The following is a 72,089-nucleotide window of genomic DNA, read 5'->3' as shown; positions in this document are numbered from 1 at the left end:
ACTATCCACCTGGTCGTGTTAGGTCAGCCCATACGAACACTTTAGAGCAACATCCGGGCCAAACCCACAGTAAGATCCCCTCCGTGTAGACCCGACGCGTCCGTTTCATCCTTCAGGTGCCGGCGGCTGCGCCGTCCGTGTGCGGGGGCACACCCCGGAGACGCGTGCCGCCTCTTCGGACATGCCAGCACACCACCCCGCATGTATGAGGGCCCGGTGCGACGCTCGGGTGGCATTGCTACCCCCCCACGGCCCCCGTCCCGCCTAACCCTGTAGCGTTTGACCACGGGATCTAGCCCTTTGACTTTGCACAGACGGGTTTTGACCAGTGGAACTATCCACCCGGTCGTGTTAGGTCAGCCCACACGAACACTTTAGAGCAACATCCGGGCCCAAACCACAGTAAGATCCCCTCCGTGTAGACCCGACGCGTCCGTTTCCCCCTTCAGGTGTCGGCGACTGCGCCGTCCGTGTGAGGGGGCACACCCCGGAGACGCGTGCCGTCTCTTCGGACATGCCAGCACACCACCCCGCATGTATGAGGGCCCGGTGCGACGCTCGGGTGGCATTGCTACCCCCACGGCCCCCGTCCCGCCTAACCCTGTAGCGTTTGACCACGGGATCTAGCCCTTTGACTTTGCACGGACGCGTTTTGACCAGTGGAACTATCCACCCGGTCGTGTTAGGTCAGCCCATACGAACACTTTAGAGCAACATCCGGGCCAAACCCACAGTAAGATCCCCTCCCTGTAGACCCGACGCGTCCGTTTCCCCCCTTCAGGTGCCGGCGGCGGCGCCCTCCGTGTGAGGGGGCACACCCCGGAGATGCGTGCCGCCTCTTCGGATATGCCAGCACACCACCCCGCATGTATGAGGGCCCGGTGCGATGCTCGGGTGGCATTGCTACCCCCCCACGGCCCCCGTTCCGCCTAACCCTATAGCGTTTGACCACGGGATCTAGCCCTTTGACTTTGCACGGACGGTTTTTGACCAGTGGAACTATCCACCCGGTCGTGTTAGGTCAGCCCATACGAACACTTTAGAGCAACATCCGGGCCAAACCCACAGTAAGATCCCCTCCCTGTAGACCCGACGCGTCCGTTTCCCCCCTCCAGGTGCCGGCGGCGGCGCCGTCCGTGTGAGGGGGCACACCCCGGAGACGCGTGCCGCCTCTTTGGACATGCCAGCACACCATCCCGCATGTATGAGGGCCCGGTGCGATGCTCGGGTGGCATTGCTACCCCCCCCCCCCACGGCCCCCGTCCCGCCTAACCCTGTAGCGTTTGACCACGGGATCTAGCCCTTTCACTTTGCACGGACGGGTTTTGACCAGTGTAACTATCGACCCGGTCGTGTTAGGTCGGCCCATACGAACAATTTAGAGCAACATCCGGGCCAAACCCATAGTAAGATCCCCTCCGTGTAGACCCGACGCGTCCGTTTCCCCCCTCCAGGTGCCAGCGTCGGCGCCGTCCGTGTGAGGGGGCACACCCCGGAGACGCGTGCCGCCTCTTCGGACATGCCAGCACACCACCCCGCATGTATGAGGGCCCGGTGCGATGCTCGGGTGGCATTGCTACCCCCCCCCCCCACGGCCCCCGTCCTGCCTAACCCTGTAGCGTTTGACCACGGGATCTAGCCCTTTGACTTTGCACGGACGGGTTTTGACCAGTGGAACTATCCACCCGGTCGTGTTAGGTCAGCCCATACGAACACTTTAGAGCAACATCCGAGCCAAACCCACAGTAAGATCCCCTCCGTGTAGACCCGACGCGTCCGTTTCCCCCCTTCAGGTGCCGGCGGCGGCGCCGTCCGTGAGCGGGGGCACAACCCGGAGACGCGTGCCGCCTCTAATTTGGACATGGCACCACACCACCCCGCATGTATGAGGGGCCGGTGCGACGCTCCGGTGGTATTGCTATCCCCAGGGCCCCCGTCCCGCCTCTTCAGACATGGCACCACACCGCCCCGCATGTATGAGGGCCCGGTTAGACGGGAGGGTGTACCTGGGGGGTAGCAATGCCGCTAGGTGTTGCTTTGGGCCCTCCTACGGTTGTGAAAGCGTGGTGGCTAGCGCAGGCACCCGGCACGCAGCTCCGGGGTGTGCCCCCCATCTCCAGCGTCGCTGTGGGGCACGGCGCGGCGGCAGCAACGTCCGTGAGGGGGGCAATCGATATACCATAGGCACATTTATGTTGTGAAAAAACAGGGAAAAGTAAATAAAAATAAGTAAAAAATAAAAAAAAAATAGAGATATGCCGACGGCCTGCGCACATGGCCACGGATCGATGACGTGCCTAAGGGCGCGGATCGGTGATGTGGCAACATCCATGGGCCAGACCTATGCCGACGGCCAAGCCGTCGGCATAGATTTGCCACCCCACGGACAGGCGAGCGACGCGGATCGATGACATGGCGGGCGACGCGGATCGATGACGTGGTGTCTATGCCGACGACCGCCGTTAGCCCGTCGGCGTAGATTGACGCCGTCAAAAGGCCGTCTCCGTCCGGGTAGCCGGGCCCACGAGCTATGCCGACGGCCTTCTCTATGCCGACGGCCACCATAGGCATATTTCTATCGACGCCGACGGGTGAGCTTTGCCGACGGGGGCCGTCGGCATAGATTGATATACGCTGACGGCTTTTCTATGCCGACGGCCTGGGCTGGGCCTTCGGGATAGGCCAATCTATGCCGATGGGGCCCGTCGGCATAGGTTCGGCCGTCGGCATCGCCAGTTATTCTGGTAGTGTTATATGCCACCCCATATTAGCTGATGCATGATGGGTTTGGTTGACGTTTCCTTTGTGGATGACGTAGATGTTGCATATTGTTTCTTCTAAATACACACTAAATCTTCAGTTATCTGCATGGTATTTATTCTTAGTCTACCTTGCATTGGCCAAAGAGAGTGGTTTTTTGGCGCTAGGTATGATGCCGAGACATTGAATATTTTCTGCATGCGAAGATACTTTTAGTGGTCGAGCAGCATGCAGGTTGTATGTGAATGAAGATCTCCAGAGATAAATTTGTTTTTTGATAGGTTCGGTGTGCTTGAGATTTCTTTTGGTTCCCTGTCAACTACTATGGCTGCCGCAACAAGCCATGATGGCCAGGTCCTGCCTATTTCTCAATTCTCATACTGCTGCCTCGCCTCTTCTCCTCTCCACCTTCACCCGGTGGAGAATCAGTTGGGCAGATCAAACCTCCTGTCTCCTATTCCTGTTGCTGGAGACAAGAACTATTAGTCCATCGCTCCTGGCCAGCTGCTGGACGTGATGCTATCTGGCCGGAAGTAGTAGCAGACTCTCAAAGCCAATTCCATCGCATGCATGCATCAATTGAATCCACCGTTGATCATCAGGGCACTGTCCCATGCATATATAAGTTGATTCGGCAGGAAACATACCAATCTTATATCTGTAAAAAAATATTTCTAGGAGACCACAATTCAGAGTATAATATCTGCCGGCAAACTTCTGCATGGAACTTATATTTTTATGCTAATAACGAATTATATGTGTAAGCTTTAACCTTGATTTTTTATAAGCTTTAACCTCGAATTGATTCATCACACTGTGGTTATCTGGGGCGTTTAGTTATCTCTGTGTTGCCACAAAACCAAGGTATTCTAGAAAATATAAGTACAATCGATTGTGCTCAAGGACAAGGGAGAACTAAAGTGTCACATTTAGAGCTGTATTATCAGATTGAGCCGGTGCATGATTTCTATATACAAATTTGTTTGTTCTTATATGTCCTTGGGACTTACTATTTCTATATTTTCTCTTAGGAATTTGTGAGCTCGAGTTCCAAAATTTGGAGTTCTCCTGACTTTGAACATTGCATTGGCCACAAAGTGTAGAACACAGAGGGTACTCCTCATAAGAACACCTACATGAACTTATTTCCTTTGGTAACCTGCTCTGTATGTCTTAGAAAATATATCTAGGTGCAATGATATTCACAACTTAGCAACGTTTGCAAAAGTAAAGATTCAAAAGGTAGCACACTCATGATAATGACACATATAATCTTGCATCCATTCAAACGAAACTATAATTGCATACGAGTTTACCATTTTTCCTACAATGCATGACATCTTATAATCCATTCAAATATATTGTATCATTTCATATTTTTTATTATTCTCAAAGTTTAATTTCTAGCCCGTGCAGCAACATGGGTTGATGACTAGTATCTAGAATTATGTTATGTTAAAGGGGCATCTAGATGCATACTGTTGTGGCTGCCATTAAATGCATGTCTTCTCAAACTATTTAAAAGGAAGTGTTGTTGCCGTGCCATTTAGGTAGTTTCAACAGATATGATGTGCTTGGCTGTTAATGTTTTAGTGTGCGCTTCTCACCTGCTGGAAAAGGCCAATTCGGGCATTGTAGCTGCTTCAGTATTTGATTTTCATATATTTTTCTTTTGCAATATCCTGTTCTAACATCTGAAGATGGAATACTTTAACAATATAATCTTCCTGACTTTCTGCAACTGATTTTTGCTGTAGTCCAAAATTATATGTTTGTGTTTATTGCCTTTTTTAGTGTGTTGATATTTGAAAGGGGAACAGGGCAACGTGTTGCACTCTTGCTTTTGTTAGAGCACTATATTTTATTGTTAACCATGCTATGGTCCAAACTCCTTTTTATTCTGCTCATATGATATTGCTCATCTTTTGTTTTCTGTCCGATGCCTCCTGTATTTAGAGTAGAAATATTCTTAATTTAGTGTTTCTTGAACATGGCCAGGGCAATGGATAAAATCTACTCTGGATAGTTGACAGAGGGAGTACATGCTAAGTTGACTTTTTTCCTGCGGATTTGCTTATCGTGAAGATGCTTGCAAGGATGCAGAGGGAGCGAATCATTTGGAGAGATAGGATGCCACTGTTTGGTGTTTTTATGCATTTTGGTTTGCTTGTAACTGTGTTTGCACTAGCTGGGAGTAAGTGACTTCAAGAAGTGTAGGTGTTTTAATTGAAGGCATGAAAAGCCATGACAATATGTATGCTCTTACAGGATGTGCTCTAATGCCGCTGGTTTATTATAAATCTTGGATTAGTAATGATGTGTAATGTTGTTGGTTTATTGCAACTATGTGTTTGTTTTAGTTGGAATTGTATGCATAGAATGGAATTGGTGGATTTTTTTAATTCCTAATTAGTTAATAGTAGCGTGGGAAAACACCAGACGCGCTACTACTACTTCGTTAGTAGTGGCGTGGGTTTGCGTCCAGGCTACTACTAACTTTTTAGTAGTAACGTGGGAAAAAACCTGAGGCGCTAATACTATTTGATTACTAGTAGCATGGATTGCACCCGCGCTACTACTAAAATGTTAGTAGTAGCGTGGGTTTCACCCGCGCTACTACTAACTATTAGCTGTAGCGCGATACTAGTAGCGTGGGTATCCGCGCTGCTAGTAGCCATTTTACTCGCGCTGGTAGTAGACTTTTTCCTAGTAGTGGATACTGATTGCAACCGACAATGCCTTCGACAAGGAGACGACACCCAAGATCCCACCATCGTCTGTCACGATCCATGTCAACATGATTTTCGCCGACATTTGCGTCATTCCGAGCCCGTAACTGGTTGGTTTCGAGCTGATCTGCACCGAGACGACGCGCGTGCCGTCTGAATGCCTGCAGGGAACCAGCTTCCCATGGCAACCCCTCAACGCGTCGCCAGCCGGCCACGAGAAAAACCAAGAACGGATCTAGGGTGGACCAGATCCATGGCTGCCGCCGCACCCTCCATCACAAGAGAACATGCAGGTTCCCTCGGCCATGGATGTGAGCGCTGCCATCGCATGACCAGGGGATGCCGCCCAGGCCGCTGCGCTCAGTCTCCCCTCTAGCCACGCCCTAGCTGAACCAGGTGTTCGCAGCCGCGCCCAGACGCCCAGGCTCCTTCGCTGCCAGACCCGCTGCAACCGCAACCTACGACGGTGGTAGCGGCGGAGAGGGAGGCATTAGTGGAAATGAGCCATTGAAGGCGTTAGGGTTAGCTCCGTGGCGTTGTGTGGTGACGCAATGCGAGTGGGTACGTGACACTGGCGGAACTATGTTGAGGCCGTAGGGGGCTGCCCGCCCACCCCCCCCCCCCAACCTTTGACCAAACTCCGAAGAATTTTTTGGGAGGGCTTAGATGAGATTTTTTTTAGAAATTTGCACCCCTAAATGCTCATGTTTTTAGCCTTGGCCCCCCAGTAGTTTCTATCAAGCTCCGCCACTGGTACGTGAGGGGGTCTCCGAACCACTCCTGGTGTCCTAAAGAGATGCGAGTGACATGGTTCGACATAAGTAGATGCAACACTTCTTTAGAGATCAACTAAAAAACACTTCTTTGAAATTCATCTCATCTTGTTGGCGAAGAGGCGTTCATATTCTGGTGTTTCCCTTTGCTAATTGCAGCGACAAGGGTGTGGAGGTTAGGTCGTGAGCTTGTGACACACACTCAATCAACGATTGTTTTTCTGGTCATCCTATCTGATTATGTACAATCCCGTGGAGAAGGACGCAGACGACATCGGTGATGGACCGCAACACTGTCGGATAATCACGACGTGTTGGCATGCATGACCTCATTGCATGTGTCATAGTCTAGGTCGGTTTGTATCGCACCTACTGTGATCAATCCTGCGTTGCACGGGTGTGTTCTCGGCGAGATCGGAGAAGCGAGTTGGTGTGTGTTTCGCTTCTATCTCTGGTCGGCAGAATTGAGGCTAGCTTCCACATATGTGATCGATAGTTCTCAATCGAGTTTATGTAGGTGCATATCTCACGGGAAAGCTCCGGGTAAGATGCATCCTCGAGTTCGGGACCTGCGTCTTCAGACACGCGCGCCTCCTGCGGACAACGCAGAACCGACATTGGAGAGCACTAATCAATGCAATCTATCGCTGTTGAAAAATCTGGTTCGAGATCTACCGATGCCTCCTACTCTTACACATGGCCTAGCAACTTTTTTGCAATTGGTGGATCAAAAAGTTTGAGAACTGATCTGGATTTCAAGAGCATTGCCTTACGAGATGTGGATTCCTGAGACAGTGCATGTTAGTGAGATGAGTAGGCACCGGAGAAGTGGATTTTGAGAGCGGGGGCCCTGCTTTTATGGACACTACGAGGAAGTACTAGAAGCAATCTATTTACATGTACGGCTTCTTGAGCAGCTTGCGGTCTCAATGACCCGGCACTACCTGTAGTGCTGGACCCATGTGCCACTCCAGTTATAAGGGCGGTCTCTGCGCCAAATGACAGAAGCGGTAGATGTAAAATCTCACCTACAATCATCCCATTCTTTTTTTTTCTAAAGGGATAATGGAACCTATGGCCTCTGCATCAAGTAAGGCATATTGGAACCTTTATCCTCTGCATCAATTAAAGCATACACTTCAACAAGCGAAGAACATGACAAAAGCAACTACGTCAGTAGCATTACAAAATATGAGTGCTACATCCAGAACTATGTCGACTTTTTCCACAACAACGCATGGTGCAGGGAATAAAGAGCACCACCGTAGTTGCTTTATTGCTAGTGAAACTAGGCGCCGCCGCAATCACTATGCTTAGCTGCACCTGGAAGACGCGAACAAAACCACCAAATAGCCTGTTTGTGTAACTTTGGTCTGCTAGCAGCGTCTGGTAAAGAGGCACAAACATCGGCTCATTGATTTCCGTAAATACGGGCATATGCATGATTCATTCCTTTGCATAGCTCGATTGCCATCTCAGCCAAATCTTTCTAACTTCCCGGTGCCTCCAACTCATATGCGTGGAAGGCAGGAAAGAATCTCATCCCAATATTCAAGGATCCCCTGCCGTTCGGCAGCCTGCCTTCCGCTGACTGACACATGGGTCCGCTGAGAACCTGGCCCATATGTAAGTGGCCCAACGGCACTGGCCGTATGTCAGAGGAGCCGGATCCCTTTTTTTCGTAGACCAGAAATATTAGAAGCGGGGTCAGAGATTATAAACTCATTGTGGATACTCCCTCCATTCACTATTGTAAGATGTTTTGAATATTTCAATATAGACTACATACAGACTGAAACTAGTGAACAAACACACTAAAATGTGTCTTTATACATCCGATTCACAAAATAGTTAGAACATCTTATAATAGTTCACGGAGGGAGTATGAAAGTAGGAGGTAGTGATTTTTGTGTTGTGTTCATGAGGGTGTGCGATATGCCACTTCAGTGAGTCATTCAGCTTCAAAACGCTGCAGAAGTCCACTTTGTCACCTCACATCACTGCTCCTCTGATCCACCTCCGTATTGTTTTCGTGCATTAATGATTGACCATCAGAACCAAGCGATCCGCTCCTACACCTGCATCTCCTGATTCACCGCACAAACTACAGCGATGAGCTTAAGAAGAGGTCGGCGGCTACAGGGCAGAGTGCATCGACGAGCTCCGCGAGACACGCATCGGATGTCCCCGCCTACTTGATGTTGAGGCCATTGGAGATGGGTGGACCTCGAAGACGATTGTGACGAACATCGGCCTTCCTAGGCCACAACGCAACAACAGAGGTGAACACAATGCGGATCAGAAGTGATGATTAGGTAGACGAGCCAGTGCTCCCTATGCATGTGAGTTTGAGAATGAAGATGCAGGAGGGAGAGAGAGGATAACAACAGCACCAGCCTAACGCAGAGGCAATGAATCAGTAATGGTGTCGAGGCACGTTAGCGGTCGGTGCTCCTGTACGAGCAAGAGAAAGGGGATCAAACATGAGAAGGACGAGGAAGAAGACTGTCGTACGACCTATGGAACCGACAATAAATTTATATATATTTTCTGACACAAATGCCACATCAATGTTGACTAGTTTACCAGGATTGCCACGTCGCACAAAACTACCTTTCATTCGTCCGAGGGGACTGATTTACCTGGTATTGAAAGCTGGAGGGTGTTATCTGACAGGTTTCATAGTTGAGCAATGTAAATTAAAGTAACCATAAAGTTCAATGTTGAAATATGAAATTATCTCTTTATTTTTACGGTATAATTATTTGGTTTGTGGTGGCCCCATAGAAATAGGAAAGGGGAAATTCTTCCCCGTGCAAACCCCAATTATTTCCTTGGGGTCAAGGTAAACCTGTCAGAAACATTTTTATTGGGTGCTTCAGGATCGGAGGAAAATAAGTCCCATCAGGAGAAGTTGGTTTTTTTAACTGGAACACCTTGCATTCCATTTACGATGGACCGACCAAATCAGCAGTCCCAACTCGAGCTACATCATTTTGGAGATCCATGTGCCAGACAGTTTGGTCATTCGGAGCACACCAGCAACCATGAGAGGCCAGCACATGCGCTACCTCGCTAGTGAGTTTGGGAGAAAAGAGAACTTTGTGGTGTATAAGCCCAGGACTCAACTAGAATTTTGCTTCAGGAAACAACATGCCTAGTGGTCCCCGATTGACAGAAGGAGATTAAATTGCTTGCTGGAGAGACAGGCAATCTGTTTCGAATATGGCATGCCTCATACCTTGTTGCTCCGCCACTTTAATGGCCTGGAGAATGGCCTCAGGTTCAGCTTGCAACTCGAGGCCTGGTTACCTAACCCGCCCGCCGCCACCAGAATGACATTGCCATCAGCATCGCGAGCAATAACACCCCCATCCTCCCTTGCCAGTAGTGCGTGGTAAGAAGCATCAAGATTTAGTTTAATGAAATCTATGGGCGGAGGAGACCGCCATTGCACTATGGCAGGTCAGAGAAGTCGGGTTTCTGGTAGTGTGGATTCCTTGCAGCCCGCATACCCGCGTCTTGTGTGTTTGCCATTGCCACGTCGTCGATGCATAATTACATAGCATGCATCATAGTGTGCTAGCAAATATTGTAGACCTAGGTCGCCACGAGGTTGGCAAATTTTGCCACCACTTAAACAGGAGCATGATTGCAACACATAATGCGAGCAAGAAAGATTACTTCATAACCGGTGGGCAGAAATCGCTGCTGATATTTGCCCCTACGAAAGTTTCCGGATCAATCACATATATGCATGAGCCTCAAATCATTAAATTTAGATACAAACCCTACGAAACAATGCACTGGGCAAATAGAAAACATGAATGTTGGATGAGCTATGTAATCTTGTTTCTGACCGAGATGGTCTTGTCCTGCGAACATTTTGGTAGTCATGACTTACATGTACTTTACATTTAATAAAATGGTTGTGTTCATCGTATGATGCAGAGGTCGTGTTATTCATTTTGAAAAAGACGCCCACCTAAATAAAGATATTATAGGAAAATTGTGCCATCAACCCTTGACATCAAGGATGTCCTCCCGGCCATGAATCCTCAAGACTAGTTGGCTGTTTGCAACGCTAAAATCCTTGTCCGATGAGATAAAAAAATGGAGCGCAAGTTATTCATTTCCCTTCCATTTCACAAAATAGTTATTTAACTCGGGAAAATACCCCGGTGAACCTGGTGTTAGATGAACCCTATAAAAAATATCAGCGATTTTTTTAGCAACTCAGAAAAAAGTCAAAAATCATTGAAATTATTTTCGAACAAAGTTGACATATTGTTCCGCTCATGAAATAATTGACGACAAAAATCTGAGCCAACAAACAAAATTTCCCTGACAATATAGAGTGAATAGTAAACCTAGTATGTTGCTGATTTCGATTTGTCCTGGACAATACCTCGAAAGTCATTTCGCCCCCAATTTTTTGCGAGTAGGACAAGTTTGTTGCCGATAAATTTCATGATTTTTCGACCATTTTTTAAATTACCTTTTTTATAAAAAAAAATGGGTTCATATGCCCACTCGTTCCAAACGTTCCCCTCCGTTCATATGCCCACTAGTAGTATCTTATTTTATCATACAGTAATCCCCCTTTTCAATATGGTGTTCTATTTCATTGGTTGCATATGATTAACTCCTTTGTGATCATGCTGCTGTCATGGAACACTTAAAACTTGTTGATTGTAAATTTTGTAAGATGGCAAACATTTTGAACACTTGATGATGTGTACCGGGAAAACTGTATGGAGTCAAATTATGTGCATGGTGAAACATCAGAAACTTGTACCTGATTGTTGTCATGTGCAGCTTTTTCTTCCAAGAATTGCATGGAATCTGTTTTGCACCAGCTTGGCAGCGTATAGAAGTTACAGTCTTAACTCTGTTTCAATGTTACTTTGTCTTCCAACATCTGTTGGCTAGTGAAGTTGAGATTCTACCTTTTCGGTAAAAGTAGGTTATTATGTGTAATGTCTTACTGATTGTACACCACCGTACAATATGGTTTTAGATCTCCTTTTCTGATGCCATTGTGGTTACAACCAATATTTAGTCACATTAGCACCACTTATGCAATAACATAGATAATAAAAGATGTCGAAGTTTTTTAGGTTACATCACAACACCACCGGAATCGCACCGCCGTCGGCATAGCCTTGATTGGCCGTCGGGACAGGCCTATGCCGATGGCCCCCGTTGGCATAGAGCCGTCGGCAAAATATCCGTCGGCGTAGCCCGGGAGGCCGTCGGCATAGGCCCTATCCCGACGGTGTCCGTACATGGTGGAGGCAGTGAGAGAGGTCGCATCCGCCCTGAGCCATCTTCAATGCGGAGCGGCGTGCTCTACAGTGGCATGAATGCGGGCAGCTGGCGCAGGGCGGGAGCACGGGCGGAAGTGGAAGTGGTTTTGGTGGGCTAGGGCGGTCAGAAAGGGGCTTGGGATCGGCCCGGACTCCCGCAAACCTCCCCCACTTTTTTCTCCATTTTGTGGGAGAAATCGCGTCCGGACCGCCTCGCAGACCGATACAGACCCGCGCCGGATGGCTTCCGCGGTACCTACAGTGCGGTTCGGACGGTTCCGAGAGGTTTACTGGTCAGCCTTGAAGATGCCCTAAGATGGCAGCAGCCCCTCAAGTCGATGAAATGTCTAACATTCCTGTTTTGAGTTTCCATGTATTTAACAGGTAGCCATACAAAAAAACTAAGTTTTCACTTATTATGGATAGGGAAAAAATTAAGCAACAAGCACTGCTTAATTCCGCTGAGATGCAGTACAGTGTTTGCACTCGCATCCACGAGCATCTCAATCGCCAACTGCACCAGTGCCAACGTTGGTTTGGCAATTGCGGAGACAAGCCTTGGGGTTACACGGCCTAGGGATGACAGGGTTCTGGCCAGGAATGACAGGGGTCTGCTGGCATGATGCGAGGAAGACCGATCATGCAGGACATTGCCATGATGCGAAAAGAGCATGACGACAGCCACCATTATTTTCACGACAGCAGTCCCCCAACGCCGCCCCGATCGAGTCCGCCGCCGCCTGCCTGCCAACATTCATGACTTGTAGCCTGCCGACTAGAGTCCCATGCTGCATCAGCCGCCCCGATCGAGTCCGGCGCCGCCTGCCAGCCAACATTCATGACTTGTAGCCTGCCGACTAGAGTCCCATGCCGCATCAGCTGACGAGGCACGTGGCTGACCACAACTTTGGGTCGAGTTCCACCAACCAACCCAGATCAGATCTGAGGGATCGACAGGTGAAGCTATTGCTGCAAGCCGGGGCACACCACTAGGCGGAGCACCCCACCACACCCGACACCGAGCAGCGCCGCCGCCGCCAAATCGGAGACTCGGCACCACTAGATCGGAGACGCGCCACCGCTAGGGAGGGAGAGGAGTCGCGCCCATGGAAGGCCCCGCCGCCAGCACTACCCGGGCTTCACCCGATGGAGACCCTTGGCGGCAACGAGGAAGAGGTGCTGGAGGAGAGGGCCAAGGGCTGGCGGTGCTAGGGTTCCCCCGAGCTGCCACTATGAGCGACGTGGGGATCTACTCTTGTCGGCTAAACTACATGTGTAAAGAAACTAGCATCACTCATAGTAAGACGGGATTGCAGAAGTTGACGGCGGCAGATCCTAGAGCGTGCACAGACTGGCCGGGCTTTAGGCCATCGGATTAGATAGTGTCTGTTATGCGTACAAAGCACATCTATATACCTGTAGTTGTGGTGACTTTGTTGGCCTAGAAGGTGGCTTGGGTTGATCCTTATATTCATTTTGCCAGGCGATGGTGAATAATTAATAAAGATGGTTGTATGCATCATGACTGACCCTAACTTTTTTATTTTCATTTTTATTTCCTTCATTTATCCTCTCTATGTACATATTTTACCTAACACTTAACGGAATTGTACAGATGGATATTTCTGATCCAAACCCCAAGAATCCATGCACGAGCCCTGGTGATGTCACGCCATGGCCCAGTGTGGTCCGCGCCTGCCAGAGTCTCACGCCCCCATGGGTTCCTTTTAGTCTGAGTAGCAAGCCCCAATGATTCCTGCAGAACGGCTGGGTTGGTGTCGAGCACAGTACTTGCCCAAGAACTGGCGTGCCTCGGTGGCAAAACTAGATGAGAAACACAATGTTTCATGGATCGCAAATCCGGAAAGCATCCTGCCCAGCCTTCTTGAAATTCCGAGCAGGGCCAGCTTATCTTCATAACTTTCTGATCCCTCCTACTCCTATTGCGCTGTGGACGACATTGACTACCAATTTTTGTTGAACATTTAGAGCAGATAAAGATTTGAGTGCATCGCGGTATGAGTTTTGGGTTTTGGGATAGTGCGTGTGTGAGGTTCCGAGAGACGAGTGGAGAACAAGCGGGGAAAGGGATGCTCTTTAAAGATTGAAGATGTGTGAATTCATTATAGCGGGAAGGACAAAACCCACTTGCATACGTTTGATCAATGACGACGCCGTTCTTGCTGCCTACCGTGCATGAAAATGGCTTCAATTTCTTCATTACTAACGTGAATACTAAACGAATTGTCTGCTCGAAAGGACAAACGCTACCTATATATGTGCATTATAACTTGCACACCGTTCACGATTTCATGAGCTCCATCAATTTACTACGCTAGCAAAGGAAGATAAATCAAGCAGACTACACCTCTAGCAAAGGGAGGGGGGAGGCTAGAGGACCACACCTTTATTTTTAGATGTGGTGATCACAAGCAAACATGCTAATAAGGCAACTGCCCCTCGAATCGATCAAATTTCTGACATTCCTGATTTGAGTTTCCAAGTAGGAGTATTTGACAGGTAGCCAGACAGAAAAAAAACTAAGATTTCGCATACTATCGGAGAGCAATTAAGCAACAATCACTGCTTAATTCCACTGAGATGGAGTACAGTATGTGCACCGGCATCCACCGGCATCACAATCGCCAACGGCACCGGGGCCGACGTTGGTTTGACAGTTGTGTTGACAAGCCTTGGGGTTACACGGCCCACGGATGACAGGGGTCTGCCGGCAGTCTTCAGGGATTAGCGAGCCGCCACCATTAGCCGTCGCCTGGATCATCAGATCTATATGTTCGTACCAGCATATAAAGATTGCAGAGATTTATTATGAGAAAACGACAGTGGAAAGGTCGCCATACAAAATTGATCACAAAACATGCTCCAAACGTACATACCTGAGGATAGCAGCGCAACAAGGGCAAGCGAAAATAGTAGCATCTTGTACAACGACCTCATCCTGGCTTGATGGTGGAGAGAGAGAGAGAGAGAGAGAGAGAGATAGCGTGTTTACTGGGATGTCAAGCCAATCTTTTCAGATATGCCTGGGTTCCTGCTCTGTGATTAGGGTCTTAGATGGCTTTTTATAATGGACACATAGGTGCATGCTACAAGTTTTCGACTTATTTACATAATATTAACGTTTAAACACATTAATTTAATCATGGATCTGTATCCTATAAATGTGTATGTTGATATACACCCAAAACATACAGCTCATATATATAGTAAAAAATATTTATAGTATATTTTTTGCGAGGAATATTTATATAGTATATTTACACCCAAAACCTATAGCTCATCTACTGATGGCATTATTAATTGTGCATTTATTCGTGAATTGATTGCCTTGAAGGAAAAACCAAGGATCTATTTATGGCATATTGACTGGCCGCTAAAAAAGAATATATGCACAGTTAATATAAATCTTTCCAAAGATGTGCAAATTACTTTATTCTGGAAAAATATATAAGGAGGTTGTTTTTTTGGCAAGGTAGTGAGAATCATGATTTTATTGTGATTCTACGATGTTATGATCTAAATCGATTAGATATCCATATTTTCGCGAGGTCACGATCCTACTAGTGAGCCAACGCTTTGCAATTTTACCATAGAGGATCAATCTGATCCCAACTCAAGATCCTGAATATCTTCTTGTAAGCTTGTATACTACCCTCTTGATAAATACATGATTTCTTACGAATATCTTTTATAACTCTGGATACTAATTGGCAAAAATAAATATTATACATATCAAATTTGCCATGACAATATTTGCACACTAAGAAATTCAGTTTAAAAAACATCATTGGTTGCTCATTCACGCCTCGCTTACCTCCGGCCACTGAAATGTGGGCCACCACCATGCGGACAGAGCATACGCCGGCAGAACGTACTATATTTGCACAACCGGGGCAAGTTCACTGATCGGAAAATCAGTATTTTGCAAGTGTTCGTACCAACTACATCGCTGGTGTATTTACTTATTGAGGCAATATCACCGGCAATCATACAACTTGCGCAAGATGTTCAGTTTAGTACTAAAACTTTAAAAATATAGATTTATAGTCATCTAACTTGTTGTTTGGTGCAAATACGGTGCTTTTTACATCCACCCAGCTTGCGTGGCATGCCAACATTGCGTGGCCCACATATTAGTGGGTGAGAGAAAAAAATCAAGAAAGATTTGGTGAAGTTTGGCCATTCGAGGAGCTCAAATGCGTGATGTTCGTGCAAGATTTGGTGAAGTTTGGCCATCCGAGAAGGTCGTGGCGAAAAAGAAAAAAAAAATCAAATTTCGGGTATGTGAGAAACATTTGTTCATGCCGATTTTTTTTCTTGTCGCACGCTCCTTGATCGTCCAAACAATTTACACAAACATCACCCACGCACCAACACGTAGCTTTGTTTGGTTGTTTGACAGTACTCCGTCGAGCAAGAGCATCACGATTGGGGGCCGTGGAGTGGTGAAGAGGAGGTCGTGCAAAGGGCAGCCTCTTGTATTCTACCTGTAGGCGCCTAGGCCAGCGGTCCCGGACGGTGTCGTCGACCGCAGCACTCCCCAAGGTTGCTCCCGCACCAACCTCTTGTCTATTCGATGTTCGAAGTTTACTGCTAGCTTTCCTGTACATGTGATCTGGTGGTTTCCAATGGATAGAAGCCAATGTGTTCGACGAAATGCCTAAGCCCATCCGTACATTGTACAATGGCAGATTTGGATACTGTGACTCGTTGAGGTAGCTGTGGCATACTCTGCGAGAGAAACAAGGGTTGGATTTTGATGGCGGAGTGAATAGCAATTTTTGAACGAAATAGCGTTGTGCTCGCATTGGGAGGAGTATGTCAGAGGAAAATAGGGGAAATTTAGGAATTACCTGGCTCGTTTGTTGTTGTTTTGATTAAAATATTCATTATTCTTGGCTGCTTACTTCCTTCCTTGTCGTTAGGCTGTTAGTGGATGATCGGTTGATCTTTCTCCCGAAGTTCTTAGCATGGTTTTCGAGTCGCGACTCATGCGAGTCTCTCTGGGGCAGTGACTCGGAAGAAGTCGAGCCTGCGTTGTGACTAGTCGCGAGTCGACACTAAGCTGAGTCGACCATATTTTTGTGACTCATAGACTAGTCGAGCGACTCGAAATCCATGGTTCTTAGTATATGTTTGAACCCCTAATCCTTATGAGTGCTTTTTCTTCACGCATAGTGTAGCCTTTCATAAGCTTCACACATATTTACATGTAGCCTTTCATAAGCTTGTCTGGTCCGACGTATGGACTTTGACCACCACGTATGTTTTTTCTTCCTGTGTTTCCATCTAGTTCTACAATGTATTTTTGCCATGTGATGGATGTAGGTATTTTCTTCTTAATTTCCATGCCTAGTGTAGATGTACTTTTCCATGGCTTCCCTGTGGGTTACAGGGTTAGATGATTAACGTTCTCATAATTCGAACTCCCCATTGTGGGCTTCATGTGTTCTTGTGTGTATTTTTCAGATGCAGATTTCTACATTGAGTAATCAGTGATTATCCAAAGTTTTGTCATGGATGTAATCTTATTGTTACATTTAGGGGGCCATGGTTGTTATGCTGACTCCTGATGACAAGTGGGATGGCATGGATGTAGTTTTTAACTGAAATTATAGATGTAGTTCAACCTGTTGAAGGGCATGTATTTTGCTGAATCATAACCATAATGGGCTGTGTTTTCATCTCTAGTCAATGGAGTTTATCATGATTTTCCTTCATGTCCGCCATGCAGTTTCAGTGTGTGCCAAAATGTTGTTTTGCAACTTCTAGCATATCTATTTCACATCCTACAAAATTTATAAAACACAGGGATATTTTTAACCATTCCATCAAATAGAACTCACCAAGAAAGCAGAACTGTACAAGTAAGTAACCATTCTGTTTGTGGTCTTGTCAACTGTATCCATCTGTTTACTGGTAGTATCTTATCTCTGCCGCTCATCAATGTTGGGTAATACTAGGATCGTAACATACAGATCGCTGCTGCAATGCTAACAGTACTAGAGCTTAATTAATCTTAAGAAAATTGTATGGCAAAGAACATTCAGGTGCATGATACCACTACCATGGAATAGAGAAAGCTAATTCATTGACAGTGCAGGTTTGTGAGGTGTCTGGTGCCCGGCCAAGAACTAGCAAACTTTTTTTTTTGTCCAAACTAGTGATCTCGATCGGTGAAGCGAGAAAATTAAAGGAGTTTTTATTTTTCATGACAGCAAGAATAATTTTAAGGAAGTGGAATGCCTTGTGTTTGTCTTGTTAAGCTTCGAGCAACAACTATCAACTAGTGGATGTAGTTGAGAGTTCAGAGTTTTAACCTGAACATCATTGATCTTTCTGACTTGAGTTGGATCAAAAATATGCCATAGTTCTCTTCGCCGCAAAAATATCAACAAACCCGCTGTTGCTTAAGCGTATTGCTACTGTTCTCTTTTTTTTTCAGACTCTGTTCATATTTTTCGCTCATTAACAGGTACGGGCAACAAGCTGAAAGGCAATCCTGTTTCTTCCTACTCTGGTGGCAAAGCCAATGTTTCTTTTCCATGAAAGTGTTCAAGGCAGCAGACAGTTCGATGTAAGCCCCCCACTCTCTTCAAATCTACGGACCTTTTTCCTGTTCTTTCTCCTTTAACCAGGATGTGTTTTCTTCGTCTAACTACCGATATTGTTTCGGGTGTGCTCATGGGCTGTTAATTAGGACACATAAACAGATTAACCAGGATATCACTCATCATAAGTATGCGTATTTCACTTTCTTTGAGTTCACATGTGTATACTGATCTTTCTCTACAGTAGTGTCATGGAGGCAACATATTTTCTTTCATCTTTGATCTATTTGTTGTTGCTGGATGTATAGCTAGCTCCGTTGTTAGGTATAAAAAGTAGGAAAACTTTGGTTTTCAATCGGATGAACTTTCTCATCGGCGTCGATGTTGTGATGCAGCACTCAGGTGCTGCGCTGTTGTGCGGTCCATCGGTGTCTAACGGCGCTGCAATGCATCGTTCAATTGTTCGACGCTCTGAAGCAGCGGTCGTCGTCAACTGTTGGTGCTACAACGCATCCTCGTCGGTGCTGCTATGCAACCCAGCGGTAGTTGCCAGTGCTGCGATGCAGCGTCGACGGTCGTCAGCGGTTGTCTGTGCTGCAACTCAGCCTTCCACGGTGCTGCCATGCAACACTCGATAGACTGTCAGCGGCCGGCAGTCAACAATGTTCTACATGCAATCAGTGCTGCAGAGGGGCGACGTGGTTCTTCTAGTACGGAGTCTGGGGCGTGGTGCTTCTCGCATGGGGCTGCGTTGATGCGGCGCCCAGTTTTGCGTTGACTGGATCGAACGGCTACGCTGGAAAGGATCCCACAAGTCTGGGGTGGGCTCGTGGGGTTGCTTGTTTGGCAAGTCACGGTAGGTTTTGTTCGATTTTGAGTCCAAACAAGCGCATAGTCGTCTCTTCTTCTTTGTACATATAAATAAACCGACGAGAACACGAAATCGCTGCTAGGTCAAGAAAGTCTCCGCTCTGTTTTTCCCCAACTATGGGAGAGAGTTTTGCACCGCGCGCCATGGCGGACGACGGCATGGATCCCACCCAGTACTACCACAACAGGCTCGGCGCGCTCGCCGCGCAGAAGGCCGCCGGCGTCAACCCCTACCCGCACGCCTTCCAGCCCACCGTCTCCGTCGCCGACTACGTCCACAGGTACAGGGGCCTGGCCGACGGGGAGAAGCTGGTCGACGTCACCGAGTCCCTGGCCGGGAGGATCATGAGCAAGAGGACGTCGTCCTCCAGCCTCCTCTTCTACGACCTCCACCGCGGCGGCGCCAAGGTCCATGTCATGGCAGACTCCGGGACCTCGGAGCTGGAGACTCCCGAGGAATTCTCCGCTTTCCACTCTGGCGTGAAGCTTGGTGACGTGGTCGACGTGCGTGGGTTCCCTGGTAAAAGCAACCGAGGCGAGCTCAGCATATTCCCTGCACAGTTCGTCGTGCTCTCGCCCTGCCTGCACATGCTGCCGCGGCAGCCGAATAGGCACCGGCGCGCGCCGCCGCTGCCGTGGGCGCCCGGCATGCCCAGGAACATGGAGAGCTACGCCCTCAAGGACCAGGAGACACGGTACCGCCGGCGGTACCTCGATCTCATGGTGAACCCTGAGGTGAGGTTCGTCTTCACGGCGCGAGCCAGAGTCGTCTCCTTCATCCGCAGCTTCCTTGACAAGCGTGGGTTTCTGGAGGTGGACACCCCGATGATGAACGTGGTTGCTGGTGGCGCCGCCGCGAGGCCGTTCGTCACGCACCACAACGACCTGAACATGAAGTTGTACATGCGCATCGCGCCGGAGCTCTACCTGAAGCAGCTCGTCGTCGGCGGACTGGACCGCGTGTACGAGATCGGGAGGCCTTCAGGAACGAAGGCATCGACACGACGCACAACCCCGAGTTCACGACGTGCGAGTTCTACATGGCCTATGCGGATTACAACGACCTGATGGAGCTCACGGAGGAGATGCTGGGCGGCATGGTGAAGGAGCTCACGGGCGGCTACAAGGTGCAGTACCACGCCAACGGCGCCGACAAGCCGCCTATCGAGATCGATTTCACGCCTCCGTTCGCGCGAATCGACGTGATCAAGGGACTTGAGGACATGGCCGGTCTCAACATACCGGAGGAGGATCTGTCGACCCACGATGCCAACGACAACGAGTACTTGATGGAGGCTTGTGCCAGGTACGACATTACGTGCCCGCTTCCACACACGACGGCACGGCTGCTGGACAAGCTTGTCTGGCACTTCCTGGAGGAGACATGCGTGAACCCGACGTTCATCATCAACCATCCGGTGATCATGAGCCCACTCGCGAAGTCACACAGGGACGAAGCCCGGTCTGGACTGACTGAAAGCTTTGAGCTGTTCATCAACAAGCATGAGGTGTGCAACGCCTACAGGGAGCTGAATGACCCCGTCGTGCAGAGGGAGCGGTTTGAGGAGCAGCTCAGGGATCGTCAGGACGGTGACGATGAAGCGATGGCCATGGACGAAACCTTCTGCACTGCCCTTGAGTGTGGCCTGCCGCCGACCGGAGGCTGGGGTCTGGGGATTGATCGCCTCACCATGTTGCTGACGGATTCCCAGAACATAAAGGAGGTCCTCCTGTTCCCGGCCATGAAGCCTCAAGACAGCTAGCTATTTGAAAAGATGAAATTCTTGTCCTATGAAAGAAACAAAAATGGAATTTAAGTTATGGACAGTAATTGCCCATTGTAAATATGGTTTCCTAGTTCTGTGCTTTACAAATAGTTAATTTCTGTACTTCGAGAAATAACAAGGAATGTTAACTAGTTCTACGTTATTTTAATGGACAGTAACTCCCATTGCCAATATGATTTTCTATTTCATTGAGTTGCTATAACTAACCTCATGTTCATGTATTATGTTTTGGTGTTTTTTCTTCTGAAAAAGAGGACAACTCCCGTCCCAGAATCCCACATACAACAAGAAGTTTCTGCTCCAAACAGTAGAGCAGAAACATTTACTGATCGCCTCACCATGTTGCTGACGGACTCCCAAAACATCAAGGAGGTCCTCCTGTTCCTGGCCATGAAGCCTCAGGATCAGTAGTAGTGTCGAAGCTGAAATCCTTTTCCGATAATGAAAGAAGAAAAATGGAGCGCTATTTATTAAATTCTCTTCCTTTTGACAAATAGTTAATTTATGTACGTACTTTTTGAGAAATAACAAGGAAATATTTCATAGTTCTCTTGTTTTAATGTACAGTAAATCCCCATTGTCAATATGGTTTTCTGACTTATTGAGTTCCGTATAATTAACTCCTCTCTGATCATGCTGCCGCCATGGAACACTTAAAACTTCTTGATTGCTGTCATGTGCAGCTTGTTCATCCAAGAATTGTATGGAATCTTTTTTGCACCACGTTGGCATCATATAGAGTTACAGTCTAGACTGATCTGTTTCATGTTTCTTGCAACATCTGTTGGCTAGTGAAGTTCAGATTCTTCCTTTCAGTAAAAGAAGGTTCTCACGGGTATTAATGCCTTGCTGAATGTACACCACTGGTTTTAGCTCTCTTTTTTTGATTTCATTGTGCTTACAACCAATATTTAGTCACATTAGCACCATTTATGCAATAACATAGCTAATAAAAGATGTTGAAGTTTTTCAGGTTACACCACAAGCGAAAGGAGCACGCATATTTGATGGTAGGGGAATTTCTCCTTAGAACCTGACAATTCTAAAATATAAATCATATTTGAAATATGGAGCAGTTATTGCTTTTATCCTGCAATGAAATTTATTTCTATTTCTGATTTTAACTCAAATCACACAACCCCTTTCAGATATTGTAGCTATCTATATGTGAAAAAGGGTATTTTGCTGCTTCCTACATGTGCTTGGTGTGTATCCTGTCTATGCCAAGCTGTATATTATTGCAGAGATACGTTGTGTTTACATATAAATAAGACAACACAGTGCAAATTTACGTGTAATTGCAAATTTCAAGTGAGTGTACCCTACAATGCAAACACGATACCCTTTGGGAAGTACCTTTAAACTGAAAGAGAATGGATTTCCCGACCTAGGTAAGGAAGTTTCTTATTTCTATGTATGCCAACTGACTCAATGTTTCAACCTTGGTATTTTCGTAATAAGACTCAGACAAAATCTGGGATGAGTGAGCCATGATGTTCTTGCTATTGCTTAATATATACGTTCTAGCAAGTACGAGCATGTTTGAATAATCTTTCTTATCTTCTGCTTATCTTGACCTCGCCCTTTGTCTCCACAATGATGAACATAAACCATGTGCTATGTGTTCTGCATATGAGATTCCTGAAACTGAAAACCAATTTGTAGGTTGCATCTCTCCGCAAAATATATTTTTATGATCCGTCTTGGTTTGCTAGAACAATGGGAAAATCTGAATCTCACGTCCATGGTAAATGAAAATGAACTTTGCCTGCATTTTTTCCCTATTGGTGGGAGCTTAATTTGCGAATAAACATGGGTTTTCATTTTTCCTTTTTTCTCCCTGATATGGCCAGAAGTAAGCATATGTGGACATTAAGAATCGTTGCCTTCTTTATGTGTGAAAGACATAATGTTGTCTCTAATTTCGGCAATATGCAGTTGTGCATGTACGTTATGAACTTGTGATTGTAGCTCTAGGCAGTAATGCATCACTGCTTCATGAACCTGTAAATATGTGTTATCTAGCAGATGCCTAAAACACCAAGGAGAAAACGGGGCAGCGAAGCACACAAGCACTTTAGTAAATCCGTTGATCTGCAGTAGACTTATATTAGAGTTTGCGGATGAACATGGTCAACTTGTTCTCATGTCTTCAGGTGGGAAGGGATCCGTTTATTTTTCCTGGGACTTTGATCCAACAGCACATCTTTCCTCTTGTTTCACGAAATGACATACTTTTGATTGGCAGCTAGAGAAAATAGCATACTTCTTTTTTTTTTGCTTTTTTTTCACGTCTAGGCCAACTTCTCGGATATTATAGGAGGATTTTGCCCACATCACTTACACCTGGTTGGATCAAACATTAGCTACCAAAATCCGACAGTTGCCTGACTAGAGAAAGAACAAAGTAACAACCTCGTCGTGCTTCGTCCTGGACCTGTACTACCAAAAGAAGATGAGGGGCACGCAGCCCCCATGGCGCCAAATCCCGGCTCTAATTTTTTTCACCGGGAGCACACAGGGAGGAAGCGTCCTCCCTAGCCGTCCCAAAATCCCAAGCACTGCCATCGTATCTTGCTAACTTTCTGATGCCTCCTACTCATAGCATGGTGTGTTCAAGAAAGAAAACATCTATGTGCTTCCAGCCACATTGACTACTATTTTTCTATTGAAGCTTTAGAGTTGATCCAGATTTCGTGGCATTGCTTTGGGTTTTGGAATACTGTGTTAGTGAGTGCGTGTGAGGGCCGACGAGGTTAGTGAAGAATGGAGAAGCAGCGAAAGAAAAGGCAGGTTTTAAAAGACAGAGATTGTAGAAGTACTGATAGGAGTAGCGACCGGTGTGTTGCCAAGATGGTGGTTTTAGGCATACTGATGTATTACTTTGTAAAGTCTTGATGAATAATTAATAAAATGGCTGCATGCATCGTTCAGATACAGAGGCCGGGGTATATCCTCCTTTAAAAAAAAAAGAAGTACTGGCATGTCCGTGGTCTTGAATGTGAGCGTCACTGTCATGTGGTACACCAACTCCAGTGACGTTGTAATAAATTATACTCCCTCTGTAAAGAAATATAAGAATATTTAGATCACCAGTTTAGTGATGTAAACACTTTTATATTTCATTACTGCAGGAGTACTAGCAGAAAAGACAAATGTCACTTGCATATGTTGATGGATTAACTCACCATGCTGTAAAGTAACCGGGCCGGAGCCGTTCGCCCCCCCCCCCCCCCCCCCCCAAGGGCGCTGAAAAAGAGCCACCTGGGGGCGAGCCGGCGGTAGATTGGTCCCTGGGGGCGATCTAGCTCCCAGTCACCCCCCCCCCCCAAGTCGCGGCAAATTCAAACTACGTTGTTCCCGCTCACAAAAAAACGCCCAGTCCAGCGATCAGCGGCCAAGTTTGGCGTACAAAAAAACGAAAGGACGCGTGGGCAACCCATCAAACGGCGGGGTCGGCCTCCGGCATCGGCGGAGTCGGCGTTTCTCGGGCTTGACGGTGTCGGATCGGCTTCTGTGATGGGCGGCGTCGGCACGGCTTCTGTGCTGCTGGGCGTCGTGGAGGCATCTTCGCTCGGGCTTGGCGGCGTCGTCGGCGTGGGCGTGGGACTTGGCGGCGCCGTCGATGGCAGCTGGTTCAGGATGAGGCCGTGCTCCGCTAGGTACCACGCCTTGAGCTGCTTGTCGTTGCTCTAGAGCATGTCCGCCCCTCCCATCAGAAATGCCAGGTCGGTGTTCCTCTTCTTTGCGGCGACGTTGATGCAGAGTAGGTCGAGCTTAACGGTGTTGTTCATCATCAACGCCGACCAGCACGCCTCAGTCTTCTCTCCACGCAGGTCGGCCCGGGCCTGTGCGTCGGCGAGGCAGTGCTCGATGGACTCTTGCACTCGCGCGGTGGCCGCATCGGCGTGCTTCCCCTTCTTGGCCCCTTTGTTACCTTCGGGGCACCCGTCGCTCGCGCCCGGCGTTGGCGCGTCCGGCTTGTAGGTCTCCTTGGCCTTGGCGAGGGTGCGTCAGACTTCCGCCCACTTCTCGCACTTCTCGATCCGTGGCTCACTGGTCCTGGCCGCCCCCTTCTTTTTCTTTCGTTTCCTTGCCGGCGCCAGCGCCGGCTCCTCCTCCTCATTCTCGTCGTCCTCCTCCTCATCCGGCTCCTCCTCACCATAGTCGAGCTCGTCATCCATGTCGTCGTTGAGGTCTACCGTGTCATCCTGCGCAGTGAACCCGGGGACGAGGCGGTGGCGGCCGAGCCTGCCGTGATGATGTCGTCCATGTTGGCTTCGGTCGCGTCGATGTCGCCGAGGTGTGACGCGGAGGCGTGGGAGAACGGCTGCGCGCCACGATGAAGAGCGGGCGTCGGGGAGGATGCGTAGGCCGGCGGTGAGTAGTTGTACGGAGGATACTGCATGCCGGCGAAGGCGGGCGAGGGCGTCCGTTGGGCCGGGTGACCATGGGGGAAGGTGATGTTGGGGTTGAACCCACCGTGCACGTCCCCGTCGGCGTAGCCCGGCGACGGCGAGCAGCCCCAGGGTTGCAGCGACGACGAGAAGCCGGCCGGAGAGCTGACGCTTTGCTGGCTCTAGGGCACGTACTGGCCATGGACGCCGGGTGGATTCATCATCCCCATGCGAGCCGCCTCGGCTTGTTCGGCCAAGCACTCCGCTTGATCCGCCGCCGCCGCAGCCGCGAGCGTCGCACTATCCCTTGCCTTCTTGGTGTTGTCCCTGTTCCGCCGGTCGGTGGTGACAGCCTCCCGGCGCTGAACTTCAGCCCTCTAGTGGGCGTTGGACATGCCCGGGGGCTTGAACGGCGGCGCCCTCGGTTTCCTCTGCTTCCGCTGGGCGATGACGGCGGTCGCACCGGTCGCGGCGCGGGGACCACATACTTCTTTGGCGGCATGACGGCCGGCGCGAAGGAGGAGCAGTAGGAGATTGGCGAGAGGAATGGAGAGAATTAAAGGGAAACCGGGCGGAAAGCGGGAAGAAACGACGGGAAAAGGCCCTCCTCTCGCCTACAGAACGGCCCCACGCCCCTTTTCGCTTGTGCCGCCCCCCCAGCGCGCCGGCTGTTATTTCGGTCCAACCCGGCGAAAAACGGACTCCTGGGGGCGCGACTGGTCCGATTTTCGCCCGCCGACACTAAAAAATGCCTTGGGGGGGGGGAGGGGGGCTGTTGGGGGCACGGCTGGAGATGCTCTTTGACCTTGTTCAAACCAAAAATATGTATGCGCAGCCACCACCACATGTCCATTGAGCGAGGAAGTGAGCTAGACCGAAAGCAATAGTTAGACAGGTTTAGTTCGGGTATATTACTAAAAACACACTAGAGATACATCCAAGTATAAACAATAAGAAACTAGTGTTACATATTGTGGATGTAGCAAATTTTCTAAGGTCCAATTGTACCAAGTTACACAAAAAATATGGGGCTAAAATATATTGGTCATTTGATGTAATTTAATAAACTTCTTTACATTGTGTCTCTTCGACATAGTATTAGCTACGTTAGAGCATCTTGTTCCAAGAAAGAGAGATTGTTTTCTTAGAACTACATATCCTAGTTGTGGACTGCACATGTGGAGAGTAAACTGGTCAAAACCACCACATTTGTGGCTGGGGTACTCCAAAACCACCATTTATACAAAAAATCACAAAAGACCACCACTTCTGCGTCAAGTAAATAACAAATGCATTAAACGAGCTGCCAGCCGCGACTAACCATAAAACTGACTTCCTAGGCCCACACATCAGGATGACATGGCATGCGTATGTGAATATGATGCTGAGGTGGAGCGCGTCCCACATGTTAGCTCAATCTTCTTCCCATCTTCTTCCTCCTGCCCGAGCCCTTGCCACCCCTCCTGCTCCCAGCTGCCATGGGCAGCCCGCGCCACCGCGCGCCATGGCCATGGGAAGCCCCCTCCGCCCCACTTGCTCTCAGCCGCCGTGGGCAGCAGTCGCCGTCTGACGTCATGGCCATGGGGAGCGGGCAGCAGCAGCGGCCAACAGCTGCCGCAACGGACACATGCAACAACAGTGGTAGCGGGCAGCAGCAACGGCCGCAAGTACCGAGCAGCAGTAGCGGGCGCGTACAGCAGCACCGGTAGTGGCCGCAAGCAGTAGCACAACGGCTACACAACCAAGGTCAGAGCAGCCACGGCTGACGCACACAGGGACCTGATTGCTTTTTATAAAAGAACTAATAGGGACCTGATTGCTTTTTATAAAAGAACTAATAGGGACCTGATTGCTCTCTTTTTAAAAATTACAAGGACTTGATTGCGCATTGTCCACGTAGATATTCCACGTTGGCCCGACATGTGGGTCCAACCAGTTAGTTTTGTGCTTAGTCGCAGCTTAGTCTCGAATCAGTGGAATTTGTTACTCACTTGCCGTAGAATTGGTGGTGATTTGTGATTTTTGAAAAAAGCGGTGGTTTTGAAGAAAACTTTTTTGCGAGTAGGTGGTTTTGGAGTACCCTAGCGACAAATGTGGTGGTTTTGAGCAATTTACTCACAGGTGGGAGACATTGCAAATGTTACATATTGTTGCTTGGATCTTTGCTAACTTCTTGATGCCTCCTACTCCTACAAGTAGAGAGGCAAGGCACAATTGCCATCCAAGTATTTGTTTGTGACAACTTAATCATCATTTTTAATTTTCAATCAGAATGACTAGAACCAACCTAGATTTCAAATGCATATGCTTACGAGTTGTGTTTGTGGGTGTGCATGTGGATGACAAGTGGAGAATCATGTGTGCAAGGAATGACACTCCTCTCTTTTTGAAGATCGATGGAGGAGGTAGAATCAATTTGGGTGGGGCCTTGATTATTAGTGATCACATGGGCAAACAAATAGACTTGTAGTAAAAATATCCATCATATCATATTTCCCAAATATCAATGTGTGACAACACTAGTACTACACAACACTATTCCACATATCACATGTGTCCAAATAGACCATCTTTACTAACTAGCTTCACATTGTCACAGCTACCCATCTACTACTACTACTACTACTACATCTATAAAAACATATATGAAAACTTGCATATAACAGGACCTCTATGCATGTTCATCATTGACATTCTGAACACATCATCATCGACGTCAACGACATGAAGATTTGGCTAGTCTCACCTCGAGGTCGGAGGGGGTTGGTGACGGGGACGATGCAGGGGCAAATACTTGGTTTCTGCAGAAACAAAATATAAACAAAAACATTATTATGCTGATTTTAGGACTTAGTGAAACCATATAAGCTATCAACTAAAACCTAAAAGAATATTAAATCAAAGTGTTACATATCAACTAAATCTATTAACTATGTCTAAATTGTTACTAATTCACTCTAAACCCTAAAAACTACTAACTAAATCAAAGTGTTACATATCAGCTAATCAAAATGTAGGAGGGGCTATGTGGATGGAGGAGGGGGTGGAGGGGCTGTGGATGGAGGAGGGGGACGGAAGAGGGGCTATGGAGGAAGGAGGGGTTGTGGATGGAGGAGGAGGGGCGGCTAGAGGAGGGAGGAGCAGAGGGGAGGGAGGAGGGAGGAGGAGGGGTGGCTAGAGGAGGAAGGAACAGGGGTGGGATGATGGGAGGCTAGAGAAGGGAGGAGGGAGGAGGAGGGTTACCGAGGCCAGGGGATGGCGGCGACGGCGGTGGCAGTAGGAGGAGGACGGCCGCGACGGTGAGGGAGTGAGACAGGGAGACTGGAGAACGGGCGGGACAGAGGATAAGGCTGGCTTAGCAGCAACGCGGGTAACATCACATCGATATTGCTAAACACATTAGCTATAGCGCGGGTTCCAGTCCAGCGCTATTGCTAAGTGGGGACGGGCAGTTGGGCCCGGGCTGGCCACAATAGCAGCGCGGGCCGTGGGTCGGCGCTACTGCTAATGTGTTTAGCAGTAACGTTGGGCCGTGACCCACACTGCTGCTATGGCCAGCCCATGGGGGCACGGCGGGGCCCGGGCTGGCCACAGTAGCAGCACGGGCCATGGGTCGGCGCTACTGCTAATGTGTTTAGCAGTAACGTTGGGCCATGACCCGCACTGCTGCTATGGCCAGCCCATGGGGGCATGGTGGGGCCCACATAGTAGTAGCGCCTGTTTGTCAAGCCCGCGCTACTACTAACCGCCACCGGCAGCGCGTGATTTGCACCGGTGGTACTGCTAAATAACAGTAGTGCAGCCCATTAACACCACGCTACTGTTAATCCTCTACCTATAAGGTATTTTCTAGTAGTGTGATCATCCCACTAGGCAGAGGCGTCATTCGATACAGATGAGCTCTCTTCAGCAAGTGGCATTAGATTGGCTGCACTTGAGCCTCGCCCAATTGCTTTGAGCCTTGGCGCTCTGGTGTCTAGCTAAGATGATGTCCCTTAAAGTTGCATTTGTCTTGTCCCTAACCTCCAAGCTCTAGAGTTTTTTTTCTATTTCTATTTTTTGTTTCTTGGACTTTCGTTGATTAACTGAGAATGCAAAAACAAAAAACAAAAACTCCTAGAAATATAGAATCAAGACAGAAAGGTCATCCAGGTATTTGTGTCGCACAAATTAATCATTATTTCTAATTTGTTAATCCAAGGACTAGAACCAATCTAGATTTTCAAATGCATAGGTGTAAGAGGCAGTGGCTTAGGAGTTGTGTTTACGGATGTTGCCTGTGGCTGTGGGTCGACAAGTGTAGAATGAAGCGGGAATGGAATGAGAATCCTTGCTTTTAAAGATGGATCGTGGAGAGCTACATTTCAATGAGTATGCAAAGTGAACCGCGACCTTAGCAGGAGAAGTCAAGAGGCCCCCAACCCAACACAAAAAACATGACCAAAAATCCCTCAATCATCCAAAACTAGAGTTCACAATTAACCACACGTCTGTACAAGTAAATGTAAAAACTAACAGAACTTAACCTATCATAAATATACTGGGGCAACTATTAAACTGAAGTAAATGCAGTTAACAACGTTAATTAGACATATAACTCTTCCTCGACTTGTCAACTTGGTAGTGAAGATGGATGGAGCCTGAACACGATAGTGACATCTGTATTCAGGGTGTCTATGTGCTAACCCGGCACCAATGAGGAAGATTACAGGAGCAATACTCAAGCCCAAAATGCCTGTGAGTGCATTGGATGAACACGGAGCAAGAGAATGTATGGACTGACCTCGTGCATTGGACGGTGGTGATTTCTAAGCAGATCAAGCCGTCACAAACACATAGAACGACAGAAAAATTATGAACACACAGAGAGACACAAAGAGCTTACCTGAGAAATGCTTGATCAAAATGCAGGATCTCATCTGATCCCCCTGGAGCCGTACGAAGTGACCGCACTCTTATGTCGTGCCATGGGATAAGATAGAAGTGCGGTACTTTTCCAACTCAGCCCCCCTACCCTCTTGAGTGCGAGTGCGCCCTGTGAAGTTTGACGAGCACAAGCGCAGCGCGCCGCGCTATATCTCCCACCGAGGCGCACAGAACAGTGGCGAGCGATGCGAGGAGGGCACAATGTCGGAGAGGACTGGGGAGGCGAAGAGAGTTGAATGGATTGGGAATGGGATATCTCTCTGTCCATGCATCTGCACGTCACATAGCAGTCCTCGCAGAATACATCTATTGATCTGCAGTAGACTTATATGGACTACATTAGAACTTGCGTATACACATGGTCATCTTTATTCTCATGTATTGAGGTGTCAAGGGAGCGGTTTATATATCGAGAAATTTGCACACTTTTCCTGGGACCTTTTCTTTTGTTTGACTAAACAGCAAACTATAGATTGACTGCTAGACAAAATAGCACACACAGGTCTGAAGGGAGCAGTCGCGAGACCAGAGAAAGTGGAAGTCACCAGACCAGAGAAAGAACAAATAACGCCGCCTCCTCGTCGTGCATCCTCCCAAACCCGTGCTACCAAAACAAGGCAAGTATCTGCAAACGAGTGGCATGCAGGCCCCATGACACCAAATCCCCACTCTAAAATGCTTCACTCGGGCAGTAGATGGATGTTGCGTCCTCCCTGGCCTTCCCAAAATTCCAGGCACTGCCATCATATCTTGCTAACTTTTCGATGCCTCCTACTCCTACCGTGGTGTGGTTAGGAAAAATAATCTATATGCTTCCAGCAACATTGACTGCGATTTTTCTATAGAAGCTTTAGAGCTGATCCAGATTTTACCGCACTGTGATATACGTTTTGGATTTTGGGATAATGTGTTAGCCAGTGTGTGTGTGAAGGTCGGGAGGTTAGTGAAGAATGAAGAAGGCAGAGGGTGGGGTTTTATAGATAGAGGATGTAAAAGTACTGACATGTGTGTGATCTTGATTATTAGCCGCATTACCGGTGAGCTGGTACACAGGCCCCTGCTAGGTTGTAACTAAATGTAGCAGAAAGGACTAAAGTCACTTGCATATGTTGATAGATCCTGTCATGCTTCTAGTGATTTAACTCACCATGTTATAAAGTGACGACGGTCAATATATAGACCGGACGGTGGCCTTCATACCTGCAGGATCTATGGCCGCTTCAGGTAGTTCTCACCACCCCGGCCCGTCTCCCCTCCAGCAGCCGCCATTGGCGGCGGCAACCCCAACCTCGCCGGTCACGCTCTCGGCACCATGTGCCATCTCTCATTCCAGGCCACAGCCCCTTCTAGTAGGCTTAGGGTGGAGAATGGAGGATGGGGGTGTATGCGGGTCTGCCACTCACACCCATCCAAGCCGGCAATGACGACAAAGTCGGCTCTGCCGGCGGGCCAACCGCCGCGCCTGACCCCCAAGCCGGCACCGCTCCCAGCTCTCCCAAATGCTTTTAATTTATTATGATAATTATTTATCACAGTGATTGCCGTGATTTTATCAATCTTTTTTGGTGCTCTTTCCTTAAACCTCCAAAAACAACACCCTAGAGAAAACAAATAAAAAATAGTAACAATACGGAGCAGTTATTTCTTTGGTCTTGCTATGAAATTTTCAACTTCTGATTCTAACTCGAAGCGCACAACCCCTTTCATGTATTTGTAGCTCTCTACATGTGAGAAAAAAAGTATTTTGCTACCTCATGTAGTTTACATATGCTTGGTTTGAATCCTATCTATACCAAGCCCTATATTATGCCCGTGAAAAGTTGTGTTCAGGTACAAACAGGACAGCTTTTGTGCAAATTTTAGTGTAATTGCAAACTTGAAGTGAGTGTACCCTACAATGCAAACATGATATCCTCTGGGAAGTACATTGAAAACGAAAAAGAATGGATTTCCCGACCTAGGTAAGTAAGTTTCTTATTTCTATGTATGCCAAATGACGAGATGTTTCTACTTTGTGTTTCGTAACAAAACTATCAAAAAATCTGGGATGAGTGAGCCATAATGTTGTTGCCATTTATTGATATATATGTTGTATGAGCATGTTTGAATAATCTTTCTTATCTTGACCTCACTTAAGCCATGGGCAACATGTTCTCCATATGTGATTCCTAGAAATTGGAAACCAAAATATTTGTAGGTTGCAACTCACCCTTAAATCCAATTTTATGCTACCCACAAAAAAATAAATACAATTTTATGCTTCGTCTTGGTTTTCTAACAGATCCTCTGCGTGTATCGCATGCACAAGTTCTAGAATCATCCACCATCATCTTTCGTTGTCCCACCTCGAGGAGCGATCAATGCCTTCACCTTACCAAGCCATTCGGCTATAGATGCCACCATGATGCCAGACAACGCCACCATACTACGCGCTTTCATCAACACGCATCCGTCGACAAGACTCCGTTGCATCCCGTCGCTGAGAACCACCATCGTCGCTGCTGCGATGGATTCAAAAGCGCTCCTCCTCTTGTCTCCTCTAGTCAGCACCTTCTCCAAAATGATGCCCCCAAAAGGAAAAATGGCCCCGAAGGCACCGCTATCGTCCGATCTGGGAAACCCAAATCTAGGATAGTGAATGCAACCGACAATGCCTTCAACAAGTAGATGAAGCCCGAGACGCCGCCATCGTCCGCCACGATCAAGGTCAACACGATTTTCACTGATACTCGCGTCACTCTGAACCCTCAGCTGGTTGGATCCGAGCTAAGCCGTGCCATGCGCAGCCGCCAGAACGCCTGCAGGGAACCAACTTTCCCATGCCAACCCCTCAACGCACAGCCCGGTGTCAACGGGAAAAACCGAGAACGGATCTGGCACTAGTAGAAAATGGGCCTATTGTCCCGGTTTGTAAGGGCCTTTTGTCCCGGTTTCTGAACCGGGACTAAAGGGTCGTTACTAATGCCCTGTCCCTTTAGTCCCGGTTCAGTCCAGAACCGGGACAGATGGGCCTCCACGTGGCCTATGCGCGGAGCCCAGGAAGGAGGGCCTTTGGTCCTGGTTGGTGGCACCAACCGGTACCAATAGGCATCCACGCGTCAGCATTTCTGTGGCTGGGGTTTTTGTTTTTTTTTGAATGGGGGGGGGTGTTTGGGGGTTTTGGGGGGTTAATTTAGGTGTTTCATATATTGTGTTAGCTAGCTATAATTAATAGAGAGAAGTGTCCTCTCTTATGTCCCGTGCTTGGTCGACGCTACGTACTATACATTCGTATAGAGAGGACTAGACACGCTAACTAGCTAGTAAGCAAACGAAGGAAACAGAAAATCGTCATGAACATATATGCATACAGAGAGAAGTGATATCGACCACCTCTCCTTCTCCGAGAGATTGGTCGAAAAAGAAGTTCTCGTATATCTACCGGCTACATATATACAATAATTATCTCTTACAAATATAATCTCCTAACATACGGACGTATGGTCCACATAGTATTCTCCGTCTTTAGCGATCACGTGGTCAAGAAAGAATGCCGCCAATTCCTCTTGAATTGCTCGCATGCGAGCTGGTGCTAGGAGTTCATCCCGCTTTCGAAACATCTAATTTGAAGAAGGGGGTCAATACATATATATGAATGAATTAAACTCAACACAAATGGTGGTAATAAAATAAAATTGTGAATGTTGTTATTTACGCACTTCATATTGTTCGTCAGAGTAGCCCCGCTCACAGGTCGTGTGGCGGATGGACTCGCAAACATAGTATCCATAGAATTATATGTGTAAGCTTTAACCTTGATTTTTTATAAGCTTTAACCTCGAATTGATTCATCACACTGTGGTTATCTGGGGCGTTTAGTTATCTCTGTGTTGCCACAAAACCAAGGTATTCTAGAAAATATAAGTACAATCGATTGTGCTCAAGGACAAGGGAGAATTAAAGTGTCACATTTAGAGCTGTATTATCAGATTGAGCCGGTGCATGATTTCTATATACAAATTTGTTTGTTCTTATATGTCCTTGGGACTTACTATTTCTATATTTTCTCTTAGGAATTTGTGAGCTCGAGTTCCAAAATTTGGAGTTCTCCTGACTTTGAACATTGCATTGGCCACAAATTGTAGAACACAGAGGGTACTCCTCATAAGAACACCTACATGAACTTATTTCCTTTGGTAACCTGCTCTGTATGTCTTAGAAAATATATCTAGGTGCAATGATATTCACAACTTAGCAACGTTTGCAAAAGTAAAGATTCAAAAGGTAGCACACTCATGATAATGACACATATAATCTTGCATCCATTCAAACGAAACTATAATTGCATACGAGTTTACCATTTTTCCTACAATGCATGACATCTTATAATCCATTCAAATATATTGTATCATTTCATATTTTTTATTATTCTCAAAGTTTAATTTCTAGCCCGTGCAGCAACATGGGTTGATGACTAGTATCTAGAATTATGTTATGTTAAAGGGGCATCTAGATGCATACTGTTGTGGCTGCCATTAAATGCATGTCTTCTCAAACTATTTAAAAGGAAGTGTTGTTGCCGTGCCATTTAGGTAGTTTCAACAGATATGATGTGCTTGGCTGTTAATGTTTTAGTGTGCGCTTCTCACCTGCTGGAAAAGGCCAATTCGGGCATTGTAGCTGCTTCAGTATTTGATTTTCATATATTTTTCTTTTGCAATATCCTGTTCTAACATCTGAAGATGGAATACTTTAACAATATAATCTTCCTGACTTTCTGCAACTGATTTTTGCTGTAGTCCAAAATTATATGTTTGTGTTTATTGCCTTTTTTAGTGTGTTGATATTTGAAAGGGGAACAGGGCAACGTGTTGCACTCTTGCTTTTGTTAGAGCACTATATTTTATTGTTAACCATGCTATGGTCCAAACTCCTTTTTATTCTGCTCATATGATATTGCTCATCTTTTGTTTTCTGTCCGATGCCTCCTGTATTTAGAGTAGAAATATTCTTAATTTAGTGTTTCTTGAACATGGCCAGGGCAATGGATAAAATCTACTCTGGATAGTTGACAGAGGGAGTACATGCTAAGTTGACTTTTTTCCTGCGGATTTGCTTATCGTGAAGATGCTTGCAAGGATGCAGAGGGAGCGAATCATTTGGAGAGATAGGATGCCACTGTTTGGTGTTTTTATGCATTTTGGTTTGCTTGTAACTGTGTTTGCACTAGCTGGGAGTAAGTGACTTCAAGAAGTGTAGGTGTTTTAATTGAAGGCATGAAAAGCCATGACAATATGTATGCTCTTACAGGATGTGCTCTAATGCCGCTGGTTTATTATAAATCTTGGATTAGTAATGATGTGTAATGTTGTTGGTTTATTGCAACTATGTGTTTGTTTTAGTTGGAATTGTATGCATAGAATGGAATTGGTGGATTTTTTTAATTCCTAATTAGTTAATAGTAGCGTGGGAAAACACCGGACGCGCTACTACTACTTCGTTAGTAGTGGCGTGGGTTTGCGTCCAGGCTACTACTAACTTTTTAGTAGTAACGTGGGAAAAAACCTGAGGCGCTAATACTATTTGATTACTAGTAGCATGGATTGCACCCGCGCTACTACTAAAATGTTAGTAGTAGCGTGGGTTTCACCCGCGCTACTACTAACTATTAGCTGTAGCGCGATACTAGTAGCGTGGGTATCCGCGCTGCTAGTAGCCATTTTACTCGCGCTGGTAGTAGACTTTTTCCTAGTAGTGGATACTGATTGCAACCGACAATGCCTTCGACAAGGAGACGACGCCCAAGATCCCACCATCGTCTGTCACGATCCATGTCAACATGATTTTCGCCGACATTTGCGTCATTCCGAGCCCGTAACTGGTTGGTTTCGAGCTGATCTGCACCGAGACGACGCGCGTGCCGTCTGAATGCCTGCAGGGAACCAGCTTCCCATGGCAACCCCTCAACGCGTCGCCAGCCGGCCACGAGAAAAACCACGAACGGATCTAGGGTGGACCAGATCCATGGCTGCCGCCGCACCCTCCATCACAAGAGAACATGCAGGTTCCCTCGGCCATGGAGGTGAGCGCTGCCATCGCATGACCAGGGGATGCCGCCCAGGCCGCTGCGCTCAGTCTCCCCTCTAGCCACGCCCTAGCTGAACCAGGTGTTCGCAGCCGCGCCCAGACGCCCAGGCTCCTTCGCTGCCAGACCCGCTGCAACCGCAACCTACGACGGTGGTAGCGGCGGAGAGGGAGGCATTAGTGGAAATGAGCCATTGAAGGCGTTAGGGTTAGCTCCGTGGCGTTGTGTGGTGACGCAATGCGAGTGGGTACGTGACACTGGCGGAACTATGTTGAGGCCGTAGGGGGCTGCCCGCCCACCCCCCCCCCCCCAGCCTTTGACCAAACTCCGAAGAATTTTTTGGGAGGGCTTAGATGAGATTTTTTTTAGAAATTTGCACCCCTAAATGCTCATGTTTTTAGCCTTGGCCCCCCAGTAGTTTCTATCAAGCTCCGCCACTGGTACGTGAGGGGGTCTCCGAACCACTCCTGGTGTCCTAAAGAGATGCGAGTGACATGGTTCGACATAAGTAGATGCAACACTTCTTTAGAGATCAACTAAAAAACACTTCTTTGAAATTCATCTCATCTTGTTGGCGAAGAGGCGTTCATATTCTGGTGTTTCCCTTTGCTAATTGCAGCGACAAGGGTGTGGAGGTTAGGTCGTGAGCTTGTGACACACACTCAATCAACGATTGTTTTTCTGGTCATCCTATCTGATTATGTACAATCCCGTGGAGAAGGACGCAGACGACATCGGTGATGGACCGCAACACTGTCGGATAATCACGACGTGTTGGCATGCATGACCTCATTGCATGTGTCATAGTCTAGGTCGGTTTGTATCGCACCTACTGTGATCAATCCTGCGTTGCACGGGTGTGTTCTCGGCGAGATCGGAGAAGCGAGTTGGTGTGTGTTTCGCTTCTATCTCTGGTCGGCGGAATTGAGGCTAGCTTCCACATATGTGATCGATAGTTCTCAATCGAGTTTATGTAGGTGCATATCTCGCGGGAAAGCTCCGGGTAAGATGCATCCTCGAGTTCGGGACCTGCGTCTTCAGACACGCGCGCCTCCTGCGGACAACGCAGAACCGACATTGGAGAGCACTAATCAATGCAATCTATCGCTGTTGAAAAATCTGGTTCGAGATCTACCGATGCCTCCTACTCTTACACATGGCCTAGCAACTTTTTTGCAATTGGTGGATCAAAAAGTTTGAGAACTGATCTGGATTTCAAGAGCATTGCCTTACGAGATGTGGATTCCTGAGACAGTGCATGTTAGTGAGATGAGTAGGCACCGGAGAAGTGGATTTTGAGAGCGGGGGCCCTGCTTTTATGGACACTACGAGGAAGTACTAGAAGCAATCTATTTACATGTACGGGTTCTTGAGCAGCTTGCGGTCTCAATGACCCGGCACTACCTGTAGTGCTGGACCCATGTGCCACTCCAGTTATAAGGGCGGTCTCTGCGCCAAATGACAGAAGCGGTAGATGTAAAATCTCACCTACAATCATCCCATTCTTTTTTTTTCTAAAGGGATAATGGAACCTATGGCCTCTGCATCAAGTAAGGCATATTGGAACCTTTATCCTCTGCATCAATTAAAGCATACACTTCAACAAGCGAAGAACATGACAAAAGCAACTACGTCAGTAGCATTACAAAATATGAGTGCTACATCCAGAACTATGTCGACTTTTTCCACAACAACGCATGGTGCAGGGAATAAAGAGCACCACCGTAGTTGCTTTATTGCTAGTGAAACTAGGCGCCGCCGTAATCACTATGCTTAGCTGCACCTGGAAGACGCGAACAAAACCACCAAATAGCCTGTTTGTGTAACTTTGGTCTGCTAGCAGCGTCTGGTAAAGAGGCACAAACATCGGCTCATTGATTTCCGTAAATACGGGCATATGCATGATTCATTCCTTTGCATAGCTCGATTGCCATCTCAGCCAAATCTTTCTAACTTCCCGGTGCCTCCAACTCATATGCGTGGAAGGCAGGAAAGAATCTCATCCCAATATTCAAGGATCCCCTGCCGTTCGGCAGCCTGCCTTCCGCTGACTGACACATGGGTCCGCTGAGAACCTGGCCCATATGTAAGTGGCCCAACGGCACTGGCCGTATGTCAGAGGAGCCGGATCCCTTTTTTTCGTAGACCAGAAATATTAGAAGCGGGGTCAGAGATTATAAACTCATTGTGGATACTCCCTCCATTCACTATTGTAAGATGTTTTGAATATTTCAATATAGACTACATACAGACTGAAACTAGTGAACAAACACACTAAAATGTGTCTTTATACATCCGATTCACAAAATAGTTAGAACATCTTATAATAGTTCACGGAGGGAGTATGAAAGTAGGAGGTAGTGATTTTTGTGTTGTGTTCATGAGGGTGTGCGATATGCCACTTCAGTGAGTCATTCAGCTTCAAAACGCTGCAGAAGTCCACTTTGTCACCTCACATCACTGCTCCTCTGATCCACCTCCGTATTGTTTTCGTGCATTAATGATTGACCATCAGAACCAAGCGATCCGCTCCTACACCTGCATCTCCTGATTCACCGCACAAACTACAGCGATGAGCTTAAGAAGAGGTCGGCGGCTACAGGGCAGAGTGCATCGACGAGCTCCGCGAGACACGCATCGGATGTCCCCGCCTACTTGATGTTGAGGCCATTGGAGATGGGTGGACCTCGAAGACGATTGTGACGAACATCGGCCTTCCTAGGCCACAACGCAACAACAGAGGTGAACACAATGCGGATCAGAAGTGATGATTAGGTAGACGAGCCAGTGCTCCCTATGCATGTGAGTTTGAGAATGAAGATGCAGGAGGGAGAGAGAGGATAACAACAGCACCAGCCTAACGCAGAGGCAATGAATCAGTAATGGTGTCGAGGCACGTTAGCGGTCGGTGCTCCTGTACGAGCAAGAGAAAGGGGATCAAACATGAGAAGGACGAGGAAGAAGACTGTCGTACGACCTATGGAACCGACAATAAATTTATATATATTTTCTGACACAAATGCCACATCAATGTTGACTAGTTTACCAGGATTGCCACGTCGCACAAAACTACCTTTCATTCGTCCGAGGGGACTGATTTACCTGGTATTGAAAGCTGGAGGGTGTTATCTGACAGGTTTCATAGTTGAGCAATGTAAATTAAAGTAACCATAAAGTTCAATGTTGAAATATGAAATTATCTCTTTATTTTTACGGTATAATTATTTGGTTTGTGGTGGCCCCATAGAAATAGGAAAGGGGAAATTCTTCCCCGTGCAAACCCCAATTATTTCCTTGGGGTCAAGGTAAACCTGTCAGAAACATTTTTATTGGGTGCTTCAGGATCGGAGGAAAATAAGTCCCATCAGGAGAAGTTGGTTTTTTTAACTGGAACACCTTGCATTCCATTTACGATGGACCGACCAAATCAGCAGTCCCAACTCGAGCTACATCATTTTGGAGATCCATGTGCCAGACAGTTTGGTCATTCGGAGCACACCAGCAACCATGAGAGGCCAGCACATGCGCTACCTCGCTAGTGAGTTTGGGAGAAAAGAGAACTTTGTGGTGTATAAGCCCAGGACTCAACTAGAATTTTGCTTCAGGAAACAACATGCCTAGTGGTCCCCGATTGGCAGAAGGAGATTAAATTGCTTGCTGGAGAGACAGGCAATCTGTTTCGAATATGGCATGCCTCATACCTTGTTGCTCCGCCACTTTAATGGCCTGGAGAATGGCCTCAGGTTCAGCTTGCAACTCGAGGCCTGGTTACCTAACCCGCCCGCCGCCACCAGAATGACATTGCCATCAGCATCGCGAGCAATAACACCCCCATCCTCCCTTGCCAGTGGTGCGTGGTAAGAAGCATCAAGATTTAGTTTAATGAAATCTATGGGCGGAGGAGACCGCCATTGCACTATGGCAGGTCAGAGAAGTCGGGTTTCTGGTAGTGTGGATTCCTTGCAGCCCGCATACCCGCGTCTTGTGTGTTTGCCATTGCCACGTCGTCGATGCATAATTACATAGCATGCATCATAGTGTGCTAGCAAATATTGTAGACCTAGGTCGCCACGAGGTTGGCAAATTTTGCCACCACTTAAACAGGAGCATGATTGCAACACATGATGCGAGCAAGAAAGATTACTTCATAACCGGTGGGCAGAAATCGCTGCTGATATTTGCCCCTACGAAAGTTTCCGGATCAATCACATATATGCATGAGCCTCAAATCATTAAATTTAGATACAAACCCTACGAAACAATGCACTGGGCAAATAGAAAACATGAATGTTGGATGAGCTATGTAATCTTGTTTCTGACCGAGATGGTCTTGTCCTGCGAACATTTTGGTAGTCATGACTTACATGTACTTTACATTTAATAAAATGGTTGTGTTCATCGTATGATGCAGAGGTCGTGTTATTCATTTTGAAAAAGACGCCCACCTAAATAAAGATATTATAGGAAAATTGTGCCATCAACCCTTGACATCAAGGATGTCCTCCCGGCCATGAATCCTCAAGACTAGTTGGCTGTTTGCAACGCTAAAATCCTTGTCCGATGAGATAAAAAAATGGAGCGCAAGTTATTCATTTCCCTTCCATTTCACAAAATAGTTATTTAACTCGGGAAAATACCCCGGTGAACCTGGTGGTAGATGAACCCTATAAAAAATATCAGCGATTTTTTTAGCAACTCAGAAAAAAGTCAAAAATCATTGAAATTATTTTCGAACAAAGTTGACATATTGTTCCGCTCATGAAATAATTGACGACAAAAATCTGAGCCAACAAACAAAATTTCCCTGACAATATAGAGTGAATAGTAAACCTAGTATGTTGCTGATTTCGATTTGTCCTGGACAATACCTCGAAAGTCATTTCGCCCCCAATTTTTTGCGAGTAGGACAAGTTTGTTGCCGATAAATTTCATGATTTTTCGACCATTTTTTAAATTACCTTTTTTATAAAAAAAAATGGGTTCATATGCCCACTCGTTCCAAACGTTCCCCTCCGTTCATATGCCCACTAGTAGTATCTTATTTTATCATACAGTAATCCCCCTTTTCAATATGGTGTTCTATTTCATTGGTTGCATATGATTAACTCCTTTGTGATCATGCTGCTGTCATGGAACACTTAAAACTTGTTGATTGTAAATTTTGTAAGATGGCAAACATTTTGAACACTTGATGATGTGTACCGGGAAAACTGTATGGAGTCAAATTATGTGCATGGTGAAACATCAGAAACTTGTACCTGATTGTTGTCATGTGCAGCTTTTTCTTCCAAGAATTGCATGGAATCTGTTTTGCACCAGCTTGGCAGCGTATAGAAGTTACAGTCTTAACTCTGTTTCAATGTTACTTTGTCTTCCAACATCTGTTGGCTAGTGAAGTTGAGATTCTACCTTTTCGGTAAAAGTAGGTTATTATGTGTAATGTCTTACTGATTGTACACCACCGTACAATATGGTTTTAGATCTCCTTTTCTGATGCCATTGTGGTTACAACCAATATTTAGTCACATTAGCACCACTTATGCAATAACATAGATAATAAAAGATGTCGAAGTTTTTTAGGTTACATCACAACACCACCGGAATCGCACCGCCGTCGGCATAGCCTTGATTGGCCGTCGGGACAGGCCTATGCCGATGGCCCCCGTTGGCATAGAGCCGTCGGCAAAATATCCGTCGGCGTAGCCCGGGAGGCCGTCGGCATAGGCCCTATCCCGACGGTGTCCGTACATGGTGGAGGCAGTGAGAGAGGTCGCATCCGCCCTGAGCCATCTTCAATGCGGAGCGGCGTGCTCTACAGTGGCATGAATGCGGGCAGCTGGCGCAGGGCGGGAGCACGCGCGGAAGTGGAAGTGGTTTTGGTGGGCTAGGGCGGTCAGAAAGGGGCTTGGGATCGGCCCGGACTCCCGCAAACCTCCCCCACTTTTTTCTCCATTTTGTGGGAGAAATCGCGTCCGGACCGCCTCGCAGACCGATACAGACCCGCGCCGGATGGCTTCCGCGGTACCTACAGTGCGGTTCGGACGGTTCCGAGAGGTTTACTGGTCAGCCTTGAAGATGCCCTAAGATGGCAACAGCCCCTCAAGTCGATGAAATGTCTGACATTCCTGTTTTGAGTTTCCATGTATTTAACAGGTAGCCATACAAAAAAACTAAGTTTTCACTTATTATGGATAGGGAAAAAATTAAGCAACAAGCACTGCTTAATTCCGCTGAGATGCAGTACAGTGTTTGCACTCGCATCCACGAGCATCTCAATCGCCAACTGCACCAGTGCCAACGTTGGTTTGGCAATTGCGGAGACAAGCCTTGGGGTTACACGGCCTAGGGATGACAAGGTTCTGGCCAGGAATGACAGGGGTCTGCTGGCATGATGCGAGGAAGACCGATCATGCAGGACATTGCCATGATGCGAAAAGAGCATGACGACAGCCACCATTATTTTCACGACAGCAGTCCCCCAACGCCGCCCCGATCGAGTCCGCCGCCGCCTGCCTGCCAACATTCATGACTTGTAGCCTGCCGACTAGAGTCCCATGCTGCATCAGCCGCCCCGATCGAGTCCGGCGCCGCCTGCCAGCCAACATTCATGACTTGTAGCCTGCCGACTAGAGTCCCATGCCGCATCAGCTGACGAGGCACGTGGCTGACCACAACTTTGGGTCGAGTTCCACCAACCAACCCAGATCAGATCTGAGGGATCGACAGGTGAAGCTATTGCTGCAAGCCGGGGCACACCACTAGGCGGAGCACCCCACCACACCCGACACCGAGCAGCGCCGCCGCCGCCAAATCGGAGACTCGGCACCACTAGATCGGAGACGCGCCACCGCTAGGGAGGGAGAGGAGTCGCGCCCATGGAAGGCCCCGCCGCCAGCACTACCCGGGCTTCACCCGATGGAGACCCTTGGCGGCAACGAGGAAGAGGTGCTGGAGGAGAGGGCCAAGGGCTGGCGGTGCTAGGGTTCCCCCGAGCTGCCACTATGAGCGACATGGGGATCTACTCTTGTCGGCTAAACTACATGTGTAAAGAAACTAGCATCACTCATAGTAAGACGGGATTGCAGAAGTTGACGGCGGCAGATCCTAGAGCGTGCACAGACTGGCCGGGCTTTAGGCCATCGGATTAGATAGTGTCTGTTATGCGTACAAAGCACATCTATATACCTGTAGGTGTGGTGACTTTGTTGGCCTAGAAGGTGGCTTGGGTTGATCCTTATATTCATTTTGCCAGGCGATGGTGAATAATTAATAAAGATGGTTGTATGCATCATGACTGACCCTAATTTTTTTATTTTCATTTTTATTTCCTTCATTTATCCTCTCTATGTACATATTTTACCTAACACTTAACGGAATTGTACAGATGGATATTTCTGATCCAAACCCCAAGAATCCATGCACGAGCCCTGGTGATGTCACGCCATGGCCCAGTGTGGTCCGCGCCTGCCAGAGTCTCACGCCCCCATGGGTTCCTTTTAGTCTGAGTAGCAAGCCCCAATGATTCCTGCAGAACGGCTGGGTTGGTGTCGAGCACAGTACTTGCCCAAGAACTGGCGTGCCTCGGTGGCAAAACTAGATGAGAAACACAATGTTTCATGGATCGCAAATCCGGAAAGCATCCTGCCCAGCCTTCTTGAAATTCCGAGCAGGGCCAGCTTATCTTCATAACTTTCTGATCCCTCCTACTCCTATTGCGCTGTGGACGACATTGACTACCAATTTTTGTTGAACATTTAGAGCAGATAAAGATTTGAGTGCATCGCGGTATGAGTTTTGGGTTTTGGGATAGTGCGTGTGTGAGGTTCCGAGAGACGAGTGGAGAACAAGCGGGGAAAGGGATGCTCTTTAAAGATTGAAGATGTGTGAATTCATTATAGCGGGAAGGACAAAACCCACTTGCATACGTTTGATCAATGACGACGCCGTTCTTGCTGCCTACCGTGCATGAAAATGGCTTCAATTTCTTCATTACTAACGTGAATACTAAACGAATTGTGTGCTCGAAAGGACAAACGCTACCTATATATGTGCATTATAACTTGCACACCGTTCACGATTTCATGAGCTCCATCAATTTACTACGCTAGCAAAGGAAGATAAATCAAGCAGACTACACCTCTAGCAAAGGGAGGGGGGAGGCTAGAGGACCACACCTTTATTTTTAGATGTGGTGATCACAAGCAAACATGCTAATAAGGCAACTGCCCCTCGAATCGATCAAATTTCTGACATTCCTGATTTGAGTTTCCAAGTAGGAGTATTTGACAGGTAGCCAGACAGAAAAAAAACTAAGATTTCGCATACTATCGGAGAGCAATTAAGCAACAATCACTGCTTAATTCCACTGAGATGGAGTACAGTATGTGCACCGGCATCCACCGGCATCACAATCGCCAACGGCACCGGGGCCGACGTTGGTTTGACAGTTGTGTTGACAAGCCTTGGGGTTACACGGCCCACGGATGACAGGGGTCTGCCGGCAGTCTTCAGGGATTAGCGAGCCGCCACCATTAGCCGTCGCCTGGATCATCAGATCTATATGTTCGTACCAGCATATAAAGATTGCAGAGATTTATTATGAGAAAACGACAGTGGAAAGGTCGCCATACAAAATTGATCACAAAACATGCTCCAAACGTACATACCTGAGGATAGCAGCGCAACAAGGGCAAGCGAAAATAGTAGCATCTTGTACAACGACCTCATCCTGGCTTGATGGTGGAGAGAGAGAGAGAGAGAGAGAGAGAGAGAGAGAGATAGCGTGTTTACTGGGATGGCAAGCCAATCTTTTCAGATATGCCTGGGTTCCTGCTCTGTGATTAGGGTCTTAGATGGCTTTTTATAATGGACACATAGGTGCATGCTACAAGTTTTCGACTTATTTACATAATATTAACGTTTAAACACATTAATTTAATCATGGATCTGTATCCTATAAATGTGTATGTTGATATACACCCAAAACATACAGCTCATATATATAGTAAAAAATATTTGTAGTATATTTTTTGCGAGGAATATTTATATAGTATATTTACACCCAAAACCTATAGCTCATCTACTGATGGCATTATTAATTGTGCATTTATTCGTGAATTGATTGCCTTGAAGGAAAAACCAAGGATCTATTTATGGCATATTGACTGGCCGCTAAAAAAGAATATATGCACAGTTAATATAAATCTTTCCAAAGATGTGCAAATTACTTTATTCTGGAAAAATATATAAGGAGGTTGTTTTTTTGGCAAGGTAGTGAGAATCATGATTTTATTGTGATTCTACGATGTTATGATCTAAATCGATTAGATATCCATATTTTCGCGAGGTCACGATCCTACTAGTGAGCCAACGCTTTGCAATTTTACCATAGAGGATCAATCTGATCCCAACTCAAGATCCTGAATATCTTCTTGTAAGCTTCTATACTACCCTCTTGATAAATACATGATTTCTTACGAATATCTTTTATAACTCTGGATACTAATTGGCAAAAATAAATATTATACATATCAAATTTGCCATGACAATATTTGCACACTAAGAAATTCAGTTTAAAAAACATCATTGGTTGCTCATTCATGCCTCGCTTACCTCCGGCCACTGAAATGTGGGCCACCACCATGCGGACAGAGCATACGCCGGCAGAACGTACTATATTTGCACAACCGGGGCAAGTTCACTGATCGGAAATCAGTATTTTGCAAGTGTTCGTACCAACTACATCGCTGGTGTATTTACTTATTGAGGCAATATCACCGGCAATCATACAACTTGCGCAAGATGTTCAGTTTAGTACTAAAACTTTAAAAATATAGATTTATAGTCATCTAACTTGTTGTTTGGTGCAAATACGGTGCTTTTTACATCCACCCAGCTTGCGTGGCATGCCAACATTGCGTGGCCCACATATTAGTGGGTGAGAGAAAAAAATCAAGAAAGATTTGGTGAAGTTTGGCCATTCGAGGAGCTCAAATGCGTGATGTTCGTGCAAGATTTGGTGAAGTTTGGCCATCCGAGAAGGTCGTGGCGAAAAAGAAAAAAAATCAAATTTCGGGTATGTGAGAAACATTTGTTCATGCCGATTTTTTTTCTTGTTGCACGCTCCTCGATCATCCAAACAATTTACACAAACATCACCCACGCACCAACACGTAGCTTTGTTTGGTTGTTTGACAGTACTCCGTCGAGCAAGAGCATCACGATTGGGGGCCGTGGAGTGGTGAAGAGGAGGTCGTGCAAAGGGCGGCCTCTTGTATTCTACCTGTAGGCGCCTAGGCCAGCGGTCCCGGACGGTGTCGTCGACCGCAGCACTCCCCAAGGTTGCTCCCGCACCAACCTCTTGTCTATTCGATGTTCGAAGTTTACTGCTAGCTTTCCTGTACATGTGATCTGGTGGTTTCCAATGGATAGAAGCCAATGTGTTCGACGAAATGCCTAAGCCCATCCGTACATTGTACAATGGCAGATTTGGATACTGTGACTCGTTGAGGTAGCTGTGGCATACTCTGCGAGAGAAACAAGGGTTGGATTTTGATGGCGGAGTGAATAGCAATTTTTGAACGAAATAGCGTTGTGCTCGTATTGGGAGGAGTATGTCAGAGGAAAATAGGGGAAATTTAGGAATTACCTGGCTCGTTTGTTGTTGTTTTGATTAAAATATTCATTATTCTTGGCTGCTTACTTCCTTCCTTGTCGTTAGGCTGTTAGTGGATGATCGGTTGATCTTTCTCCCGAAGTTCTTAGCATGGTTTTCGAGTCGCGACTCATGCGAGTCTCTCTGGGGCAGTGACTCGGAAGAAGTCGAGCCTGCGTTGTGACTAGTCGCGAGTCGACACTAAGCTGAGTCGACCATATTTTTGTGACTCATAGACTAGTCGAGCGACTCGAAATCCATGGTTCTTAGTATATGTTTGAACCCCTAATCCTTATGAGTGCTTTTTCTTCACGCATAGTGTAGCCTTTCATAAGCTTCACGCATATTTACATGTAGCCTTTCATAAGCTTGTCTGGTCCGACGTATGGACTTTGACCACCACGTATGTTTTTTCTTCCTGTGTTTCCATCTAGTTCTACAATGTATTTTTGCCATGTGATGGATGTAGGTATTTTCTTCTTAATTTCCATGCCTAGTGCAGATGTACTTTTCCATGGCTTCCCTGTGGGTTACAGGGTTAGATGATTAACGTTCTCATAATTCGAACTCCCCATTGTGGGCTTCATGTGTTCTTGTGTGTATTTTTCAGATGCAGATTTCTACATTGAGTAATCAGTGATTATCCAAAGTTTTGTCATGGATGTAATCTTATTGTTACATTTAGGGGGCCATGGTTGTTATGCTGACTCCTGATGACAAGTGGGATGGCATGGATGTAGTTTTTAACTGAAATTATAGATGTAGTTCAACCTGTTGAAGGGCATGTATTTTGCTGAATCATAACCATAATGGGCTGTGTTTTCATCTCTAGTCAATGGAGTTTATCATGATTTTCCTTCATGTCCGCCATGCAGTTTCAGTATGTGCCAAAATGTTGTTTTGCAACTTCTAGCATATCTATTTCACATCCTACAAAATTTATAAAACACAGGGATATTTTTAACCATTCCATCAAATAGAACTCACCAAGAAAGCAGAACTGTACAAGTAAGTAACCATTCTGTTTGTGGTCTTGTCAACTGTATCCATCTGTTTACTGGTAGTATCTTATCTCTGCCGCTCATCAATGTTGGGTAATACTAGGATCGTAACATACAGATCGCTGCTGCAATGCTAACAGTACTAGAGCTTAATTAATCTTAAGAAAATTGTATGGCAAAGAACATTCAGGTGCATGATACCACTACCATGGAATAGAGAAAGCTAATTCATTGACAGTGCAGGTTTGTGAGGTGTCTGGTGCCCGGCCAAGAACTAGCAAACTTTTTTTTTTGTCCAAACAGTGTGTTTGCAGTTTTCTCCATATGCATGCATGTACTAGTGATCTCGATCGGTGAAGCGAGAAAATTAAAGGAGTTTTTATTTTTCATGACAGCAAGAATAATTTTAAGGAAGTGGAATGCCTTGTGTTTGTCTTGTTAAGCTTCGAGCAACAACTATCAACTAGTGGATGTAGTTGAGAGTTCAGAGTTTTAACCTGAACATCATTGATCTTTCTGACTTGAGTTGGATCAAAAATATGCCATAGTTCTCTTCGCCGCAAAAATATCAACAAACCCGCTGTTGCTTAAGCGTATTGCTACTGTTCTCTTTTTTTTTCAGACTCTGTTCATATTTTTCGCTCATTAACAGGTACGGGCAACAAGCTGAAAGGCAATCCTGTTTCTTCCTACTCTGGTGGCAAAGCCAATGTTTCTTTTCCATGAAAGTGTTCAAGGCAGCAGACAGTTCGATGTAAGCCCCCCACTCTCTTCAAATCTACGGACCTTTTTCCTGTTCTTTCTCCTTTAACCAGGATGTGTTTTCTTCGTCTAACTACCGATATTGTTTCGGGTGTGCTCATGGGCTGTTAATTAGGACACATAAACAGATTAACCAGGATATCACTCATCATAAGTATGCGTATTTCACTTTCTTTGAGTTCACATGTGTATACTGATCTTTCTCTACAGTAGTGTCATGGAGGCAACATATTTTCTTTCATCTTTGATCTATTTGTTGTTGCTGGATGTATAGCTAGCTCCGTTGTTAGGTATAAAAAGTAGGAAAACTTTGGTTTTCAATCGGATGAACTTTCTCATCGGCGTCGATGTTGTGATGCAGCACTCAGGTGCTGCGCTGTTGTGCGGTCCATCGGTGTCTAACGGCGCTGCAATGCATCGTTCAATTGTTCGACGCTCTGAAGCAGCGGTCGTCGTCAACTGTTGGTGCTACAACGCATCCTCGTCGGTGCTGCTATGCAACCCAGCGGTAGTTGCCAGTGCTGCGATGCAGCGTCGACGGTCGTCAGCGGTTGTCTGTGCTGCAACTCAGCCTTCCACGGTGCTGCCATGCAACACTCGATAGACTGTCAGCGGCCGGCAGTCAACAATGTTCTACATGCAATCAGTGCTGCAGAGGGGCGACGTGGTTCTTCTAGTACGGAGTCTGGGGCGTGGTGCTTCTCGCATGGGGCTGCGTTGATGCGGCGCCCAGTTTTGCGTTGACTGGATCGAACGGCTACGCTGGAAAGGATCCCACAAGTCTGGGGTGGGCTCGTGGGGTTGCTTGTTTGGCAAGTCACGGTAGGTTTTGTTCGATTTTGAGTCCAAACAAGCGCATAGTCGTCTCTTCTTCTTTGTACATATAAATAAACCGATGAGAACACGAAATCGCTGCTAGGTCAAGAAAGTCTCCGCTCTGTTTTTCCCCAACTACGGGAGAGAGTTTTGCACCGCGCGCCATGGCGGACGACGGCATGGATCCCACCCAGTACTACCACAACAGGCTCGGCGCGCTCGCCGCGCAAAAGGCCGCCGGCGTCAACCCCTACCCGCACGCCTTCCAGCCCACCGTCTCCGTCGCCGACTACGTCCACAGGTACAGGGGCCTGGCCGACGGGGAGAAGCTGGTCGACGTCACCGAGTCCCTGGCCGGGAGGATCATGAGCAAGAGGACGTCGTCCTCCAGCCTCCTCTTCTACGACCTCCACCGCGGCGGCGCCAAGGTCCATGTCATGGCAGACTCCGGGACCTCGGAGCTGGAGACTCCCGAGGAATTCTCCGCTTTCCACTCTGGCGTGAAGCTTGGCGACGTGGTCGACGTGCGTGGGTTCCCTGGTAAAAGCAACCGAGGCGAGCTCAGCATATTCCCTGCACAGTTTGTCGTGCTCTCGCCCTGCCTGCACATGCTGCCGCGGCAGCCGAATAGGCACCGGCGCGCGCCGCCGCTGCCGTGGGCGCCCGGCATGCCCAGGAACATGGAGAGCTACGCCCTCAAGGACCAGGAGACACGGTACCGCCGGCGGTACCTCGATCTCATGGTGAACCCTGAGGTGAGGTCCGTCTTCACGGCGCGAGCCAGAGTCGTCTCCTTCATCCGCAGCTTCCTTGACAAGCGTGGGTTTCTGGAGGTGGACACCCCGATGATGAACGTGGTTGCCGGTGGCGCCGCCGCGAGGCCGTTCGTCACGCACCACAACGACCTGAACATGAAGTTGTACATGCGCATCGCGCCGGAGCTCTACCTGAAGCAGCTCGTCGTCGGCGGACTGGACCGCGTGTACGAGATCGGGAGGCCTTCAGGAACGAAGGCATCGACACGACGCACAACCCCGAGTTCACGACGTGCGAGTTCTACATGGCCTATGCGGATTACAACGACCTGATGGAGCTCACGGAGGAGATGCTGGGCGGCATGGTGAAGGAGCTCACGGGCGGCTACAAGGTGCAGTACCACGCCAACGGCGCCGACAAGCCGCCTATCGAGATCGATTTCACGCCTCCGTTCGCGCGAATCGACGTGATCAAGGGACTTGAGGACATGGCCGGTCTCAACATACCGGAGGAGGATCTGTCGACCCACGATGCCAACGACAACGAGTACTTGATGGAGGCTTGTGCCAGGTACGACATTACGTGCCCGCTTCCACACACGACGGCACGGCTGCTGGACAAGCTTGTCTGGCACTTCCTGGAGGAGACATGCGTGAACCCGACGTTCATCATCAACCATCCGGTGATCATGAGCCCACTCGCGAAGTCACACAGGGACGAAGCCCGGTCTGGACTGACTGAAAGCTTTGAGCTGTTCATCAACAAGCATGAGGTGTGCAACGCCTACAGGGAGCTGAATGACCCCGTCGTGCAGAGGGAGCGGTTTGAGGAGCAGCTCAGGGATCGTCAGGACGGTGACGATGAAGCGATGGCCATGGACGAAACCTTCTGCACTGCCCTTGAGTATGGCCTGCCGCCGACCGGAGGCTGGGGTCTGGGGATTGATCGCCTCACCATGTTGCTGACGGATTCCCAGAACATAAAGGAGGTCCTCCTGTTCCCGGCCATGAAGCCTCAAGACAGCTAGCTATTTGAAAAGATGAAATTCTTGTCCTATGAAAGAAACAAAAATGGAATTTAAGTTATGGACAGTAATTGCCCATTGTAAATATGGTTTCCTAGTTCTGTGCTTTACAAATAGTTAATTTCTGTACTTCGAGAAATAACAAGGAATGTTAACTAGTTCTACGTTATTTTAATGGACAGTAACTCCCATTGCCAATATGATTTTCTATTTCATTGAGTTGCTATAACTAACCTCATGTTCATGTATTATGTTTTGGTGTTTTTTCTTCTGAAAAAGAGGACAACTCCCGTCCCAGAATCCCACATACAACAAGAAGTTTCTGCTCCAAACAGTAGAGCAGAAACATTTACTGATCGCCTCACCATGTTGCTGACGGACTCCCAAAACATCAAGGAGGTCCTCCTGTTCCTGGCCATGAAGCCTCAGGATCAGTAGTAGTGTCGAAGCTGAAATCCTTTTCCGATAATGAAAGAAGAAAAATGGAGCGCTATTTATTAAATTCTCTTCCTTTTGACAAATAGTTAATTTATGTACGTACTTTTTGAGAAATAACAAGGAAATATTTCATAGTTCTCTTGTTTTAATGTACAGTAAATCCCCATTGTCAATATGGTTTTCTGACTTATTGAGTTCCGTATAATTAACTCCTCTCTGATCATGCTGCCGCCATGGAACACTTAAAACTTCTTGATTGCTGTCATGTGCAGCTTGTTCATCCAAGAATTGTATGGAATCTTTTTTGCACCACGTTGGCATCATATAGAGTTACAGTCTAGACTGATCTGTTTCATGTTTCTTGCAACATCTGTTGGCTAGTGAAGTTCAGATTCTTCCTTTCAGTAAAAGAAGGTTCTCACGGGTATTAATGCCTTGCTGAATGTACACCACTGGTTTTAGCTCTCTTTTTTTGATTTCATTGTGCTTACAACCAATATTTAGTCACATTAGCACCATTTATGCAATAACATAGCTAATAAAAGATGTTGAAGTTTTTCAGGTTACACCACAAGCGAAAGGAGCACGCATATTTGATGGTAGGGGAATTTCTCCTTAGAACCTGACAATTCTAAAATATAAATCATATTTGAAATATGGAGCAGTTATTGCTTTTATCCTGCAATGAAATTTATTTCTATTTCTGATTTTAACTCAAATCACACAACCCCTTTCAGATATTGTAGCTATCTATATGTGAAAAAGGGTATTTTGCTGCTTCCTACATGTGCTTGGTGTGTATCCTGTCTATGCCAAGCTGTATATTATTGCAGAGATACGTTGTGTTTACATATAAATAAGACAACACAGTGCAAATTTACGTGTAATTGCAAATTTCAAGTGAGTGTACCCTACAATGCAAACACGATACCCTTTGGGAAGTACCTTTAAACTGAAAGAGAATGGATTTCCCGACCTAGGTAAGGAAGTTTCTTATTTCTATGTATGCCAACTGACTCAATGTTTCAACCTTGGTATTTTCGTAATAAGACTCAGACAAAATCTGGGATGAGTGAGCCATGATGTTCTTGCTATTGCTTAATATATACGTTCTAGCAAGTACGAGCATGTTTGAATAATCTTTCTTATCTTCTGCTTATCTTGACCTCGCCTTTTGTCTCCACAATGATGAACATAAACCATGTGCTATGTGTTCTGCATATGAGATTCCTGAAACTGAAAACCAATTTGTAGGTTGCATCTCTCCGCAAAATATATTTTTATGATCCGTCTTGGTTTGCTAGAACAATGGGAAAATCTGAATCTCACGTCCATGGTAAATGAAAATGAACTTTGCCTGCATTTTTTCCCTATTGGTGGGAGCTTAATTTGCGAATAAACATGGGTTTTCATTTTTCCTTTTTTCTCCCTGATATGGCCAGAAGTAAGCATATGTGGACATTAAGAATCGTTGCCTTCTTTATGTGTGAAAGACATAATGTTGTCTCTAATTTTGGCAATATGCAGTTGTGCATGTACGTTATGAACTTGTGATTGTAGCTCTAGGCAGTAATGCATCACTGCTTCATGAACCTGTAAATATGTGTTATCTAGCAGATGCCTAAAACACCAAGGAGAAAACGGGGCAGCGAAGCACACAAGCACTTTAGTAAATCCGTTGATCTGCAGTAGACTTATATTAGAGTTTGCGGATGAACATGGTCAACTTGTTCTCATGTCTTCAGGTGGGAAGGGATCCGTTTATTTTTCCTGGGACTTTGATCCAACAGCACATCTTTCCTCTTGTTTCACGAAATGACATACTTTTGATTGGCAGCTAGAGAAAATAGCATACTTCTTTTTTTTTTGCTTTTTTTCACGTCTAGGCCAACTTCTCGGATATTATAGGAGGATTTTGCCCACATCACTTACACCTGGTTGGATCAAACATTAGCTACCAAAATCCGACAGTTGCCTGACTAGAGAAAGAACAAAGTAACAACCTCGTCGTGCTTCGTCCTGGACCTGTACTACCAAAAGAAGATGAGGGGCACGCAGCCCCCATGGCGCCAAATCCCGGCTCTAATTTTTTTCACCGGGAGCACACAGGGAGGAAGCGTCCTCCCTAGCCGTCCCAAAATCCCAAGCACTGCCATCGTATCTTGCTAACTTTCTGATGCCTCCTACTCATAGCATGGTGTGTTCAAGAAAGAAAACATCTATGTGCTTCCAGCCACATTGACTACTATTTTTCTATTGAAGCTTTAGAGTTGATCCAGATTTCGTGGCATTGCTTTGGGTTTTGGAATACTGTGTTAGTGAGTGCGTGTGAGGGCCGACGAGGTTAGTGAAGAATGGAGAAGCAGCGAAAGAAAAGGCAGGTTTTAAAAGACAGAGATTGTAGAAGTACTGATAGGAGTAGCGACCGGTGTGTTGCCAAGATGGTGGTTTTAGGCATACTGATGTATTACTTTGTAAAGTCTTGATGAATAATTAATAAAATGGCTGCATGCATCGTTCAGATACAGAGGCCGGGGTATATCCTCCTTTAAAAAAAAAAGAAGTACTGGCATGTCCGTGGTCTTGAATGTGAGCGTCACTGTCATGTGGTACACCAACTCCAGTGACGTTGTAATAAATTATACTCCCTCTGTAAAGAAATATAAGAATATTTAGATCACCAGTTTAGTGATGTAAACACTTTTATATTTCATTACTGCAGGAGTACTAGCAGAAAAGACAAATGTCACTTGCATATGTTGATGGATTAACTCACCATGCTGTAAAGTAACCGGGCCGGAGCCGTTCGCCCCCCCCCCCCCCCCAAGGGCGCTGAAAAAGAGCCACCTGGGGGCGAGCCGGCGGTAGATTGGTCCCTGGGGGCGATCTAGCTCCCAGTCACCCCCCCCCCCAAGTCGCGGCAAATTCAAACTACGTTGTTCCCGCTCACAAAAAAACGCCCAGTCCAGCGATCAGCGGCCAAGTTTGGCGTACAAAAAAACGAAAGGACGCGTGGGCAACCCATCAAACGGCGGGGTCGGCCTCCGGCATCGGCGGAGTCGGCGTTTCTCGGGCTTGACGGTGTCGGATCGGCTTCTGTGATGGGCGGCGTCGGCACGGCTTCTGTGCTGCTGGGCGTCGTGGAGGCATCTTCGCTCGGGCTTGGCGGCGTCGTCGGCGTGGGCGTGGGACTTGGCGGCGCCGTCGATGGCAGCTGGTTCAGGATGAGGCCGTGCTCCGCTAGGTACCACGCCTTGAGCTGCTTGTCGTTGCTCTAGAGCATGTCCGCCCCGCCCATCAGAAATGCCAGGTCGGTGTTCCTCTTCTTTGCGGCGACGTTGATGCAGAGTAGGTCGAGCTTAACGGTGTTGTTCATCATCAACGCCGACCAGCACGCCTCAGTCTTCTCTCCACGCAGGTCGGCCCAGGCCTGTGCGTCGGCGAGGCAGTGCTCGATGGACTCTTGCACTCGCGCGGTGGCCGCATCGGCGTGCTTCCCCTTCTTGGCCCCTTTGTTACCTTCGGGGCACCCGTCGCTCGCGCCCGGCGTTGGCGCGTCCGGCTTGTAGGTCTCCTTGGCCTTGGCGAGGGTGCGTCAGACTTCCGCCCACTTCTCGCACTTCTCGATCCGTGGCTCACTGGTCCTGGCCGCCCCCTTCTTTTTCTTTCGTTTCCTTGCCGGCGCCAGCGCCGGCTCCTCCTCCTCATTCTCGTCCTCCTCCTCCTCATCCGGCTCCTCCTCACCATAGTCGAGCTCGTCATCCATGTCGTCGTTGAGGTCTACCGTGTCATCCTGCGCAGTGAACCCGGGGACGAGGCGGTGGCGGCCGAGCCTGCCGTGATGATGTCGTCCATGTTGGCTTCGGTCGCGTCGATGTCGCCGAGGTGTGACGTGGAGGCGTGGGAGAACGGCTGCGCGCCACGATGAAGAGCGGGCGTCGGGGAGGATGCGTAGGCCGGCGGTGAGTAGTTGTACGGAGGATACTGCATGCCGGCGAAGGCGGGCGAGGGCGTCCGTTGGGCCGGGTGACCATGGGGGAAGGTGATGTTGGGGTTGAACCCATCGTGCACGTCCCCGTCGGCGTAGCCCGGCGACGGCGAGCAGCCCCAGGGTTGCAGCGACGACGAGAAGCCGGCCGGAGAGCTGACGCTTTGCTAGCTCTAGGGCACGTACTGGCCATGGACGCCGGGTGGATTCATCATCCCCATGCGAGCCGCCTCGGCTTGTTCGGCCAAGCACTCCGCTTGATCCGCCGCCGCCGCAGCCGCGAGCGTCGCACTATCCCTTGCCTTCTTGGTGTTGGCCCTGTTCCGCCGGTCGGTGGTGACAGCCTCCCGGCGCTGAACTTCAGCCCTCTAGTGGGCGTTGGACATGCCCGGGGGCTTGAACGGCGGCGCCCTCGGTTTCCTCTGCTTCCGCTGGGCGATGACGGCGGTCGCACCGGTCGCGGCGCGGGGACCACATACTTCTTTGGCGGCATGACGGCCGGCGCGAAGGAGGAGCAGTAGGAGATTGGCGGGAGGAATGGAGAGAATTAAAGGGAAACCGGGCGGAAAGCGGGAAGAAACGACGGGAAAAGGCCCTCCTCTCGCCTACAGAACGGCCCCACGCCCCTTTTCGCTTGTGCCGCCCCCCCAGCGCGCCGGCTGTTATTTCGGTCCAACCCGGCGAAAAACGGACTCCTGGGGGCGCGACTGGTCCGATTTTCGCCCGCCGACACTAGAAAATGCCTTGGGGGGGGGGAGGGGGGCTGTTGGGGGCACGGCTGGAGATGCTCTTTGACCTTGTTCAAACCAAAAATATGTATGCGCAGCCACCACCACATGTCCATTGAGCGAGGAAGTGAGCTAGACCCAAAGCAATAGTTAGACAGGTTTAGTTCGGGTATATTACTAAAAACACACTAGAGATACATCCAAGTATAAACAATAAGAAACTAGTGTTACATATTGTGGATGTAGCAAATTTTCTAAGGTCCAATTGTACCAAGTTACACAAAAAATATGGGGCTAAAATATATTGGTCATTTGATGTAATTTAATAAACTTCTTTACATTGTGTCTCTTCGACATAGTATTAGCTACGTTAGAGCATCTTGTTCCAAGAAAGAGAGATTGTTTTCTTAGAACTACATATCCTAGTTGTGGACTGCACATGTGGAGAGTAAACTGGTCAAAACCACCACATTTGTGGCTGGGGTACTCCAAAACCACCATTTATACAAAAAATCACAAAAGACCACCACTTCTGCGTCAAGTAAATAACAAATGCATTAAACGAGCTGCCAGCCGCGACTAACCATAAAACTGACTTCCTAGGCCCACACATCAGGATGACATGGCATGCGTATGTGAATATGATGCTGAGGTGGAGCGCGTCCCACATGTTAGCTCAATCTTCTTCCCATCTTCTTCCTCCTGCCCGAGCCCTTGCCACCCCTCCTGCTCCCAGCTGCCATGGGCAGCCCGCGCCACCGCGCGCCATGGCCATGGGAAGCCCCCTCCGCCCCACTTGCTCTCAGCCGCCGTGGGCAGCAGTCGCCGTCTGACGTCATGGCCATGGGGAGCGGGCAGCAGCAGCGGCCAACAGCTGCCGCAACGGACACATGCAACAACAGTGGTAGCGGGCAGCAGCAACGGCCGCAAGTACCGAGCAGCAGTAGCGGGCGCGTACAGCAGCACCGGTAGTGGCCGCAAGCAGTAGCACAACGGCTACACAACCAAGGTCAGAGCAGCCACGGCTGACGCACACAGGGACCTGATTGCTTTTTATAAAAGAACTAATAGGGACCTGATTGCTTTTTATAAAAGAACTAATAGGGACCTGATTGCTCTCTTTTTAAAAATTACAAGGACTTGATTGCGCATTGTCCACGTAGATATTCCACGTTGGCCCGACATGTGGGTCCAACCAGTTAGTTTTGTGCTTAGTCGCAGCTTAGTCTCGAATCAGTGGAATTTGTTACTCACTTGCCGTAGAATTGGTGGTGATTTGTGATTTTTGAAAAAAGCGGTGGTTTTGAAGAAAACTTTTTTGCGAGTAGGTGGTTTTGGAGTACCCTAGCGACAAATGTGGTGGTTTTGAGCAATTTACTCACAGGTGGGAGACATTGCAAATGTTACATATTGTTGCTTGGATCTTTGCTAACTTCTTGATGCCTCCTACTCCTACAAGTAGAGAGGCAAGGCACAATTGCCATCCAAGTATTTGTTTGTGACAACTTAATCATCATTTTTAATTTTCAATCAGAATGACTAGAACCAACCTAGATTTCAAATGCATATGCTTACGAGTTGTGTTTGTGGGTGTGCATGTGGATGACAAGTGGAGAATCATGTGTGCAAGGAATGACACTCCTCTCTTTTTGAAGATCGATGGAGGAGGTAGAATCAATTTGGGTGGGGCCTTGATTATTAGTGATCACATGGGCAAACAAATAGACTTGTAGTAAAAATATCCATCATATCATATTTCCCAAATATCAATGTGTGACAACACTAGTACTACACAACACTATTCCACATATCACATCTGTCCAAATAGACCATCTTTACTAACTAGCTTCACATTGTCACAGCTACCCATCTACTACTACTACTACTACTACATCTATAAAAACATATATGAAAACTTGCATATAACAGGACCTCTATGCATGTTCATCATTGACATTCTGAACACATCATCATCGACGTCAACGACATGAAGATTTGGCTAGTCTCACCTCGAGGTCGGAGGGGGTTGGTGACGGGGACGATGCAGGGGCAAATACTTGGTTTCTGCAGAAACAAAATATAAACAAAAACATTATTATGCTGATTTTAGGACTTAGTGAAACCATATAAGCTATCAACTAAAACCTAAAAGAATATTAAATCAAAGTGTTACATATCAACTAAATCTATTAACTATGTCTAAATTGTTACTAATTCACTCTAAACCCTAAAAACTACTAACTAAATCAAAGTGTTACATATCAGCTAATCAAAATGTAGGAGGGGCTATGTGGATGGAGGAGGGGGTGGAGGGGCTGTGGATGGAGGAGGGGGACGGAAGAGGGGCTATGGAGGAAGGAGGGGTTGTGGATGGAGGAGGAGGGGCGGCTAGAGGAGGGAGGAGCAGAGGGGAGGGAGGAGGGAGGAGGAGGGGTGGCTAGAGGAGGAAGGAACAGGGGTGGGATGATGGGAGGCTAGAGAAGGGAGGAGGGAGGAGGAGGGTTACCGAGGCCAGGGGATGGCGGCGACGGCGGTGGCAGTAGGAGGAGGACGGCCGCGACGGTGAGGGAGTGAGACAGGGAGACTGGAGAACGGGCGGGACAGAGGATAAGGCTGGCTTAGCAGCAACGCGGGTAACATCACATCGATATTGCTAAACACATTAGCTATAGCGCGGGTTCCAGTCCAGCGCTATTGCTAAGTGGGGACGGGCAGTTGGGCCCGGGCTGGCCACAATAGCAGCGCGGGCCGTGGGTCGGCGCTACTGCTAATGTGTTTAGCAGTAACGTTGGGCCGTGACCCACACTGCTGCTATGGCCAGCCCATGGGGGCACGGCGGGGCCCGGGCTGGCCACAGTAGCAGCACGGGCCATGGGTCGGCGCTACTGCTAATGTGTTTAGCAGTAACGTTGGGCCGTGACCCGCACTGCTGCTATGGCCAGCCCATGGGGGCATGGTGGGGCCCACATAGTAGTAGCGCCTGTTTGTCAAGCCCGCGCTACTACTAACCGCCACCGGCAGCGCGTGATTTGCACCGGTGGTACTGCTAAATAACAGTAGTGCAGCCCATTAACACCACACTACTGTTAATCCTCTACCTATAAGGTATTTTCTAGTAGTGTGATCATCCCACTAGGCAGAGGCGTCATTCGATACAGATGAGCTCTCTTCAGCAAGTGGCATTAGATTGGCTGCACTTGAGCCTCGCCCAATTGCTTTGAGCCTTGGCGCTCTGGTGTCTAGCTAAGATGATGTCCCTTAAAGTTGCATTTGTCTTGTCCCTAACCTCCAAGCTCTAGAGTTTTTTTTCTATTTCTATTTTTTGTTTCTTGGACTTTCGTTGATTAACTGAGAATGCAAAAACAAAAAACAAAAACTCCTAGAAATATAGAATCAAGACAGAAAGGTCATCCAGGTATTTGTGTCGCACAAATTAATCATTATTTCTAATTTGTTAATCCAAGGACTAGAACCAATCTAGATTTTCAAATGCATAGGTGTAAGAGGCAGTGGCTTAGGAGTTGTGTTTACGGATGTTGCCTGTGGCTGTGGGTCGACAAGTGTAGAATGAAGCGGGAATGGAATGAGAATCCTTGCTTTTAAAGATGGATCGTGGAGAGCTACATTTCAATGAGTATGCAAAGTGAACCGCGACCTTAGCAGGAGAAGTCAAGAGGCCCCCAACCCAACACAAAAAACATGACCAAAAATCCCTCAATCATCCAAAACTAGAGTTCACAATTAACCACACGTCTGTACAAGTAAATGTAAAAACTAACAGAACTTAACCTATCATAAATATACTGGGGCAACTATTAAACTGAAGTAAATGCAGTTAACAACGTTAATTAGACATATAACTCTTCCTCGACTTGTCAACTTGGTAGTGAAGATGGATGGAGCCTGAACACGATAGTGACATCTGTATTCAGGGTGTCTATGTGCTAACCCGGCACCAATGAGGAAGATTACAGGAGCAATACTCAAGCCCAAAATGCCTGTGAGTGCATTGGATGAACACGGAGCAAGAGAATGTATGGACTGACCTCGTGCATTGGACGGTGGTGATTTCTAAGCAGATCAAGCCGTCACAAACACATAGAACGACAGAAAAATTATGAACACACAGAGAGACACAAAGAGCTTACCTGAGAAATGCTTGATCAAAATGCAGGATCTCATCTGATCCCCCTGGAGCCGTACGAAGTGACCGCACTCTTATGTCGTGCCATGGGATAAGATAGAAGTGCGGTACTTTTCCAACTCAGCCCCCCTACCCTCTTGAGTGCGAGTGCGCCCTGTGAAGTTTGACGAGCACAAGCGCAGCGCGCCGCGCTATATCTCCCACCGAGGCGCACAGAACAGTGGCGAGCGATGCGAGGAGGGCACAATGTCGGAGAGGACTGGGGAGGCGAAGAGAGTTGAATGGATTGGGAATGGGATATCTCTCTGTCCATGCATCTGCACGTCACATAGCAGTCCTCGCAGAATACATCTATTGATCTGCAGTAGACTTATATGGACTACATTAGAACTTGCGTATACACATGGTCATCTTTATTCTCATGTATTGAGGTGTCAAGGGAGCGGTTTATATATCGAGAAATTTGCACACTTTTCCTGGGACCTTTTCTTTTGTTTGACTAAACAGCAAACTATAGATTGACTGCTAGACAAAATAGCACACACAGGTCTGAAGGGAGCAGTCGCGAGACCAGAGAAAGTGGAAGTCACCAGACCAGAGAAAGAACAAATAACGCCGCCTCCTCGTCGTGCATCCTCCCAAACCCGTGCTACCAAAACAAGGCAAGTATCTGCAAACGAGTGGCATGCAGGCCCCATGACACCAAATCCCCACTCTAAAATGCTTCACTCGGGCAGTAGATGGATGTTGCGTCCTCCCTGGCCTTCCCAAAATTCCAGGCACTGCCATCATATCTTGCTAACTTTTCGATGCCTCCTACTCCTACCGTGGTGTGGTTAGGAAAAATAATCTATATGCTTCCAGCAACATTGACTGCGATTTTTCTATAGAAGCTTTAGAGCTGATCCAGATTTTACCGCACTGTGATATACGTTTTGGATTTTGGGATAATGTGTTAGCCAGTGTGTGTGTGAAGGTCGGGAGGTTAGTGAAGAATGAAGAAGGCAGAGGGTGGGGTTTTATAGATAGAGGATGTAAAAGTACTGACATGTGTGTGATCTTGATTATTAGCCGCATTACCGGTGAGCTGGTACACAGGCCCCTGTTAGGTTGTAACTAAATGTAGCAGAAAGGACTAAAGTCACTTGCATATGTTGATAGATCCTGTCATGCTTCTAGTGATTTAACTCACCATGTTATAAAGTGACGACGGTCAATATATAGACCGGACGGTGGCCTTCATACCTCCAGGATCTATGGCCGCTTCAGGTAGTTCTCACCACCCCGACCCGTCTCCCCTCCAGCAGCCGCCATTGGCGGCGGCAACCCCAACCTCGCCGGTCACGCTCTCGGCACCATGTGCCATCTCTCGTTCCAGGCCACAGCCCCTTCTAGTAGGCTTAGGGTGGAGAATGGAGGATGGGGGTGTATGCGGGTCTGCCACTCACACCCATCCAAGCCGGCAATGACGACAAAGTCGGCTCTGCCGGCGGGCCAACCGCCGCGCCTGACCCCCAAGCCGGCACCGCTCCCAGCTCTCCCAAATGCTTTTAATTTATTATGATAATTATTTATCACAGTGATTGCCGTGATTTTATCAATCTTTTTTGGTGCTCTTTCCTTAAAGCTCCAAAAACAACACCCTAGAGAAAACAAATAAAAAATAGTAACAATACGGAGCAGTTATTTCTTTGGTCTTGCTATGAAATTTTCAACTTCTGATTCTAACTCGAAGCGCACAACCCCTTTCATGTATTTGTAGCTCTCTACATGTGAGAAAAAAAGTATTTTGCTACCTCATGTAGTTTACATATGCTTGGTTTGAATCCTATCTATACCAAGCCCTATATTATGCCCGTGAAAAGTTGTGTTCAGGTACAAACAGGACAGCTTTTGTGCAAATTTTAGTGTAATTGCAAACTTGAAGTGAGTGTACCCTACAATGCAAACATGATATCCTCTGGGAAGTACATTGAAAACGAAAAAGAATGGATTTCCCGACCTAGGTAAGTAAGTTTCTTATTTCTATGTATGCCAAATGACGAGATGTTTCTACTTTGTGTTTCGTAACAAAACTATCAAAAAATCTGGGATGAGTGAGCCATAATGTTGTTGCCATTTATTGATATATATGTTGTATGAGCATGTTTGAATAATCTTTCTTATCTTGACCTCACTTAAGCCATGGGCAACATGTTCTCCATATGTGATTCCTAGAAATTGGAAACCAAAATATTTGTAGGTTGCAACTCACCCTTAAATCCAATTTTATGCTACCCACAAAAAAATAAATACAATTTTATGCTTCGTCTTGGTTTTCTAACAGATCCTCTGCGCGTATCGCATGCACAAGTTCTAGAATCATCCACCATCATCTTTCGTTGTCCCACCTCGAGGAGCGATCAATGCCTTCACCTTACCAAGCCATTCGGCTATAGATGCCACCATGATGCCAGACAACGCCACCATACTACGCGCTTTCATCAACACGCATCCGTCGACAAGACTCCGTTGCATCCCGTCGCTGAGAACCACCATCGTCGCTGCTGCGATGGATTCAAAAGCGCTCCTCCTCTTGTCTCCTCTAGTCAGCACCTTCTCCAAAATGATGCCCCCAAAAGGAAAAATGGCCCCGAAGGCACCGCTATCGTCCGATCTGGGAAACCCAAATCTAGGATAGTGAATGCAACCGACAATGCCTTCAACAAGTAGATGAAGCCCGAGACGCCGCCATCGTCCGCCACGATCAAGGTCAACACGATTTTCACTGATACTCGCGTCACTCTGAACCCTCAGCTGGTTGGATCCGAGCTAAGCCGTGCCATGCGCAGCCGCCAGAACGCCTGCAGGGAACCAACTTTCCCATGCCAACCCCTCAACGCACAGCCCGGTGTCAACGGGAAAAACCGAGAACGGATCTGGCACTAGTAGAAAATGGGCCTATTGTCCCGGTTTGTAAGGGCCTTTTGTCCCGGTTTCTGAACCGGGACTAAAGGGTCGTTACTAATGCCCTGTCCCTTTAGTCCCGGTTCAGTCCAGAACCGGGACAGATGGGCCTCCACGTGGCCTGTGCGCGGAGCCCAGGAAGGAGGGCCTTTGGTCCTGGTTGGTGGCACCAACCGGTACCAATAGGCATCCACGCGTCAGCATTTCTGTGGCTGGGGTTTTTGTTTTTTTTTTGAATGGGGGGGGTGTTTGGGGGTTTTGGGGGGTTAATTTAGGTGTTTCATATATTGTGTTAGCTAGCTATAATTAATAGAGAGAAGTGTCCTCTCTTATGTCCGTGCTTGGTCGACGCTACGTACTATACATTCGTATAGAGAGGACCAGACACGCTAACTAGCTAGTAAGCAAACGAAGGAAACAGAAAATCGTCATGAACATATATGCATACAGAGAGAAGTGATATCGACCACCTCTCCTTCTCCGAGAGATTGGTCGAAAAAGAAGTTCTCGTATATCTACCGGCTACATATATACAATAATTATCTCTTACAAATATAATCTCCTAACATACGGACGTACGGTCCACATAGTATTCTCCGTCTTTAGCGATCACGTGGTCAAGAAAGAATGCCGCCAATTCCTCTTGAATTGCTCGCATGCGAGCTGGTGCTAGGAGTTCATCCCGCTTTCGAAACATCTAATTTGAAGAAGGGGGTCAATACATATATATGAATGAATTAAACTCAACACAAATGGTGGTAATAAAATAAAATTGTGAATGTTGTTATTTACGCACTTCATATTGTTCGTCAGAGTAGCCCCGCTCACAGGTCGTGTGGCGGATGGACTCGCAAACATAGTATCCATAGAAATCATTCCCTTGTTCCTGCCACAACCACTTTACAAGAAATAGAGGTCAATCAAACGGATAAGCAAGAATGCCAAATGGTATTGATGAAACTAGCGCTTGAATCACTAGGAGATGCGCGGAACATGCTACTATAGTACTTACTTTCGGGTGTCTAAATTGCAGCTTCTTCGGCAGTCCCGGAGCTTTTTTGGTGAATTTTCTCCAATCCCTACCAGACAAAGAAAACAATTACTTGATATATCAGGAAATGAACAAAGTTGCTGATATGGTGGATAATGATCGATTTAACTTACTTCTCGAGCATTTGAGTCATGTCCGCATAGTCCTGGGGATCTTTTCGTCTCGAGTCTAAGACGGTTACTAGTCCCTGCTCAAGCTTAATCTCTAGGAGAATATCGTGGAAACTGCACACGCATGCATAACTCATCAATTACATTACTATAACATTGACTAATATATAAGGGAAACCGAATATGCACAAGACAGTAACACTCACTTGAAGTTGTAAGGAAAGAGTATTATACCTTTGTTTTCATTTATTACCAACGATCATAGCAAGTTGGCCTCGGTATCTGTGGCATGAAATTTAACCTCAGTTGCATCTATGAGATTTGTGTTAATGAACCCAATATCACTGATTTGTCTTTTCTTCAATATCCGAGTCAACTAGACCGTGTCCGATCATCACGTGAGACGGAGTAGTCAACATCGGTGAACATCTACATGTTGATTGTATCTTCTATACGACTCATGCTCGACCTTTCGGTAGTCACCAGCTGCTGGGCCATCTCTGATAAGCAGCAGAAGAGACCAATTAGTACCCTTACAACCGAACAAGGCAAGGCAAGGTATTAAGACAAATGTGAACACATGAGATAAAATCTAGAGACGTGAACACAGAAGATAATAAGAACTACTCGTCATCATCACCAATATTGTGACCAGTGTGATCTTCATCATCACTACCATATTGCATCATAGTTTCATCGTGGTCATCCTCCAATAATTCAATATGTTGTTTGACAAGTTTTGCTGCTACAACAGGACAAATTACATGCCTCCTAGGAGGTGGTTTTCAGTTTATGTTACAATGGTCTTAGTGGACATCCCAGGTGATTGGGATCACCAATAAAGGGCAGCCTCTGCTTTGATATTCTCCGTTAGCTGGTGAATGGATGGTCGATCCCCATCGAAAATTGATTGTATGATAAGATAGCAGAGAGATACATTCCAAACTGTGAATGTGGTATGGCAATGGACTTGTAATCATATCGTTGTTCATAGCTAAAATAACACCTTGTATATAAGAAGAAATCATGATCTGGCAGAGATATAGATTTACCAGCAAACTTGTGTGCCTAATTATCTATATCTAGGAAATCAAAGTTATTTCAACTTTGATGTTTGGAATATACCTAGAGAAACATGATTTATTTATTTTACTTCACACTCACAACTAAACAGCACTGAGGCGCAGCTTATTGATGATCACTTTAATTTTATGAAGCGAATTTACTCTCTAGTAAAATATGTAATACAACTGTATTGCAGAAAGAACTAAAAGCTTGAGCAAAAAGGACTCGATAAAAGGTATCACTATGCATAATTATTTGTAGCTACAAACAATACATGTAATGAGCTAGAAAAGCCACCTTACCATCATTAACGGTACTCATAAGTCATAACCCACTTTCCAAATTTAATTGGGAACCCTTTCATAACCATCACCTTTTCTAAAAATTCTAGTTAATTTTGTCCTTTCTTAAAATCAAGCTTGAAATTAACAGCACTTCTTTTCTTAACTCTGATCTCATGAATTATCTCACGCAACAATAGCACACCATCTAAAATAAACATATTTCTCACAAAAGCCGTCTGCACAGGGGATATAATCTTATGTACAACAACGGCTCTGCTTTGACTACAGTAAAAGTCATAAAAGGAACATTTAGCAAACATATAGGCCTATATCTTTGGATCATCATTCCCTTTAGGCAACAAAGTAATAATGCCATAGTTAAGTCTTCCTACATCCAACTTTCCATTAAAAAAATCATGAAACAGAGGCATCAAATCATCACAACTCAAGTCCCAGAAATGCTGGAAAAACTCTGGGAAACCATCAGGACCTGGGGATTTATTATGTTTCATCTGGAAAACATCATGTTTTACTTCCTCAACTATAAAAGGTTTGATCAGCAATTGCTTATCTATATCATCAAGCACACATTGTGAAGGAACATCTAAAGAGACATTAATAACACTAGCCTCTGGACCAAAAAGCTCTGTAGGGTATTTAATGGCATACTTAAGTAGTATGTTATCATCCCCTACAATCAAACCCTCCTCTTGTTGTAGAGATAATAAAATCTTATGTTTCTTCCATTTTCTACCACTAGCTTTAGCCATAAAATATTTAGTAAGAGAATTTCCCTGGAGCAGGTCAGTGTCTTTTGACCTCTGATACCACTTCACCAGCTCCTCCTTTCTAATATGTTGTTACTGCACATCTAGAACTTTTCTAGTGTTATACTTGTCTACAGATAAAGCATAATTTCACTCTCTTTGTCTATATCGTCGATAGTAGTTTCCAAAATTTTCTTCTGTTTTCTATAAAAACTTTCATAGTTAATGTTCCATCCTTTCAACTTTTTTCTCACTACTCTAACTCTATTTTGCCACTTATCTAACTTAGTTGTATCAAAATGAAATGCATTCCAAACTTTGCTGGCAACCTCACTTAGATGCTCTCTAAGAAACCAGAAATGGAACTGTACCTGGGGCGGCCTGGTAGCGGACGTCGGGGTTGGGGGCAGGGGGGTGGACGGGGTCCTGGCCCCGCAGGTGCGGCGGCTCCGACGGCGGGAGCAGGACGGAGGAGGAGGAGCGGGCCATCTTCTTCTCGCCGCCGTCGCCGGCGCCGGCCTCCAGGTCCTGGCCGGCTCCCATGGTCGACGGACGGAGATCGGTGGGGACGGGGCAGCGGCGGCAGGGGACGGCAGGGGACGAAGGGGACGTGGGGGCGTGGGGATCGGGGGTCGGGGCGGCGGCGGCAGGGGACGGAGGGGGCGTGGGGGCGCGGGGGCGGGGGTCGGGGCGGCGGCGGCAGGGGACGGAGGGGGCGTACTGAGTGGGGAGGAAGGGAGGGAGGGGAATAGGTGGATTGGGGGGAAGCGTACTAATGGCGCACCGAGCGGCGGTGCGCCATTAGAAAGTTCTTTTTGCCAAAAAGTAAAAAAAAAAATTACTGGCGCACTCTGTCGCCAGTGCGCCATTAGTAGTTCTAACTACTAATGGCGCACTTTGCCCGGATGCGCCATTAGAATGTTTGAAAAAATGAAAAAAAATATGTTTTACTAGTGGCGCACCTTCTGCCTGGTGCGCCATTAGTCTATTCCACACTAATGGCGTATCTCCACCAGATGCGCCATTAGTATATAGTAGTGTCGCACCACGTCTCTGGTGCGCCATTAGTGTCAATCCTATCTTTAGCCCTTTTCCTAGTAGTGTGTTGTTAGCCACCGCCGCCCGAAGGCCGAGCAACAGCCACCAGCCGTTGCTGCAGCAGCCCGCATCGCCAGTCAACCAAAGCAGGCTGTCGCGCCAAGGCACGCTCCGCCGCCGTGCAGCACATCGCGCTGCAGTCTCCTGGGCAACAGCCATCACCGCAGGGCAGAGCTGTCAGACCAGAGCACCCCCATGCCATGGCGCCCAACACCAGCGTCATGCCCGACCATGGAGAGGCATTTCTGTGGAGCCCCACATGTGCAAGGGCGCCAAGGCCCCGCCGCCGCCGGCCCAGATGGGCTTTACCCGGCAGCGCCCCATGGCGGCGGCGAGGGAGCAGGAGGGAGGAGAGGAGACCAGCTGCACGATCTAAGATCGCCCTCCCCGTCTCCTTGCGGGCGCGACGAGGGAGGGACTCGATGTTTTAACTTTGTGTGTTCGTAACAAAACTCTGAATTTGTTTGGAACGAGTGAACTATAGTGTTGTTTATAGTTATTAATATATATGTTGTATGAGCATGTCCGAATAATCTTTCTCATCTTCTACTTATCTTGACGTCACTTAAGCAACGGGTTATATGTTCTCCGTAAGTGATTTCCAGAAATTGTAAACCAAAATATGCGTAGGTTGCATCTCTTCCATAAATCTCTACTATTAAAAGAGGATCGAACGTCGTGATGGTTCGACCTCCTTCAATACCCCCACCTTGTTCGATCCCCCTCCTATCGATACCTCCTCCCACCCCACGTACGATCTCTCCTCCCACGGTCCCACCCATCGCTTCTCCCCCTCCCCGCCCGAGAAAAAAGAAAAAAAAACAAAACCCACGATCCATGAACGCACGTCCCACGCGCACGCGACTTCCTCATCTCACGCACCCCGTCGCTCCCGATCCCGTCTCTCTCTCCGCTCCCCAGAATTTTTTTCTCCGGCTTCCGCCCCACCGTCGTGGTGCTGGCCGTCGGCGATAGGAGTCCCATCAAGAAATTCTCCATTGGTGTACAACGCCTTTGCCTACAACGCCGGGGTGGTCGTACTCGTACTACAGGCTATCCAATGGCACGTCGGCGCCGGAGGACGTGTTGGCTGCCGGGAACGCCACACTTAGGGACGCCGTCGGGGCGGGGTTCTCGGTGCCGCAGAAGGCCGGCGACGGATGTTGCGGCGAGTGTGAGGCCTCCGAAGGGCGCTGCGGGCATGACCAGCGGGGCGCCAGAATAACACATGTTCTTCTACCCGGCGGTGAGGCTAGCAGGTTGTTTCCTACTCGTTCGTCAGGTTCAGGTACCCAATAGTTGATAATTCCCAACCAGTCTATTTACAGGTGATGGAAGACTTCTCTTCTTTGATGCTGACACTTCATCTACAAGTACGTCTGACTCTTTTTGTCTGTAGGAAATCAGAACGAATTAAGTATGATAGTGGCATAAACACAAACAAGGTAGTACTGTGAAGTGTAAACTGGACAATTCCGTGAAATGCTCCACATTTATCATATTCTCTACTCCATATTATGTTTGAATCGAAGCCGTGTCTGACTAGAGATAGAACTTGTCTATTCCTAGCTATCTTTCCTTTTTTATACAGATTTATTTATTTTCACATTGGTTTTTGATCTTTTCGGGACCAAAGAAAGCAAACAAAAAGGCAATAGCAATGGCAGGCACATGAAATACTACTGCCTTATTTACCAGTGCTTTTCTTACCAAAATCCATCGTGTACATGGACCAATTCAAGCATTTGTGTTTTATTTTTCTTCTCTTACGAATTCAAGCATCAATGTGCATGGTTCATTATTCACCTATTTAATCGCCATTTGCCACTCTAGAAAGCTCTACAGTTTCTCAGGTTCTATTTGTGCTTCTCGTCGTGGTGCCGTTCAAGTAAATACGCAAGAGGAGGCAGTACATATGACCTCCTTGTCTAGGCTCCTCAAGTACAGTAACTCTGGCGGGACACCCTGCTCCACAGGCAGCAGCGACCTGCAGTCCGGCAGCGTCCACAAGTTGCAGACTCACCAATTCACCTACGAGGAGCTGGAGGTGGCCATCGGTGACTTCAGCGACACCCGAGAGCTCGGCGACCGGCGACATGTACAAAGGTAGATAACTGGGCACTACCTACTGCTTAAACTCTATTTCTTTTCAGCTGACTTAAAGATGTTGGGTATTTTCTTCTATGAAGCTTTTTTTTAGAACGGAGACGCTAGAAGCGTCCGGCTTTAACTTAATAAAGCCCACAAACTTAGGCAGCGTTTACAGACGAGGACTAGGACAAACGTCACGAGCGCGGAGGCTCAGGTTCCGCTGGCGCGAAAGCACAGCAAGGTCACGAGCGCGGAGGCTCAGGTTACGCTGGCGCGAAAGCACAGCAAGGTCGCAGACAGGCCATAGGCCAAAAGTAATTAGAGCGAGTCTATTACAGGCCAAAGATCAAGAGCATAGAGCACGCAGGCTCGCTCGCTAGACAAAAGAAACCACTTCACGTCGTAGGAGCGGCGGACGGCTCCCTAGCCAAAACGTAGACTTGGCGAAGATGATCTTGAGCTTGCTTCATCTTCTCAGCATCCTTGTGCTTCGCCAACGGACTCCACTGCTGCATAAGAATGTTGCATTTGTAAAGAATATTAGCAGGGTGTGATGGGAAGATTCCCTCGATGGCAAGTTTGTTCCTTGTAAGCCACATTGCCCAGGCTAGGGCACCGAGGCAGCTCCAAAGTACGCGTTTACTGCCACCCGTCGTCGACGCAACTATGGCCGCTAGGTCAGCGGCCGATCGCGGGTCCCAATTGGTGTTTGTGGCCGCTCGGTCTGCGCTCCAGGCAAAACACGCTAGGGGGCAGCGGAAAAACACATGGTTCGCATCATCCATGGTATTACAAATGGCGCATAAGCCGGAAGACGGGCCGTTGCGTTTTGCAACATTGGCCGATGTGGGGAGTCTATTGCGGAAAAGTTGCCAGAAGAACACCTTGACTTTAAGTGGAATACGGGCGTTCCACAAACCGGTCGGCATTGGGAATGCCGGTCCCTGAGCTTGGCATAGCCTGCGGTAGAGGGATTTGACCGTGAACTTTCTGGACAGGGTGAGGGCCCAAGTGACCGTGTCTGCGGAAGTGGACAGCGTCACCGATTGTCTCAAGCCAAGCAGCTCCTCTAAGCGTGCTTGTTCAAGGCCCGTTAGCTCTCTACGAAAGTGGATCGCGGGGGGGGGGGGGGGGGGTTCGAGGCTAGGTCCGTCGCTACCGTCATGTCCGGGTTGACCGCCAGGACATACAAGTCCTGAAATTGGGCCCAAAGGTCAAGCCAGAAGCGGGCCGAGCCCCCGTTCCCTATGACGAACTTGGCGCCAAGGGCGAAGGCCGGGCGCACCGCTTGGAGGTCGTTCCAGAAGGGAGAGCCCTGCGCCCTGCCTTCGAAAAAGTTCCCGTTGGGGAAATACTTATTGCGCAGCATGTCCACCCACAGACCGGTCGCCCCCTGCGACAACTTCCAGATCCATTTGCACATGAGTGCAATGTTGAGGATCCGTGTGTTTGTGATCCCTAGCCCCCTAGGTCCTTGGATCTGCACACCGCGTCCCATCTGACCATATGGTACTTGCGTTTGGGTCCCGCACCTTCCCAAAAGAAATGGGACCTTGGTGTGTCCATCTTGGTGTGCACCCCTTCGGCCAAGAGGAACAACCCCATTGCGAACTGCGGCAGCGAGGACAAGCTCGCGTTTGTGAGCACTAGTCGGGCTGCAGAAGAGAGGAACTTCCCCCTCCACGGACAGACCCGCCCACCCACCTTGGTCCAGAGTGGCGCCCAGCCATCTATCGAGATGCGTTTGGCATCCAACGGGAGCCCAAGGTAAGTAAACGGGAGTTTGCCTAGTTTGCAATTGAGCTGGTCCGCGATACGCCTACTATCGGACGGCTCGAGTCCCATGGGCATCACTTCGCATTTGTGGAAGTTGATCTTGAGCCCCGACATAAGTTCAAAGCTAATCAACAGGGCTTTGATCGTGGCCACGCTGTGCAGGTCCGGTTGGAACAGCAGGAGCGTGTCGTCAGCGTATTGCAGGTGCGATATCTCCCCTGGGATGAGGTGCCCCAACACCCCTTTGATATGGCCTGCTTCCGTTGCTTTCCGTAGCAAGGTCGCAAGTGCATCTGCCACAAAGTTGAACAAGAGCGGTGACATGGGATCACCCTGGCGGAGGCCGCGCTTGTTCCGGAAGAAGTGCCCTACCTCTCCGTTCACCGAGACCGCAGTTTGCCCC

The 72,089-nt window shown here is 47.5% G+C and overlaps 2 long non-coding RNA genes and 6 pseudogenes across 2 annotated transcripts; 4 read left to right on the top strand and 4 right to left on the bottom strand.

The window, feature by feature from the left end:
* Nucleotides 1-14,013: 14,013 nt before the first annotated feature.
* Nucleotides 14,014-14,998, bottom strand: LOC125547755 (uncharacterized). Its single transcript, XR_007300753.2, has 2 exons — nt 14,469-14,998; nt 14,014-14,358 (listed from the first exon to the last, which is right to left on the bottom strand). It is a non-coding gene; the product is annotated as an uncharacterized LOC125547755 (long non-coding RNA).
* A 4,147-nt stretch (nt 14,999-19,145) lies between these two features.
* LOC147978151 (lysine--tRNA ligase pseudogene) lies at nt 19,146-20,776 on the top strand (annotated as a pseudogene).
* LOC147978152 (lysine--tRNA ligase pseudogene) lies at nt 19,158-19,944 on the top strand (annotated as a pseudogene).
* A 3,716-nt stretch (nt 20,777-24,492) lies between the features above and the next one.
* LOC147978150 (uncharacterized) lies at nt 24,493-25,421 on the bottom strand (annotated as a pseudogene).
* Nucleotides 25,422-44,398: 18,977 nt separating this feature from the next.
* On the bottom strand, nt 44,399-45,005 carry LOC147978149 (uncharacterized). The gene is made up of 2 exons (XR_015599543.1): nt 44,854-45,005; nt 44,399-44,743 (listed from the first exon to the last, which is right to left on the bottom strand). It is a non-coding gene; the product is annotated as an uncharacterized LOC147978149 (long non-coding RNA).
* A 4,579-nt stretch (nt 45,006-49,584) lies between these two features.
* LOC147978148 (lysine--tRNA ligase pseudogene) lies at nt 49,585-50,371 on the top strand (annotated as a pseudogene).
* LOC147978147 (lysine--tRNA ligase pseudogene) lies at nt 49,585-51,203 on the top strand (annotated as a pseudogene).
* A 3,709-nt stretch (nt 51,204-54,912) lies between these two features.
* LOC147978146 (uncharacterized) lies at nt 54,913-55,841 on the bottom strand (annotated as a pseudogene).
* Nucleotides 55,842-72,089: the final 16,248 nt, after the last annotated feature.

Source organism: Triticum urartu, chromosome 3A, assembly GCF_056163025.1.
Source record: "Triticum urartu cultivar PI428250 chromosome 3A, HENAU_Tu73, whole genome shotgun sequence".
Classification (NCBI taxonomy): Eukaryota; Viridiplantae; Streptophyta; class Magnoliopsida; order Poales; family Poaceae; genus Triticum; species Triticum urartu.
The sequence above is the reverse complement of the archived record's forward strand: the minus strand, read 5'-3'. Positions and strand labels throughout refer to the sequence as shown.